Source organism: Hippocampus guttulatus, chromosome 8, assembly GCF_054856545.1.
Source record: "Hippocampus guttulatus isolate MCC_2025c chromosome 8, RoL_Hgut_1.0, whole genome shotgun sequence".
Lineage (NCBI taxonomy): Eukaryota > Metazoa > Chordata > Actinopteri > Syngnathiformes > Syngnathidae > Hippocampus > Hippocampus guttulatus.
In genome coordinates this window covers 21,739,320-21,800,267 of record NC_141268.1, presented here as the reverse complement: position 1 = coordinate 21,800,267, position 60,948 = coordinate 21,739,320, and the positions used below count along the sequence as shown (strand labels likewise).

Here is a 60,948-nt window from a genome sequence, read left to right as displayed (position 1 = left end):
CCATTTGAGAAAAATAAGGTTGAGCAGGAATTAAAAAAAAACAAACAAACATCACCAAACCCCGGATTGTTGAATTGGTTTCAAGTGTACCTAATTCCGTTTTCCATACAGAGTAATGATGGTAATGGTCGCCCCACATTAAAATCCATCATTTAAAATATAAAAGCTGCTCTGTGCGGTCCGTGGTGTCATTGAGAAGCTCCACCCCAAATGAGGTCGCATTGAGGCCCTTCCCTCTTTGACTTTGCTGTTCTCCACATTTCACCATTGACTCTCTGGATCATTGCACGGTGCCTGATCGAGCTGCAAGGAGCTCTTCGCGACATCACTTGATGGTCAGAACCAAAATGTCGTGCGCACAGAACGAGCTCGGATGATGTGTTTTGCGCGGCAGCTACTCAATGAAACAGACGCACAAAAGGAGAGATGGGCCCCTTTTCTGCACCTCCATTTACGCGGCTATGGGGAAAACGTCCATTCGCCGTGCTGCTAGTACCCGCGGTGGTTGTGGTTCTGAGCCACTTTTGTGAGGCTTTTAATCTGGACACGGAGAATCGCGTCGTTTTCGCCGGACCACGGGGGAGTTATTTTGGCTATTCGGTGGAGTTCTTCAGCAGCAACTCATCCAGGTTAAGACTCTATATTTCATCAGCTGGAGGAAATCGACAGATTTGTCCGTGTTTTAAACCATATGGAAAATTGAACAGCTTTTATGACAGTTTCTTGTAATCCGGTTGTGATTTTTTTTTTTTTTTGTCCTCTGACGCTAAATCTTTTTATTTTGTTTGTTTGTCGCACCGTTGTTCATTCATTGCATGTGACTAATGTCTTTTCACGCACTTTTCCACTCATCAACGTAGCAATTTAGAAAAGTGAAGTGAGTTGAAAGGAATCGTATCTGTCCTTTATGCGCACACGTGCGCCCTCGGTGCGCGCGCCCATTTACACTCACGCACGCGCAACTCCAGATTCCAGTCCAAGAGTGATTGGAAACAGACATGCACGTCCGTCTGTGAGTAATGTTGCACTGGTTGAAACTGCAGAGAAGCAAGTCATTAGCCTCTCTCTTGCCAGCGTTTGTCGGGAACTTTGAAACGTTTTTAGGGCCAGAATGACAAAGGCAAAGTTAAATATTCTCTGGTTGTACATCATCAGGATTATGAAATCACTATTTAGGAGTCAACTCGGGTTTGTCTCAGCTTTGTCCGACGGTACTTTGACACCTGTGGTGCGCATGTGAGTATGTGTTGAACATTTTGACACACGAATGCGTCTATGAACGCAATTGAAGATTTGGCCACAATGCAGATATGAAGCATCTTTTAGCGTAATGACTATTGGATTTCTTTTTTATTGAGACAGTGCAACTGTGCTGTTGTGTGTGCGGACTCGTGGGCATATATACAGTATACACATATTTTTTTCTGATGAACTCTACCAGTTGACCAGACGAGCATGTAGAGATTGGAAGGGCTGACTGGTGTGGACTACCGGTAATTTTGAGAATGCTGAATGAGAAGCATTTGGTGGGTTGCTGACATGGAATGATTTAGCTCGTGACCGTCCAATGTGAATCAAACCATTCTTGCAGTGTGTGAGGTAAACAGGACAACAGGAAGAGGCTGCTTTCCAGCATGAGAATGTTTTTATTCAACTCAAGAGGATAATAGGTTGCATCTGCTGCAGTTGACACATCCAAGTCATGTCTCATATGTAGTTATGTATTTTTTTTTTCTAACTAAAATAGCTTAAATAAATGATAGAAGTAGTAATAAGGAAGCCAAGACCCACACTGGGCTACAAATCGTACCATCTTGATTTTCATGCATTTTCACTGGACTGGAATTAGGTCAGGGAATAATAATTTTGCGTGTCAACAATGTTATGTTTGTCACGTTTCACGGTGGTGGTGGACCCCGAAAAGCAGGCAGGAGAGAGGAGCAGGGTGTACTTGAGGAATTGTATTAAAACAGAGAAAACTAAATCCTAAACAAACAAAGTCCAAAGTATCAAACAAAAATCATGACTGAAGCTAAAACATACCAATGAACTAAACATGACTGAAACAAACATGATGATAGCAAAGAGCAACAAAAAACATGACAGTAGCCAAGAGCAAACAGCAACAATGACCCGACAATGAGTGTTCGGGCTGGGAGTCCTTTAAAAGCACTAATTACATAATGACCAACAGGTGTGCAGCTGCAGGGAGAGCTCTACAGTGCCACCTGTTGGTCCCAAAATCAAAACATTTGCACCATCACCTACTGTTGAAACTTGACAAGAAACTATTTGGAGCGGGAGCGATTTGGCTGACTGAATCAAAATCATAAATCCTATCAGAACATCATTCATAAGTAACTCAACTAAAAAGTGTAAAAAAGAACTCAAATAGTAACCACCAAATAGAACTAATATGTTTTAAAGCAGCGGCCCGGTAGTCCAGTGGTTAGCACGTCGACTTCACAGTGCGGAGGTACCGGGTTCAATTCCAGCTCCGGCCTCCCTGTGTGGAGTTTGCATGTTCTCCCCGGGCCTGCGTGGGTTTTCTCCGGGTACTCCGGTTTCCTCCCACGTTCCAAAAACATGCATGGCAGGCTGATTGAACACGCTAAATTGTCCCTAGGTGTGAGTGTGAGTGCGCATGGTTGTTCGTCTCTGTGTGCCCTCCGATTGGCTGGCAACCGGTTCGGGGTGCCCCCCGCCTACTGCCCGAAGACGGCTGGGATAGGCTCCAGCACCCCCCGCGACCCTAGTGAGGATTAAGCGGTTCGGAAAATGAATGAATGAATGAATGTTTTAAAGCAATTGGAAAACTGATATGGAATGAATTGCATTGTTCCCGTTGCACTGAGTGGCTCGTTTCAATGTCAAATTAAGGAGAACAGCGGAGCAGTCGGAGCAAAGCTTGTTCACATTTTGCTTTTTAGTGAGACAATTTCCCCTTCAAAATGACAGGTGGGTAAATCCAGCTGAAATCGTTTTAAAAAATGGCATCAACCCAAATTCTCTTGCAACCCCAACAAAAGAACATCAATGATTATTTCAAAAAAAAAAAAAAGAAAACAAAGGTGCGGCATTGGGCCTTTATATGCGCAGCAGCATAAAGCGGATTACTTTGAAAGACTTCACGATGAATATGTTTTTGTCTCTTCCTCATAAATGACAGGTTTTATCCTGGGCTTACTGATGCCGTAAAGCTAGTGAGCTTCAGAAGCTATTTAAAATGACTCAATTCGTATTCTTGCTCCTCCGGGAAGATGGGCGGCTGGCCGGGAGTCCAGATTCCCCGTCTGATCTCTGTTAACGTCATTAGCCACCATTATCGAAAGTTGTGCTATTCTATTCGCTTTAGGAAATTTAGGATGGAAGCATTGGAAATCTTGGTTTGTAAAGTGAACCCATGAAATCACGTACAGTATGCATCATGTGAATGCATATCGAGGTGATTTTGATGAACCTTTTTGTTGTTTTAGAATCGGCCACGTAGGACCTTACACGATCAAATGAAAAGAGGTGCCGGCCCCAAAAGGAGAAAGCAGCACTGAAAGCAGCACTGGTCGACATATTCGAACTCCCGCATATTATCCAGTGGGCTATAAGCAAATGTTTTTTTCATGAACATTGTGCGGTCATAGAAAAGGCCAGGAAACTCATGATTGATCGCCCGCCGCATCTCCCCACGCTAATGGGAAAATAATCCAAATGACTCTTCCGTATGTGAGGGATGTTTCTCTTCTGAATCGGTTCTTCACTGCACCGTGATTCTGTTCTTCCTCTCCGCTGCGCAGTGTGAGCCTTTTGATTGGGGCTCCAAAAGCCAACACCAGCCAGCCCGGAATCGCCGAAGGAGGAGCCGTCTTCCTGTGCCACTGGAGCCAAAACAACTGCAGCATTATCAACTTTGACCAGAACGGTAGAGTGTCGTGTCAATTAAGCCGACATGCGTGACTTCACCTTGACAACATGGGAAAGTACCACCTGCGAGTATTTCCAGGATCATATTTACCCAGCATCACCATCAAAGCGCTGACTTATCTTTTCAAGTACACACAACATGTACGCTAATGCTACCATTAAAGAGAACGGACATGATGTCAACCCAGCTGTGTGTAACCATCCATGCGATAATTTCTTCGAAAGACTTATGGGAGCATCTTGAATTAGCTGCAGGTCGGAAGCGTGGCACCCTGCCATTTTGAAGCCCCTAATCCGGTCGTTGTGTTTGGATCAAAACCGGTCTTTGATGTCAGTCCGGTGTGTTTGGATCAAGGCCTGATGGCAACGGATTATGTCCGCCTGTGTTTCCACAACCACCGCGGCTTCCAATTGGACTCCAGCTGAGTGTTGCGCGCAAATTAGGCTCGAGTCACCAATGGGGGAAGGACCCCGGATGCTGTGCCCCCACCCCGAAAACGATAATCGCCTCCAGCAGAATGGCAGGAAGCCATTAAGGGCCAGCACTGGAGGATGACGGGCTCTCCCTTATTTTACACACTCGGGCCATATTGTATGTATGCAACATTTCCTGTCAGGCAGAATGCATTTTGACAAGTTTTCGCCTATTGGCTGCCGTCTACTTTTCCGCATTCAGACCTTGGAAGATGAACGAGGCACATGACACCAATTGGGCACAATTTGTACATTTTGGCTTCGTGGCGCACTCACTTTGCAATTTTTAAATGGCTGCTTGTTGAGTGATATTATTTAATTTTTTTGGGGGGGGGGGACAGAAAATGTTATACAAGAGACACGCGGACTACTTTGCACTGATTTTGAATGACTTTGTCATCCTTTGACTTTTTATAGGTGATCAGTATTTCTACATAAACAACGAGAACACTCAAGTTGAGTTCAAGTCGCATCAGTGGTTTGGAGCCACTGTGCGTTCCCAAGGCAACAATATTCTGGTAAGAATCGTGCTCCGGTGGCTGGTCTACTTCGGTAGTTGAGCTTTGTGGGCCTTTTTAACTTTCAAACGAAATCGTGGATATGATATTCAAACTCACACTCGCGCACACACCCACACCCTCGGTTCAATGGGGAGGATGTTTTTTCATGTCTTTTGAGAATCCAGGTATTCAGTCCCAGGTACGTCTTTGTGCATTTATGAGTTCAGGAGACAGGCGAATAAAACCCTGCTGTACTTTTTTTTTACGCTGCCAATGCTGCTATTTTCAAGAAATGCTGTGTGAAAATGTCTCATGACACCCAAGACATCCATTTGGTCTTTTGCCCAAGACTAGTTTCGAATGATACTCCTCCCGCAATCTGCCCACTGATATTTCAGAACGTGAACGCAACCGATGATCCGGATGCTCTGTAGAAAAAAAAAAGAAGCAAACGTGTTTTGGATTATTATTATTATTATTTTAATCCTATCTGTGCCTTTCAGGCTTGTGCTCCGCGGTATTATTGGAGGAGCGAACATGACATACCCCTTGCTGATATGACGGGAACTTGTTACCTCTCTGTGGACAGCCTCAAATCATTTGTGGAGTACGCCCCCTGTCGAACAGGTGAGGTACTACAACATTAGCCATTTTAATTAAAACCGCGGTGAGGTAAAGAATGTGTTAGTGTGCAATTGCGGTCCAGCGGGAAACACTCAACTCAACTTTACGCAATGATTTCTGTGTTTTCCTCCTTGTACGGTTAGAATCGAGCAGCCACGCAGCCAATGAGAAGCTTTTTTTCGAAAAAACAACTTTCCTCCACAGTACTTACCTGCTGCTCTCACTTTGAATTTGGACTTGACCGCTACTGGCCCAGCTTAATAAACCGAGCGCTCACTAACTTGGGTCATGAATGTGATGTTTTGAGAAGAGCATGACCAAAGGCACCCGTGATGATTGTCCAAATAAATTAGCCGCGTAACTCTGAATTTTTCTGATTGCAACCCCCGATGCAATATTTTGACATCATCACAAGCTTTGTGTCAACATGTCGTTTTACTTACCTTAATAACAGGACGACGGCGTGGGGTGGGGCGGGGGGGAAATGCGCTTTTTATCTTTTGGCTGCAGAAAGACATGGACCCGCAGGACAGGGCTATTGTCAAGGAGGATTTAGTGCCGACTTTACCAAGGTAAGAGCAATATTTGTTCTTCATCCTAAAGTCATTGTTTGCCAGAGGAGATTCAACCGAGTTTCACGGCCTACAAGAGTTGATTGTAACTTTTGAAGAAACATGGTTTCTCACAAATTCCTGCTCTTCCGTGTATCAGGACGGAAGGGTTGTTCTTGGTGGACCGGGCAGCTTTTACTGGCAAGGTGAGCGCACGGAATGCGAATATCTTTCAAAGAGAGAGAGACAACTGAAATCCATCAGAAAACTCTTACCGGTTGAAAAAAAAACTTCCGTCGTTGAAATGCCCGATAAGCCATTTTACCCGATGATGTTCTAGGTCAGCTGATATCGGCCACGCCAGACGAGATTGTTAAGGCCTACTACCCTTCATATTTTTTACTGTCGGTTGCTGGGCAGATTCAAACAGGACAGGTGCAGGGAAGCTACGACGACAGTTACCTGGGTAAGGAATTCTGATCCGAGCCGTATCTTTCTTTGCGATTCCGTCGGGGAAAGATGGAAGCCTGCCGCGGGGTGTTTTGCGACCCGCTCAAATGTGCCTCATCCCGCGACAGGTTATTCCGTGGCTGCTGGCAAGTTCAGCGGGGATGATGAGGAAGGTGAGCGTTTCGTTGGCGGCGTCGAGTCGGAAAACACGCATGGGCGGAGGGTTTGTTGAAAAGCACTTAGTCTCCACACAAAGGACTGAGTATGTCTCCTGCAGTTTTGAAATCCGGGGAGGAGCGGGTTGTCGGTGGTGGTCGTGGGGTGGGGGGTGGGGGTGGGTGGGGCACCCAGAAAAGTGCAAACATAGTTTCAGTCTTCCGTGAACGGTTCTAACCTGTTGCTACTCACTGTCGTTGTTGCAGATTTCATCACGGGAGTTCCGAAAGGACTCATGCTGTATGGTTTAGTAAGGAGTACAACTAAATGCATTCATTGATTCGATTCGCGAAGCCCATCTTAATCTCTTTTCGGCCTCACGAGCAATAATTTGTCATCAATATCTGTCTCGTAGGTGTCCATATTCAACGCAGGGGATCTGAGCTCACTGCTCAACGTGACGGGAGAGCAAGTATGTACAATTCCGGCGGAACTTGATCAAGTTTCCGTCCGGTACGCCTTGTGGATTTTTCCACAAATAAGCCCGTTTATTCAGCGCGAGCCTCGTTATCGCTGTTTGTGTTCGTCATGGGTGCGCCCTTCCCCTTCCCATAAGTCAGCTCATGTATAGCCCACCTAACCTCCGTGCCTCTGAACAAAATAAGCGGTTTGAGAATGGGCGGATGACAGTTCCAAAGGCGTGCGTGCGCGCGCCGCGCACCTTCCGTTTGTCTCGCGTGCACCTGCTCACCTGCGCGTCCCGCCGCATCTCCCTCAGTGGCTCACATTTCGATTCCTGTTCCACTTACCGTGTTGCTGAATGTAAGACCATGTGAGCGTATTTTCCGTCTGTGGGGCGTCAAGTAGCGTCGCATGAAGTGTTGTGATGAACGGTGTGACGTTGGGGCCGATAGACTCTCTGCGGGGGAATTCTCTGCTCTGTCTCCTGGACCGAATTGTTTAAGTCAGCTGCAAAAATACCTCGGGCCGGAGCCCCCGTTGGCGGATGAAACCGCAGATTGCGTCCGTTGTTCTGACCCGCTTTGAACTAAGAGCTGTGGAATTTGAACTGCTTCGGTGTTGCGTGCCGATGAGATGTCAATATTTTTTTTTTTTTGGTCACAACGTAACTTTCTACTGTTGAATATACAACGGAGGTGGGTGCTTACTTTCACACCATTGTGAGAAGTCCTTTGAGGAATTGTTGGTCAATTTTGGTCCAGCATTCAAAACAATCGACAAAAAAATCCAAAAGTTCGAGGACGCATCCAGACAACATTCGTGTCAACCCTTTCCAGGAAGTGGCAGTCATATTTCACGGAACGGGTATGAATTCAGTGAAACGGTGCTCATATAATGTCTCGGTAGAGTTTTGAACTTTGCCCTTTGACCCCCCCCCCCCATTTGAGTTGCTCCGCATGCTGGCGACAGTAAGTCATTCTCTGCTGTTAAAGGCTTGTCTTTCACCGCGGCCTCTAATCGGATTCGTGTGTAGAAAAGCAACAAATCACCTTGAGTCGAATCAAACAGGGATGAAATGCAACCCCGATTTGTCATGTGAAGTATGAAATTGAAACAGAGAGCAGAGCTAAATGAGTTCAGCGTCTCAGGCCAGCGCCACCTTTTCTCATCTTTACACAAGCTCGAAAGGTTCGAGCTGCTTGAAAACGGAGACGTGGGCACCCCAGGGCATTGTAGGATGGAGAGATTTAAAGGGAAGCCTCTTGGGTTGAAGTTAGAGGGTACAAAAGAGAGGACATGGAGAGAAAATAAAGAGATCTATGCAAAGTGATGTAATTAGAGACTAACTGAGTCTCGTTTTTAATGCTTTCCAGATGGGGTCCTACTTCGGCTATGCAGTGGCAGCCACCGACATCAACAATGACGGGTGAGTACATGGAGTGACTACGCGCAGATGTTGGAAACATGCGAAAAGAGGAAAAGAAGGGGGGGGGGTGAGGAAAGGGAGAGAAATTCAAGATGGGATTAAGAAATTAAAGTTAAGACTTTATTACCGAGGTCAAGCATGAAGGCAATTTCCCACGCTAGCCGAGTGGCTGCGTCACTCATTTCAATGTCTTGTATTTTTCATTCAAGCTTTTTCCCCCAAATTTTGGTCAAGCCAGCATCTCCTCTAAAGGTGGAGATGCTGGGCAGTTCACCAGAAGAAAGGCAGATAAAAAAACCTGCCGTGGTTTAAGAGGCCAGATTTTCACCTTATCTACTTATTGTACACGAGTCTCCATATCATATCACCCACATCTTTGACGAGTGTACGTGTAAGTTTCCTCCGACTTGCTCCCCAGACTAGATGACCTCGTGGTGGGCGCTCCGATGTTCATGAGTCGGGGGTCCAACGGGCGGCTGGAGGAGCTCGGCAAAGTTTACGTTTACCTCCAGAAGGGACCTTTGCAGCTGGAGCCCGGCCGACCGCATCTCGTCGGCCGGCAGCCGTTCGGCCGCTTCGGCTCTTCGCTGGCGCCTTTGGGGGACCTCGACCAGGATGGATTTAACGGTACCGGCGTCAAATGACGTCTTTGCTCTTTACGTCGAAGTCTGACCGTCATCTGTGAGTGGGAGCTCATCAGTGGGTTTCAAAATAAAAGTGTCATTCTCAATGTGAAGGTGGGGAGGGCGTGATGTGTCGTTGGGACTGACAGACTCTTTGTGGTCGATTGCTTTGCTCCGCTCCGCTGGCTCTTGGACTGAGCTGCTGAAGTCGGCTGCAAAAATACATCAGGCGGCAAACCGGGGAAAACTACAGTGCCTTGTTTAACCGTTGCTTAGAGACACTTGCCCGGCCACTCGGTCGAGTCTTTCGCCGCTCGGTCAAAACCATCCCCGGCACCAATGAAAATATTGGCGTAGGCCTGCCCACCAGGCACAATTGAATCCCTACTCTGTCTTCAACATAAAATCCACGTTGGACAGACGCCGCGATCCGTTAGGGCGCTGCATCGTTGCCGTTTTTATGTCATCTGCTCAATGTGGAAGGCTTCTCTGCGCTTATGACTCATGCAATCATTTGGATGTTGGTTTTCGAGAACCGGTATGCTGCTTTGTTCCAGGGACTTCACGGAAAGCCTGATCAAATATATCACGCACACCAAACGCAGCAAATGATCACTACTCTGTTCCTTGTTTTTCTTCCAAACACATTGTCAGTCAGTCCTCGTGCAAGACGTGGAGTCTGGTCCTCGCTGCGAGCTGCTTTGCAAATTTCCCGTTGTGTCGAGAGTGGTAATTGCGTAAAACGAGCAAAAACCCGCAAGCCGCTTCATCTCGTGTGCTCCTTTGTGTTCACTATCAGATATGGCCATCGGCTGTCCTTACGGAGGAGAAGAGCAACAGGGACTGGTTCTGATTTACCACGGCGATGCGAAGGGCTTGAAAGACACACCCACTCAGACTCTCTCTGGCCACTGGGCCTCCAGCTCCTTCCCCTCCCACTTTGGTTTTGCACTACGAGGCAACACGGATCTGGATCTAAATGGCTACCCAGGTCCCTGCGTTCCACTCTCTGGGCCATATTCAACAGAATTCCCCTCTTGGATGGCTCACTTACTTTCTCAAATGTTCTCTCGTTGCAGACCTAATTGTCGGTGCTTTTGGGGCTGACAAATCCGTGCTGTTCCGGTGCGTTGAAAGCATATGCCATTGGGATAGGTTCATACCTGCTAACTGTTTTGTTGTTCGCTGTGTCGTGTGTCTTCACTCAGGTCTCGACCAATAGTGACTGCAAGTGCATCTCTCGCTGTACATCCAACGATGTTCAACCAAGAAGAGAAGCTCTGTGAGCTTTCCACTCGGAGTGGAACCACTTCTGTGTCTTGGTAGGACCACCTACTGCTTTCCTCCAAAAGGAGGATGTCCAAACTGACTCCTATAAAAAAAAAAATGGTAGGACGCAAAGGCCTTTTGAAAATTCAACTCGAATTTGAATGCGAAAATCAATGGAGTCACAAAAATTAAATACAGTTTGTATTTTCGAATGAATTTGATCAACAGCTCCATCACAGCTTTCTGTTAAAGGCGATAAGGCAAAGAAGCGAAGTGTTTTTTTCAAGGTTTTGGGGATGCTCAAAAATAAAGCCTTGTTGAATGGAAGAAACGATTTTTGCTTCTCAGATTAAATTGTCTTTATTTTGTCTTTCTTTGGTGGCCGTGTCAAAAGTCAGTTTTACTATATGCCGAGGGCCACTGAAAAATAGACGGAGAGCCGCAAATGGCCCTGGGACCATGGTTTGGACACCACTGCTTTAAACCTATACATGCAGCGAATACAGTATTAGCACAATTACACGTAAATAGTGGAGGGGCGGGGGTTTCCCTTGTTGCGGAAGTCTTACTTACTTCTTCAACCAAAAGCTCTGGTGTTTAAATAGAGGTCTGGAAATAACCAAACATGGAAAATATGACGATTGTTATGTAACACCTGTCACACTTCTATTTCAGTACTTTCAAGTTTCCCCTCACGAGAACGTCAAATGAATTTGCCGATTTCCTGTCCAAGTCGTTCTTAACTAGAAATGCAGAAGCACAGCATTCTGAGAGCAAGACGAGGAAGAGGAAACTTATCCAACGAGCGTCCCAAAAAGTCGTGTTTAAGCCTTATGAAGCCTAAAACTGAATTTGGCAACTGCAAAGTGTTTTCAAACAGGTGGACTACAAAAAAAAAGGACCCTCATGTTTTTTTGGAGGGGTGGGGTGTAAAAAAAAAAAAAAAGAATACACAGGAGAACATAAATAAGAATTCTGCAAAATATAACGGCGTCGCTGTGTGTAATTGTCTTTTTCTTCATTTTTCAGTGCCGGCGTCAGTTTCTGCCTGCTGGCTCATGGAAAACACCTCCCATCTCATCTAGGTGAAACACGCGCACGCACACGCCAGCGCACAGATGGTCCCGATTACACTGCCTTGCTTTCTTTGTGTGCCCTCAAGTATGCCGCACTTAACTGCGGTCAAACTGGCTGCTAACCTGAAGATAAAAGGGCAACTGTGTCAACGGAGGCTAACCTGTTGGGCTCCGACATTCAAGAAACGTGTTTGTTGCCGGCGCGTAGTATCTGTGTTCTCGGTGCTGTGCAAGTCTCAGATTTCTGAATCAACATGCTGAAGCCGAACATGAACCCAAAAAAAGCTCATCAACGTTGCATGTTTTTACATGTCCACGTGTGTGCGTTTTTATGCAAATTTACACTGTTTGTGCCCGTTTTTAGACTTCCTGGTGGAAATTCAGTTGGACAGTTCGAAGCAGAGCCAGATGGAATCCGTCAGGAGGACTCTGTTCCTGGATAGTCAGCAGCCCAGTTTGGTGAAGACTTTCAGTCTGACCAACGGACATCGCCAGTGCCATGACACCAGGATCTATCTACGGGTCAGTCAGTCATCCTCATTCATTTTCGCAATTTTTCGGGGAGGGCGCACGGCATGGCGAAGCCGAAACGTGGTAATCTACACCGTTGCATCGTCATTCAAACGGACGAGCACTGGCGCTAATGCTTACAGGCGCGTGAATGGTTGTTGATTTGTTTTCACAATATTAACTGGCCTGATGGTCATTTTAACAAGTATTTCATTCTGACTCAAATCTTGGAGTATTTGAAACAAATCAGTGTGCATGGTGTGGGAGAAAAAGCCCACCCCAGAAATGGATTTAACTCATTCAGTACCAGCCAATTCTGTACCAAGTCTGAAAAGACGTTTAAAAACGTCTTTGGGAGTGAATGAGTTAAGGGCCAATGTATTCCAAACACCTCGAATGAAGCACAAGGTCATCCTCCAAGAACAGTCTTGACTGATGTTGTTGTTGGTGCCACTCCAAGAAATGTGGGCTGGGTCTGGTCCAGCTCAGGAAGAAGAATGCCCGTGAACAGGCCATCTAATAAAATGGAATTTGCGCTCAGTAGAATGTAGACCTCCACTGATGCCAAACAATCCTTTTTGGATCAGCATCGCATTTTATTTGAGGTCCATCTCTTGCCTCCTCTCGGAACTGCGTAACTGAGATGGCGTAAAGGTCGAACATCTGTATTGTTTACGGAGCACCACCTAAAGCATTTTTGCAAGCATTTTTTTCCCTATGCTCAGAAAATCTTGCCATGCCCCACTGAAGGAAAAGGGGAAAAAAAAACCCAAGGAGCTTGGTTAGAATCCAATTTTTCGTGAGAATGGTGCTGCGTTCAAAATATCCAATACATAAAAATGGGGCCTTCTCTATCTCGTCATATAATCAGACGGCCTCTGCAGCAGCGGGTGAATGTCATTCCCTTTCAAGGGTGAAGCTCATTTCCGAAGAGAGAAGTTTTGAAGTTTCTTTCGAATGTTGTTTCCAGAGGCACTTATTAGCGAATGCCGAGGTGACATCGGCACAGCGCCAATCATCTCCTCACTCAGCGGCGCTCGGATCAAACGGCGCCAGCGACAAAAAGCACTCAAGCGCCGTCTCTTGCTCTTTGACGGGATAAGAGACGCTTTGAGCTGCAGGTGGCAACCGTCCCCTCCGCTGTCAGTCAACATGTATCTTTTTGTGCACCTTTCTGGATTCGCATTCTTTGCTGACATAACAAAACAAACCAAAAAAAAAAAAAAAACAGACAAAGGTCTCCATTGTTGACGGTCTGCTGCCGATGTCAAAGTACGGCAACTGTCCTTATATCCAATTAGGCAATAATCCACGATAAAAATGGAAGTAGAGTATGTCGATTTACAAGCGACTCGCACATACAATAAATGTGGTAGATATTTACGTACATCTATATTTCTCCATGTCGCCGTACAGCACATCCCGAGCGATTCTCATTGCGATGGGTGCAAGCTAAGTTTTTTTCCCCCCCTCCTCCTCTGTTCCTCATGCGAGTGCATCTCTTTGGTTTCAGGCAGAAGAGGAGTTTCGGGATAAACTCTCCCCCATATTCATCAGTCTGGCCTTTCGCCTGGATCCACAAGCCCCAGTAGACCAATATGGCCTCAGACCTATCTTGAATTACCACACGGAGCAACTCATAGAGGAGAAGGTATGTACCATTTCTCATATTTTCCATGCGATTTAACAAGACCACGAGGACAGAGGTCAAGGTCTACTGCACCACGAAGTGGGGATGAATAAATACCCTGCGTTCTAAAATCGAAGTATATGGCCGTTGAAAGTATTTCCATTTGAGCGAGCAAGAGAACCTGGAGCAGAAGGTCAAGCTCACCTCCCCACCCTGTTTGCAATTAGGACTTACTGGACTTTGGCTGCGATTGGTCGTGTTTTTTTTTTTTTTTTTCCCCATTGCGCATTTATTTGATGGAGGTTGACGGCGGACTGGTGAGCTTGGCTTGTACAAAAAAAAAAAAAAAACACACGGGGAGACCTGCCGCCTGTGTTTGGGGTGGGGTGGCGCTCACTTTTCGAGACATCTGCATGTGGTTTACTTGTTCGTGTTGCCAAGTGCTCTCCTCCATGAGGCAAAAGGCCGAGTGTCAGCACGTGCGCATGTTGGCCGGAACATTCAAGGAAACACAATCAAAGTCATCAGTTTTTTTTGTTCTTTGCATCCTTTCACTTGAAAAGGAATGACAGCTTTCGGAGTCGTTTACCCGTGATCAGAAGCACATCAACCATCGATGGCCTCATGTTGGCCATCGAGAGCTGACGCGTGACAGTACGTGTTCTTTGCTTGCAGTCAAGCAAGACTTACTTGCCTGTGGATGAAATATATTCTTCGTGTTCCATTTATAAGATAAAATAAGAAAACCTTTATTGGTCTCACAATGGAGAAATTTCCGATTTACGGCAGCAAGATTTGGAGGGAAGAAAGTCGGAAAAACATGAAGCATTTGCATGCACAAAATACATTTTAAAATAAACTGTACACAGTACAGAATGCAATTTAAATATAAAATATAAGATATAAGCATATATGCAACCGCATATATGCTGCATAAGGTCATCTATGCGTGCTCTGCATCCATCTGTTGACTGACGCGTTCAGATTGTCCCCAAGCGGGAACCCGACCGGCTCAGAAGTCAGCCGAGCGAACCGATAAACTATCAGTGAGCCCAGCGGCAAATCTTGCTGCACGTCGAACGAGATCAGATGCATTTTCCATGCGATTAATAGCCAGCATTTTGAGGATCGGCGACTGCGTCTCGTTGTTGTTTTCTGGCACGTACCGTACGTCGGTCGGTCGCGCCGGTGGCAAACGTGGCTCGCCGGCAAAAGTTAAAGAGGTCAACGCCAACAAGGAAGGATTAAAATCGAGATGATGGGAGTGAGTATTTGCCGCCCTGTCGTGTTTGGTGTCAAATGGCCAATATCCTTGAGTGCAAATAAAAGCAGAGACTTGAAAGTGAATTTTTTTCCTCGAGCCGATTTTAACTATTGCCAGGCTGATCCGTCGGCCTTCTCTCGGAATCTAATGTCTCCCATATGTTGGGAGGCAAGAGGGGAACAATAACAGCACAGTGCGGCGCGGAGACGGACTGTTGGCAGAAAAAGAGGCAAATCAAGAAAAAGGCACACTATAGAAACGAAAAGGCATTCGTCTTCGCTTCGTTCTTGCCTCGCCGGCTGTCATGTAAGACCTTCAAACAAACAAAAAAAAAAAGTAATCCGTTGGACTGGGAAAGCCCAATGTTACGGTAAAGATTAGCTTTCCCTCAAAAATGGAATCACTGTTTGGATTGCAATCATCTTTGATTGTCCTTCTCCTTGGTCATGTTGTCTGCGTTCCCTCCCTAAGCACGCTCCTCTTTAACGCCCCCCCCCCCCCCCCCCCGGCCAGCTTTTCGGATTGTGGCTATGATGTGTGTCGCCCGATGTGTGTAGCCGTGATCCTCGCTCATCCTTTCATGAACTCACGTTTCAACTGTACCGCTGTGTGTAAATATCCACTTCCTTAAACGCTGTTCTGTATGTATGCATTGGAGCTCTTTTACTCTTCCCGCACAATATGCGCGACCCCCTCTCATCCACTTCTCCCACCCCCCCCGCTTTCTCAGGCCCAGATTCAGCTGGATTGTGGAGACGACAACGTCTGCGTCCCTGACCTCAAGTTGGCAGTTTATGGGTGAGAGGAAATCACTTTTCGATGACTTGAACTGATTGGGCAAACTTAACGCGAGCCTTTGATCCAGCTCAGCCGTGGCACCGAGCGAGGACAAGAAAATGGTTGCGTGCGAGGCGCATATCGTACGGAACGTCCGTTAAAAGCGTTTGTTGTTCACGTGACGCATGATTTCCCTATTTTTTCTTTTCAAGGACGTATTGGCCGCCTGCATGTTCTTCCATTCCCACACGCATGAGCTTGAACGCGTTACACTACACTGCTGCCCTGTGTGGGTGGGGAGGGGGGTGTTGGTTTTTCGGCACATGTGACCCCCCCCCCCCCCTCTATTTTTATCTCCGTAAAGCAGTTTGTGTTGCATTTTTAACACCTGCAAAGTGTGACATAAGAACGATGTGGTTGATGATGTGTTTTCATCACCCAGTGACAGAAAAGAAGTGTACCTAGGTGACGAAAACTCCCTGAGCCTCACCTTCCATGCCAGAAACGAGGGAGAAGGCGGAGCCTACGAGGCTGAGCTCTACGTCCGGCTTCCTAAAGAGGCCGACTACAGCGGGATAACGCGCAACAATGCGGTGAGCAAGGCAACGGCAATGTCAAAGGTTATTTGTCAGGATTGATGACATTGCATTTTGTTTTCCATTGTTTGTTTGTTTTTGTGACTCCCTTTGCTTTACTTCTCCGCCTCTCAATTCCATTTTTTGTCTGTGGGTCCATTTCAGAGTTTGAGTCAGCTAACGTGCAGCTACGAGGCCCAAAACGAGACCCGCTTCCTCCAATGCGATCTGGGAAACCCCATGAAACCTGGCACGAGTGTAAGAGCTCATCGACTTCGCACATGTGCCGGATTTCTTTTCTTGCACAACAACAAAATCAAAGCCAGTTGTTATTTTGTAGCGCCGCGCGGTGAGAACTCACACGGGTTATACACCGTGTGTCATTCCGTCTTGCGATTAATCACAAATATTTCTTTCCTAGTTTTGGGCAGGTCTCCGCTTCACTGTTCCCAGACTCACAGACACTCGGAACACGGTAGAATTTGAACTCCAATTAAGAAGGTTGGTCCTTTTTTTTTTTTTTCAGGCCAAAATGTCTCACAGTAAAATCATAAACAGCTTCATAAAAATCCTGGGAATTGCACCGTTTACATTGCCCTTGAAACGCTGCGGCTACAAGTGCAGTCATAATCCAAATTACTCATCAAACCATGACACGCTCTCCTTTATTCAGTGGTAAAGTTTATTTCGGTGCCTGCCTCCTCCTGCCACTTGAGCTCACGGATCCCTCTGGTGAACTGCCACAACGTAATGAGGCTCTCTCCGGTGGCATTCACGGTCAAGACGGTTTGAGCGACAAGCACGGACCGTTTGTAAAAAGAAACCCCACGAAGATGCATTTGTGTCCGTTTTCACGGGAAAGGCATGTCATGCAATAGGAGAAAAATGCCAGCGGCATCTCCAGAAAACACGAAACTTCATTTGGGACGTGCGACTCTAAAGACATGTTGGCATGAAAAGTTTTTGTTTCATCGGAGCAGCAATTCTTACTGCCAATCATTCAAATGCTTATATCAGTGAAATCAATCCCAGATTTTTTTTTCCCCCCGTTTTTTATTTGTCTTTTAGTAAAAATGCAAATAACTCGGAGAGTGAAGTCGTTCGGTTCCAGTTGGAGGTAGCTGCGATGGCTGACATTATTCTGCAGGGGTGAGACGTCTCGCGTTGTTTTATCCGATTCATTCTTTGCCGTCTCGACTTGGGGCGGCGCTGAAATTTTACGTCTGTTGCAGTGTTTCCCGGCCAGACAAAGTCTTCCTCCCTCCCCCCAATTGGGGTGCTAGTCAGACTCTGACGGACGAACGGGACATCGGCCCTGCGCTTGAACAGATCTATGAGGTCTCCCACATTTTCCAGCCTCAAGGCTTACAGATGGCCAAAAAAATGAGCTATCAGGATAGACACCGCTTGTTTACAAATCCTGTACATTACTTACCGTAACTGTTTAAGTTGACGAAGAGCCACAATTCCGACAACAGTCGATTTTAGTGCGCGCCATTTTGTGGGGGTCTCCCGCAGGCACCTTCAAAATGACTTTTTTTCTTCTTCTCAGTTGGTCAACAGCGGCCCCAGTATTGTCAGTCAATGCACGTTGGAGGTGAGATGTCCTCTCAGGACTCACAGCCATGACCTGCTCTACCCTGTGGAGGTGCTCACCGAGGGGCCACTCAGCTGCTCCTCCGAGCACGCCCTCAATGCACTGAAACTCAAGGTGAGACATGGCCAGACTCGCGCCAAATATCGGCCGTGCTCTTGAACTATCCTGCGCGTACAGCGGGCCTTTTCGTGTGATGGCCAATGACTCCTCATGCGTTTAAGCTTCAGTCTCCAGCTTCAAGGAGTCCCTCATCGTTGGAATCCAGCGTGGAGCATCGCATCCGGAAGAGGGAGGACAAAGGTCCCATGACTGGACAAGGAAACTTGGTGATTACGAGATTATTTCTTGCCGCTTTAAAAAAAAAATTTTTTTTTTTGAAGATGAGTCACTAGAAGGCTTGGAAAAGTCATTCAATAAAATCTCAATAAAGCCGTTTGTGTATTTTGACAGCATGCCAGAGAATTTTCACAAAGACGCCTGGGGACCGTTTTCAAATGTAGAAGAGGTTGCGTGATAGGTTTCCTTTCAGCTCGTCTGTATTGCATTTGACGGTTTAAGCGCATGGCCTTTTTCACACAAATGTAAATTGAAAGTGGAGTCACTGAGGCCAAAACCAGTGCAAAGCTTCTGTGTTTGCAAGGTATTCACATTTGCATGTGATTTTTGCAATGAATAATAATAATACATTTTATTTATAAGCGTCTTTCAAGACACCCAAGGACACTTTACAATAAGAAAAAACACAAAACAATACGGGTTGAGCAGCGGCAGCCAAAACGCGCCAGCGTTCACTCAACCCGGAAGGCAGAAAGAAATGGGAATATAACGAGCCATGATCCACATCGGCTCCTGTCTGCTGTGTTTATGGGAGGGAGTTAATTATCTTTGAGGTTTACTGGGCTGCCTGCTTGTTGCGCGGTCTACATGACGTCTGTTTTTCCACTGCCCATCTTTTGTGATGTTCAGCCACATTAAAGATGTCACCAGAGAGAATAGACTTTTAAAAAAAAATCATTAGCCACACAAGTCCTTCAGTTACGTGATGAAATAAATACAGCCCGGTATTGGTGACTGACGGTCACATGCGTTCCAACACAGACATGCTCGACTGTGGAGTGCTGGCGGCTTGAGTGTCACGTTGGGCCGCTGGAGAGAGGATCCAGCGTTATCCTGAGTGTTCACTCGAGACTTTGGGCAGAGACTTTCCTCGAGGTGAGTCTACAATTTCCTCAACCGGGTAACCGAATTAGATTCCTTCGTGTGAAGACTCGATGAGGAAGACCCAAAAACGAAAACTGCTGCCCTCTGGTGGAGAGTGTGACCACTCACACCGTATGTAATGAATCACCTACAGGAGACATTTGATGAGATTATTGTCCTCACGTGTGAATAAGCGTTATGAAAACCAAAAATGTCACAAAGCGTTAGTTAGCAATAGCGCTGCTATCCCACATAGAAAACAAGATTAAATTTGGATCTTTGGGGCACTCTTCTACTCGGTGTATCAGAAAAGTAGATTTAGTGCTCGACACTACAGGGTGACAGTTTAATAGTTCCTCATGTGTATCTTTTCTGCTTGTTGTCAGAGGGCCCACAGACAGTTTGTTTTGGAGTGCTCCGTTCATTTCACCGTGGACAAGATGCCCTATTCCATTCTGCCAAAATTCAAACAATCTGGATTTAAAAAGGTCAGTTTTCGTGACAGCTTCTTGTGTTTACCGTCGTGAGATTCTGTTTCATTGTGTCGACTTGGCTGAACGATGGCTTTCCGTTGCCCAGGTGGTGACGGCCGTGCTGTGGAACAAATCGGACAGCCTGTTCTACGTTCCTGTGTGGATCATCATACTCGCTGTTCTAGCTGGGCTGCTTTTACTCTCACTGCTGATATTTCTGCTGTACAAGGTAATAAGCTTTACAAATCACATCTGCGGAGAAGTGTTTGTGTTCCGAGGCCAAAATAGACATTCTTTCCTGTGTGGTCTTTCTACTCAATTTTCAAGATCGCCTCATTTGAACTCGGACATGATATTTGCGCTGAGTTGACACCTAATGGCACATAGGGGAATATATTTTAAAGAGCTCCGATTCTAAAACATCCAAATCTCACCTCATTTGAAATTGTGATTTTTGCCCTATAAACAGGCCATGTTTGCGTGAGATGACATTCTCGAAGGAAAACAAACACAACTGACTGTCACATTGACCGACATGATAGGCAGTACATATTGTCCAGTTGCAAACACTTGGAGCTGACTGAATTGAACACGAACTGGTTTATTCGTGACGCTTACTTTTCCATGGTACACTGAATGTTTTTACTGCAACCCAATTGAAGTGAGAGGCAATATTATTCACCCGAGTCCACATTTTGTTTCAAATGAGACTAACGTGTTCATTTGTTGTCATCCCCCTTAGATGGGCTTCTTCAAAAGGTCCGATCCTTATGGTACCACCATGGAGAAGGCCCAGCTCAGACCCCAGGCATCGTCAGAAGCCTGAATCCAAGATGGAGCAGCTGTTCAACACAACCGAAATATGACGTATTATCACGTTCCTAAATTATTAATTAATAAGACTTTCTAATGATGATCAGGAACTGTTGGTGGACATCTCTGTGCGTTGGATCACTGGACTACGCCTGCCCCGGTGCTGCACTAAAATACAAGCCACAAAGATGAGGAGGAGGGCATGCAGTGAACGGCGCAAGACGTTCATTTTATTCAATCAGAATATGAACAGGCGATCTGGGTATTCATCAGAGGGATGAAAGGAGCCACTATTTTATCTGTCTCACATAGGAGGACTTACGAGAATGTTGCATCAATGACTTTTTGGCTTGGGCACGCGGTCCCATTCCATTCAGCTTCACATTTTGGTGCATCGTGGAAAGTCGTCGGATATTCGCCAAGCACGGAATTAGTGAATGCAGTGGGCGGTGCCCGCTGTCAGGAGTGTCCAAAAGGAAGTTTGTATAATCACGCTACAAGGCTATTTGCTGGTAAAATCTTTCCGGTCTGCTCATGAACAAATCTGCATTTATCGTGGTTTGCGCGTCCTCACTGTCAAGAGGTTCCCGATACTTCAGCTTCTTCCCATATTCCGAAAACACCTATGTGAGTTAATTCAAGACGACGTTTCCTTTCAGTGTAAATGTGAGTGTCAATGGTTGTTTGGTAATATATGCCGCTGTCCAGTGCGTATACCCCGTCAGCTCACCCTGTTTAATCAATGTCGTGTTTAGACTAGTGGAGCTACATAGAACATATGATCAACATTTTTTGGGTGGACTTCCCCTCTAAAAATCTAATTACACTCAAAACTACAGAAGGAGCCTTGGAAAAAAAAAATCTGCTAATCCTTAAAGTTTCCTGAACAATTTCTTGCACCAGGCGACTGTCAATGCCTCTTTGCGTGTCTGCTCACCAAATGAGACGCACAGATCCTCTCAAGACCTGTTTCAGTCCAGGAAACACAAACAAAAGGCACACATGCTCTGGCATTTCATGTCTCCAAAACGATTCAGTCCAGTTTGCAATTTACGCTTCAGTTTGGTATTTCTTGCTGTTAGTTCATCCCAATAATGCTGTCGTTATTTATGCCCTGGTGTCAGTTGATTGCGAAATGTTGTACTGTACTGCCTGCAGGACAATCCCGAACAAACTGCAAATGTTGAACTTGAAATTTCCTCTCCCATATTGGGAGGCACTTTGTGTTTATTGCGATTGTGTGGTGTTTATGTGTCAGAATAAAGCATCATTTTGTGTACCCATCCCTGTATTTCTACACTTGTCACAACTTTTTTTTTTTTTTGAAAGGCATTGCCGCACAGATGCCACCGATGATGAAATTTGCCAACCCTAATTCTAACAAAGTTTGACCGCTAGGTAAAACGTAAATAAAAACAGCCATGTGCAAATCCTTTTCAACCCATTTTCAATTGAATACAAACACAAAATCAAACCGGTAAACGCTATTGTTGCAACCGTGTTGACTTCCATGGCGAGTTGTTGAGGTGGACCCATTTCTGCTCATGATGCGCGCGTGTGTTTCTGCCCAGACCCATTGCCTGCACGCTCCCCCTCCACGCCCCCAAAGCAAAAAGTCCAGCTGGCACAAGGACGCTTCACTGCAGAGGAGCTCCGGTGTCCTGACGGAACGCCAGACTCGTCCTTTGGAGCCGTGAGTAACGTGCTGTTTTACAGAAATGGCTTCTGGAGTGGATGTTAGGACGCGCCCTTAGTAGGTCGCTATGCGCATCACGCTGCGTGATCAAGGGTGGATGACTCAGCTGCTTATTTTGCACCTCAGAGAACGCGAGTGAAAGATTTGACTTTTATCAACAACAATCCCAAAGGAGCAAATGCAAAGTCGAAGACCAATCTACGGACGCTGATTCCTATGACTCATCCCCGGTGCTTTTCGGTTGACTGATATTTCTTTTCTGTCAGCCTGATGACGGACTGATCCTCTGGGATTCCGCCCCCCCCCCCCCCCCATTCAGCTCGGAATCAGGGCGGCTTTGCATTTGCTCAATGGGTTGTGCAGTGAGTCAGCACACTGGGTATTAGTGTTTTCATCAACGCGGGACCAAAGATTGCACCCGTTTATTCCAGGCATACCGTGTCAACCTTTTCAGCCTTCAGTAAACTCATCCAAGATATAAACTTTTTCATCATCGTTGGTCTACTTACTCACCCCAAGACCAAATTAGAAACTTTGATTACTTCCCTGGATCCAAACTTACTAAAAACATGTAGTCCATTTTAACGAATAAAGGAATCACCAAGCATGGATCGAAGGCCGCATTCAGTCAAAAGTCCTTTGTCGAGTCGTCGTGTTTCTTTTGGGTGATCAATAAAATAGTTTGCAGCATTTCATTCATTTTGGATGAGATTAACTCATTCACTCCCAAAGACGTTTTTAAACGTCTTTTCAGACTTGGTCCAGAATTGGCTGGTACTGAATGAGTTAAATGCAAGTGCATCTTCTGAAGTGCTTTTTATTCTGTCCAGACGCTGCCTGGTTAGTCCGCCGTGATCATGGCCAAGAATCTGATAAAGAATCCCAACGGTGAAGGTAAATTGTCTCCGGCTGTAAAGTGGGGTGAGATTTTGAGAATGTGGCAGGTGAACAAAGCACGCCACTGATTGACAAGTTCAGCCCCAAATTTGAACGAATTTTGATGAGGTGAATGGCTGTTCTGGCATTTAAGCAACATTTTGCAAGCTTAATTTGGAGCGAATTCCACTCTCGGACTGAATTTGACCTCTGCTGGGTGTTGGCTCAATCACATACTGACTGAATGACATCATGTAGTGACCATTTGAAGACTGTGCATATTCCCCTCTCCCAGAGGAACTGGAATTCTGGGAGCTGACAGAGAACGGCGGGAGCGAGTGGGTTGTGGAGGACATGCCGGGAGACTGCGGCCATGACTTCAGTGATACGGCAGTGATGAAATACTTTGCAACCTCCTTCGAGTGAGTGTGAATGACACACTTGTCTTCGTATGCATCTCTGGGTGAGTGCATTGAGAGTCACATTTGGAGTCAGGCAAACATTGACGTGCAGATTCACATTGTCACAGACGAGCAACGGAACCCAAGATGCAGACAGGCAAGGTAGGCAAGTTGTACTGCAACAGCACAACTTTCATAAGTGACTCCAACTGAAAATTAGGACGAAAATAATGTGAAACATGATGACGGTGCCAAAGGTTAAAATTCATTTAACTAGCTACCCAACAGATAATGTTGCCTGTAATGCACTTGGCTTTGGAGTCAGACAATCCTCCATGAAGCCTCTCCAGTTGGTCCAGAATGCTGCCGCTGCTCGCCTCTTGACTGGTACTCGAAAGAGGGAGCACATGACTCGGACTCTGGCATCCCTTCACTGGCTCCCTCTACATTTTAGATTTCTTCTGAAGATCCTGTTATTTGTTTTCAAATCTTGAAATGGGCCTCGCTGCCCATCTTGAAAACTCGTCTCAAAACTCATTTTTAATCTTTGGCTTTTGACTCAGCAGACTTGATTTTTAGTTTGACTGCAAGAAACTGCAGTATGGAAGGCGGGGGCAGGTTCTGGGGCAAGTGAGACCATGCAAACATCAGAGAGTAAAAGTCTCGAGCTGAGCGAGGCAGACAATGCGACCTCCACGCTGCCGTTCTTGAAAAACATATTTCATCAATTGTAAAGGGAGTCTTTTTTTTTGTGGATCCTTTAGGCTGTGCCTGAAGAGACAAGTGATTGACTTGCTTGAAGAAGGTTTCACTTGTGAACAGCTGGACGCCCAACCCGTCGTATCGGTGAAAGACTGGTGAGAAAAAAACAAACAAATAGATAGCCTCACTCAACCGCTAACCGGCATACTGACACACTGTTCGCATTCAGAACTAACTAGACTATAACATAGACGAATGATTGACAAATCTCACACAGGTACTGTGGAAGGCAGGACTGTGGCTGCACCTACCAAATAACGGCGTGTCTGCTGGATGAGAATCATGTGGTCCTGCAGGAGTTCAGACCCGAACCCGTGACACTCGACCCCGAGTGTGACGACTGTTCATGGAAAGAGGTGACTTGAAAGCGACGCCATACCGATCCGCGTGTCTCTCCGACAACAAGTGTTGTCATTCTGTGTCATCTTCAGGTCAGCCACACCTTTTCTGAATATGGTGCCGGGCTCCGTTTCATCTCCTTTGAACACGGAGGGCAAGATACAAAGTACTGGGAGGGTTGGTTTGGAGTCAGGGTTACTGGGAGCTCCGTTACTGTTCAGGTGTAGGCTAGGCGGGGAAAGTTTGCTGCCGTTTTTGAAGGGTTAGAGTGCCGGTGCAGGCTTCCAAGTAGTCATAAAATCCACAAACGGACTATATTCCAAGTAGATTGAATAAACTACAAAATGCATCATCTCCAACTTGTATGCCGGGTGAAGCTTTATCAAGCATTGTTGTTGTCGGCCCCAAAAGTACAATCTAATGAGATCCAGTACAGAATTCTGATAAAAGTTGTTTTCAATCCGCTATCAGATCAACATTGCAAATGGGGAAAAACCCAAAAAAATTTACGGTGCTCATACGGCATCGTTTCAAATAATGGTCGTCGTCTCGGTCACGTTGCTAATACGCAGTGTCGCGCTACTCGGCCACAAAACAAAAGCGTGGCACATTTCTGTCAAGAAAAATGAGCATGAAGACCTTTTTTTTAACAGCAAGGTACGTGAATCTCATTACACTGTATCGGTTATGGCCACTGAGTGTTGTGTGTTGCCTCATTTGAAAATATTAACTCAATTAAAACTGCAGAAAACAAACTTGGATAGTGGATTGATTTTTTTTTTTATTCAAATAAAAACTAAATGTTGTACACAAAACCAACCCGTACAGGTTAGTTCAGAGCAATACAGCGTGTTTATGTCATCGTTGTTCTTTTGACTGATTGAAAGCCATTTGTCATCAGTAAAGACAATCTAATGCCTTCACGAAAAAAAAAAAAGATGCTTTGAGACTACAAGTTAAAAGACTCGGACGGGTTTACAAAAATTCTTAAAAGGAAGCTACCTTCCAAGCATACTGACAGAGCAACATACTGATGAAGAACACTCGTGCCTCAAACAATACTAGACACTTTGAAATGCAGAGGATGTATTCAAACGGATGAGGTGTTTTCTCGGGAATTGAAGAGGTTAAAAAAATAAATAAAAAAATACAGTCTACGCTGTACACTGCCCCAAGGTCTCCCGCTCAGAGAATAGAGACATACTGCACATACCACACACAAATGAATAGCTCACTGTAACCAATTCAACAAAGGTGAAATATTACAACATATCCAACGCTGCTCACCCTTCTCAAATCGGTTCCCTACTATGGTAACAATGCATGTAACATTTAGAAGAGAAATACTCCATGGCATATTCAAGATAACACATTCTGAAGGACGATCACCCGATTCAATAAGAGAAAACCTCACCACTTTTGGATAACTTTGTCGTTCATTGTTTGCGTTTTTGGGAAGCAGGGCAATCCTGGGTCCACCTGAGGCAGGGCTATTACTTCATATAAAATTGAGAGGGCGCCTAATTTGAGGTCTCGAACACCTCTGAAATCAGGCAAACATTATTCTCACCGGAGTTGCCTTAGTTGTGTGCTATTTTCCCTGCAATAGATAGTGTTTCCACGACGTCATGAACCACCATGCCGTAAAATCAACACGTTGGGCTCAATTCTCTTGCCGAGCAGAGTGCTGTCTAACTGTGCGCATAGGTAGGTTTCTCTTTCATTAGGTATCTTGCTAGATTTTGCACAGGTAGAGAGTAGATAATAGACCTCCTGGCGTCCATGCATAACATTGGCAGGTAAACTGCAAGGTCTCCCCTTGCGGATGATGGAGTCGGCCCGATCATGCATTTGAGTGTGCCTCCCTCCCCCAATAGTGGCTGGAGTGTTATTATTTTTCAGATGATAATGATTGTAATTTGTTCAATTACATGAGCTCGACGATGATTCAGACGGATTGTCCAATGCTGGTGTCATATTTAGGAAGGAAATACCATGACGTCCCCAGTGTGGCACAGGCATATTTGTGAGTGCTCAGAACGGTGCCACCCGCCGCCTCAGTTCATCCAAGAAAAGCGCTATTGAAGGCAGCACAGACAGCATAATCATTCTCCTTGTTGCTGCATCTGTTTACAAAAGGTCTCAAATTGTTGATGTTCAAGCTCAGTCATCATCTTGTTCAAGGCATATATCTGAAGATAGGTGAGACAGTAGATCGTTAATTACAATACAGATCGCTGGACAGAACTAATACCTGCATCCCGTGATGGAAGTCACCTCTGCCCTCTGTCGCTGTTTGAGTTCCTGCTGTGCAGATTTCTGTTTGGATCGGTCTCCTCTAGTTGGCGTCGAGTTGAGCTTTGGCTTGTCCTTACGGCAAGCAGGTTCCATTCTGATTGTTTTCTGTTCCAGCAACATAGAGAGCCAAAAATATTACTCGGCATGTAAAAGCAAAATGAAAACAACTCTAAACTACGATTGGTTAAACACAATTATACGCGACGAATTTATCTTTTGCTGCTGGAAAACATCCATCTGATCGTTTCAACACACAAACACGTGTCACGCCACCGTCGGAATCGCACACTTGTACTCGCACACTGACTATTTGGCTGGTTTGCGAACGTGAATGTTAGCCAGCTAACATTCAGTTGCTAATGCAAGACAACGCGGATAGTGTTGCACGACAAGAGCTGACTGATACACATTGACACATAAATGTATATGCAATGGCGAGAAAAACGCAAACGTACATTGAGATTTGATGAAACGGTTCCAAAGAGTGACGACGATGAATGAAAAACAGCTGTTACGCAGGTGTTGCACATAAACAAGTCCGTCTGGTTTGAAAACAACGTAAAGGTTCCGCCTACTGCTGCTTATCGTCTCGCCGTAAACAGCTCAATGTAGCCTTTATTTACCAGACATTTGAACTTTAGATGAAGGAATAACGAATATACCAAAAGAAAAAGTAAATCAATAAATGTCACAAGGCTTTAGTGATCGTTGATAGAGGATTGAAGAAAACAGAAATCACAAAATTATCTCAGTGCACTGTACAGATCTGTGTCATTGTTTTCAGTGATGATCATAACACACAAACCTAAGTTGAATATTACGTTTTGAAATGCAGTATCACCGTAACGTGTACTCGTTAAAAAAAACGAAAACAAAAAAAACGTTTGCCTATAATTGACCACAAGATGTCAGTCTCGCACAATGGTCCACTCAGAGGTTTTCATGTGACGTCATTCGAACCGGATATCTGCAGTTGACTTAAATTTCACTGGTTTGACTTTTTTTCCCCGCGCTGTTGTGTCCTCCCTTAAATTTCACGTTTGAAGGGTAGATTGTTTTAACCTCATGAAGTACATACGCGGTGTTTTTAAATCATGCACTATATCCTCGAAGTATTGAGTGAGTCTCTCACCAGTCACAGAAAGACAAAAATAGTCACTTGAGCGCACAGAACAGCTAAAAACGTCTTTTCAGAACTAACATAGCTGCCATTTCTTTTCGCTGGTGTTGCTGAAGTCTAAATGTGTGCATATGTGCCCTCTGGCAGTGCTGTACCACAATAGGATTTATGGTGCAGCATACCAACGGTTTACCTGGATTTATCCTCTGACTGCAGGAGACTGCACTGCCTTGGAATAATATCCTGCAAAATACATTGCCAACAACCGTCAGAGCAACGACTGCCCCTGCAGCATTATGGGTCAACATAAAGGCAGATGTTTGTTGAGCAGCACATTTGACTACGATACAGTAAATAATCACAAAATATTGTATTTTATATTCCAGATTAAGTAAAATGTCCTGGTGGTATTATTAATCGAAATAGGTTTTTCAGTTTGATTTTGATTAAAAGACTTGATCAAGTTCCAGACTGACTGAATACATCCATTGGACGTAAATGTGGCATGGAGCAAAGTTCAGTTGCAAACTAATTGGGTAATTGCAGGTTCTCGCGGTTAGAAAAGCCTCGCACTCAGAGAAAACCCAAAGTGAAAGACGTCACTGTGTCAACCACTGCATTTGAGTGACAAGCAGTTTCTTGGAAGAGCAGTGTCGAAATACCACAGTGCTGTCCTCTGAAACCAGTTCCTGTAAATAATCGTATTTGTTTATGTTTCTTTGTTTTTTTTTTCTCAAAAGAAACTGATACTAAACAAAACAGTTACTCTCCGCCCTCCCATGAATGCCGTAAGTGGACTCCTATTCACTTCACATCACATTACATGAAACCGTTGGTGATTTAGGATATGAGTCCACCAGTCAGCAGTCGTTGCATTTCCATGACAGAAAGTTGTCATTGATGACGTACATTTGATCTGCTTGTTTACGCCGCGCTTGCACCTAACATTAACCAACCAGATTTTATCCACTTTTGGAAGAGGCCTGATCCGCTCCTGACATATTTGTCACTGCCATCACGCATATCCGCATTGTGCCACTTTGGAATTCTTTCACTTTCTCGACAGTAAAAGATATCGATGCTCATTGGGTTGAATGATTTTTTTTTTTTTTTCCAGACAATGGTCTTTTTTTTTTTTTTTTTTTTTTTTTTTATGGACGAAGAGAAAAACTCTTTCCTGGCGAACAGTTTCAGCTGTCGTTTTAGCCTTCACCGGAGCTCTTCCAGTACCTTTTAGAGCCACTGAATGCAGTTGAGAGCATTGAATTTCATCAATTCCAAAATGAAATAGCCCACTGTAGCTGAAGCCTAGATTTTTTTTTCTGAAAAGGAATTGGCATACGGCATCTCCAGCAGTGTGCGCTCCTTATTATGGCCTCTGCCTTCTCTGCAGTACAGACATGCTATTGCCGTCACAAATGAGATCAACACCCTCTTGGATGAAATCTCATTACATTCTGCTGATGTGGCCAATGAGTCAATCGACTGTTAGTTGTTCAGACCGAAGGGAAGGCCTTGAGAAGAGTAGAGTGATGATTTGATGAAGGGGGGTGGGGGGGGGGCGGGGGAAGTGGTAGAGACGTCCTGGTGAGGGTGGGAGCGATGAGGTGCGGGGAGACGGGCCACGGAGATGGCAGAGTGTGAGTTAGGAGCTTTATCCTTCTAAATTAAACTCTTGCTGCCGGGGGAAGCGAAGCTCTGACTGCTCTTTCACACCAGCAGCCCTGAGCACACAAACAACACCACAATCTCCGACTCGCCTCGCCAATCCGCCACCAAAACGGACACACGCGGCATTCATTCTCAGATGCAAGTGTGCTGTGTACAAATCCCCATGGACATTTACATGTCATTCGCGACTAAAAATAAATGACCATGGCGACCGTGCCCAAAATAACTGTGCGTAAACATGTACTTACTGTACACGACGGCAACGACAGGGATGCGCTTCGCTTTGGATCATCCATCCGTCCATTTTCTGCGCTGCTTTTGCTCATTGGCGAGCCGGGGCCAATGCCAGCTGATATTTGGCACCGAGCCTGCCTTTTTTGGGCTACAGTATGTACAAAGTGGGACAAAGTATTCCTACACCGCCGTTCAAACCAGTCCATTGCTCGTGGTGCGTGTCTTTGATACCTCATTTGTCAGAAGCATCCTTAACCACGGACGCGCCGACATAAGCCTCACTTTTCAATATCCAGTTTCAAGCCAAATAGTCGAAGGACTCGGAAAGACTACACTGCCGGTCCCGAATGCGATTTTATGACACCTGAATGGGTAAACTACGTCAAAAAGAAAGTCCAATCCAAACTACCCGTACAGGTGATGATGTTTTGAATAATGAAGGCAACCAGATTTTTGAAGACTTGTTTTTCGTAAGGCTGCGGTCCACAATGTCATCTCCAACCCCAGCCGTGCTCTAAACAATGAATATGTGCTCTTACCGTAGCGGCGGCGCCACTGTGTGCTGCACATCAACAGAGTCGGGGCTCAAACAGTCCTTTGAACATCCGTCTGTCCTGAAAGCGAAACGAGGAGCTTTCTAAAAAAAAAAAAAAATCACACAAAATCAAAGAGGCCCAAATAGGATTTGACGGTCTTTGTTAAATGTTTGTACGTTGTGTTTGTGTTTTGTCCAGGGAATTGCATGTGTCAGACAATTTGGAACTTGCATCCGACAAGAACATTTGTTGCCCCGCCTTACTCATTTCTGATTGACCCCCCCCCCCCCCCAAAAAAAACCAACTTAATACGAGTTCTTAAGAAGCAGATAAAGCAGCCCCCACCGAGCCACTCTTCGGTATTGGACTGGCTTGGGCGATTAGCGAACAGATAGCTCCTCGGCTTGTTTACATTGTAACGAGCTCACAATCCTGTTCTCTCATTTTCTCGTCTGGTGTCACTCTTAATCCTCCGGTAAAGAACTTGTTTGCATTATAACAGCAACGTGTTTCACCCCCATGGTTACAAATTGACCTCTAATTGCTGTCAGTCACCTCGTTCAACCCTTCACCCGCCACTCGGACCCGCAGTGAATAGAGGGCTAAAAGTCTGGGACAGGAAGGAGGGCAGGCGGATGAAGGTGATGGCCGTGCCATAGGACAGAGTGGAACAGTGGATCCTTTAAGCCCACGTATGACAAACAGCGGGTCAGTGTGTTTCCCTTCGCTCGTTTTTTTTTTTGCCGCCATTTCTCTTTCTCACTCTCTGTCCCGAGTGTTGCTTCTCATTAGGCTTATTTGTTTTGGCCGCCACATAGCGACACCATGCAATGAGATGGCTAGTTACGAGTACGCGCGTACACAAGCACACACAGTTTTTTTTGTTTTGGCACCGATCAGGTTCCACTGAGAAGAGCCCCTAAACAGCAGCGTTCACGGTTCGACTTGCAGCGGAGGCGATGGGAGCTAAAGCGCCCTATGAACAGTGATATTGTGCATATGTCGAAACCGCTGCCAACCAAAGTGAGTACGTCCCCGAGTGAAAATGTCTGGACGTTCCCAAAGTGTCATTATTTTGCGTGGCCGTCGTTATTTTCCAGGAATCGCTTCTTCCCCCCCCCCCCCCCCCATATCCAGCAGAGCTTCACATGTCGCCTGCAATCCTCTTCCGCTCCTGCATGATGACATCACAGAGCTGGTGGATGTTACTGAACCTCGTGCTGCTCCACCTTCCGATCGAGAACACCCAAAGGATGCTCATTGGGGTTTAGGTCTGGAGAGACTCTCGACCAGCCCGCAGCCTCTTCAGCGAGGTATCTAGGGGGTTATGTTATGTTTGGGGTGGTTCATGGTTCCCTCAGCGACGAGAGCTCCTCCGTGCAAGCAGCATCAATGCAGCCCCAGACCGCGGCACTCCCACCACCGCACTTGCCGGAAGGCAACACACACTCTCTCTCTCTCTCTCTCTCTCTCGTTAGGATTTGGATGTGACCCCAATAGCACGACAACAGGCAGGTATCGTTGAAGCCAACACTTGGCGTAGTTTATTGAAGAGTTTTCGCAAAGTCACATAGGGGGAAGCACGAGGAGTCCACAAGGAAATGTACCACACGAGGAACAAGAAGCTGCAGGAGATGGCAACAGAGTCCACTGGCGTGGCGACGGCACGGACTTGCACCGAGGAACGGTCTGTGAGTCAATTGGTACCGGTCCAAATGAGCAGATAGGCAACAGGTGGGTGATGAGCTGACGTGTCTCAGGTGTGAGGTGCAGAGCACCCCGGCTGAGGAGGCTGCCCGACTGGCCCCCCCCCCCCCCCCCCCCCTAACGTCTCTCTCTCTCTTTCTCGATTGAAGGTCCGCTCCACTTTTCTCTGCGCGTTCCAGTTACTTTCGAACGTTACGGTATGCGAGGGTGTTCACGCGTAGTCCCTTTTCATCCCGGGATCTTTCCATTTGTCATCTGTTTCTAGTCAGAGCAGGAAGGCCGAATCATTTTTCAGGAGCGCGCGAGGTTGTCAAGCATTTTACCGTCTCGTCTCCCCGCGTGCTCACCTTCAAGTGAAAATCTCGATCCGCACACAGGCACGCCACTCTCGCCCTCACAAATGCACACAGGGCCAGTGTTTCTTGTGTTTACGTTCCAGCGAACAGTGAAACCCGTTTAGTCTAGATAGAATCAATAATAACCCTTAAAGAGCTTGTCACTGTGAGGCTACTCGAGCCCACAGTGGGCCAAGTCAGAGAAAACATATGCCACACAGCCCTTCCACTGCCCAACACACACTCCACTACTGTACACGTGCCTAACACACACTGCAGGGAGACAAATGCGGCGTTCTCTTCTCTCAGCGAGTGCAATTTAGACCCCCCCCCCCCCCTCCCCAATTTTCTGTCTGGGACAGCCTGTGGAAAACAGCAAGCTTACCAGCCGTGCTAGGCTTAAGTTTCCCTGCTTGCTTGCCTACACACACCAGGAACGCGATAAACAATACACGTATTCTCAGATCCTGGCCCGTGCACGCCTTCACAGACGCGCGCGTGCACAAACACACACACACACGCGCACGCACACAAGCGGTATGAGGTCTGATACAGACAGAGCTGGCTGTGCAAAATACAGCTCGCGCCGCGCTGGTTCGTCAGCAATTTTGCCACAAGCGCAGCATCACTGTGATTGTGAGCCAAGATTTGATGGCCGGGGATCGCTCAGCTCGCTAAAGCGACCCACACAGAAATATGACAAGAGAATCTATCGTGAGAATACTTTACGACGAGTGGTGATGATTTTTTATTGACCTGTTATGATCGTTTCAGGGGGACCTTTCTAGGCAACTTTGGCCGCCACGAGCCAAACCAAACTGGACCGAATTGCACCTGCCTCGAGGCACACTCGGTTCTGTCGGACCACTCGGAAATCTGGTTCAACTCCTTCTGTGGCACACGCTCCTTAAATTTGGCCGGCGTGACTTTCTTGCCTCGGACCGGTCAAGTTGCGGCTGAATTGGGAGCAGTGTGTGGCTGGCGAGATTGACGCGTGAGGTCAAAAGGTGACGCCTTCCACGGGACGTCTGAGGACACGCCGCTGCCTGCTTGGACCCAGCTGTCAAAACATATACACGCGACCCTACACACAAAGAATTATGTACTCTGAGACAAACGGGTGTCTTTGTCTAAATGACTGTAGCATAAAGCAGCTGCACACACGGGCACAAATAAACACACACGGGCCCTAATTTCATTTCATAATTCAAACAAGTCAAGTCGATTAGCGAGGGCAAGAGGCAACGGCATCCCGCCTCTGCGCGACAAGAGTCATTTATTTTATTTAGCCCTTCTAGTTTAGTAGTACTCGTCGTCTCTGTTTTTCTTTTGTTTGTTGAGTCTCTCGCTCATTATCTGGAGCAGACGAGCGTATCGTATGTGTGCATGTCTGCTCCGTTAGAGCGATCTCAAGGGAGGCCATGTCAACACCGTTGAAGCTAAACGCACGACGCTCGCTGTAACTGCGTACGTACTCGGCAGCTCCGCCGGCTGCTGCTTCCAGCGGACGACTACGCCAGCAGGGTTTACTTAAGGATGGGAGCGTGACAGATCCTGGAATTTCGACGTTCTGCCCACAGAGAACAAGACACGGGTCACACCGATTTCACAGCCACACAAGCCTGGGCACCACCAGGCAGCGCAAATGGGCCGTGGATGACACGGGCTCACTTTCAACCCCGCTACAGATTCGGACGTAGATTCGGTCCCGAAGACGATGGGTATGATTTACTGCAAAAATGTCAAACGTACAAAAGAGGCAGAAAATGTAAGATTCAGACCTAATTCAAATTCATGTCAGTCATGTGAACATATTTCTTCTTTTTCTTTGATGTAATGAACATTCAATCATCACGATATACGAGGAGATGACGTTAGCATGCGCAGTGTGACGTCTCAAACCCCACGAAACTAAACCGGAAAGTAATGATTTTGTCCTGTGCCGAGCGTTTTTAGGCCACGTAAATAGTACAAAACTTTTTTTTTTTTTTTTAACTGTATTGGGTGATTTTTAGGCCAGGAAAAAAAAGAGTCATCTAATATAACAGCCAATCAGCACAAATTGTCATGTTTCGGTTTGGGACCAACAGGTGGCACTGTGGGGCTTTTCCCTGCAGCTGCACACCTGTTGGTCGTTAGATAATTATTTGCTCTTGGCTTCTGTCATATCATGTTTGTTTCAGTCATGTTTAGTTCATTGTTATGTTTTAGCTTCAGTCATGTTTTGGTCATGTTTTTGTTATTGAGAGTTTTTAGTTTCTGCCATGGTGTTTGTTTGTTACTTTGGGTTCGTTTTGTTTTCATGACTTTGTTTTGGATTTAGTTTTCTGTGTTTTATCAATACACTTCTTCAAATACAGCCTGCTCCTCCCTCCAGCCTGCTTTTTGGGGTCCACCACCACCTTGCTACGTGACACAAATGGATGACCCTGCCGCCTAATTCGTCTATTTAATCAAGGTTCGGCTCTTATTTTATATTTTGATGATTGTGTTATGTTCACATGGGCGCCAAACACACACAACCGATGTTCTTATTTCCCGGCCGCCAGTTCAGTTATTGCGCAGACGTCTCCTGTTAGTCACGGTTCCTTTGGAGGTGCCTCAGCCAGCTTCTCTTGGCCCGGCTTTCACCCGAACCGCGGGCCTGACCGGACGTTCTGCACAAAACATGTTTGCATGCGCACTCACCAAACTTATTTGTCGCGGTCATCCGAAAACATCATCGATCAGAGAAACGGTGATGTGAGGTGGCGATTGCACACGAGCTGAAACCGAGGCATCATGTCATAAAAAGCAACATCGGGAATATATTGCAGAAAATGATAACTCGTCCCTTAGGAGGCGATTGCAAAGCTCGTTGGATGGGCAACATTTTGCTGACTGTCGGCTCTGTCACGCAATAGCAGAGTTGGCTGGGGGAGGCCCAGATAAATACTTCAACATGAAATGCCAGGGGGCCTATTAAGCAAATGAACCGATAAAGCGAATTGACGGCGCTCGGCGTGAAACGGGCACTCCAAGGGGGACGTGAGTGTGCGCGAGACAGGCGGGCCACTCATTCAATCTCAGCTTGAGACAAACGCACACAAACAGAGAGGCCTTTGGCATTGAGGCATGCCCACAGCCCCTAGTGTCAAGTTCTAAAGCCACAAGATAACAACTCCGATAGCTCCAGAAAAACCATAGGTGGCTGCAACATGGGAGGGACCACGGACGCCTGCCCTATATTGAGGGAGACAAGCTGGATGGAAAATTGGTGGATAGATGCATACGCAATCCTCCCAGAAAAAAAAAAGAATAGAGACGAACAGCCTTTTTTTTTTTTTCTTCCCCTTACCCTGTGACGGTAGTGGAACTATCGTCCTTTCATCTCTCCACAGCGGGCCATTATTTATTTTCAAACAAATGCCAGATTTTCAAAACATTAGGTATCTCACTTGAGATATGGGCTCAGAAAAAGTGTGCTTTCATATGGGAGTGATAAAGAGCAATGTCATTTGCAAACGTTGACACGAAAAGAACGCCGTTCTGATCAATTTCAATGGATGCCACTGGAGAGTGTTTGATGGGAGCGAGTTTGAAGGGTGCTTGTCATTTTGGCCTGAGCACAAATGGCTGCCTGTTCAAAATAACGTGATCAACCCCCTACCCCCCCGCTTCCCCTCTTTACTTTCACCATGCAGTTTACAGTAAGGCAATCGTCAATATGAGGGCAAGCCGTGCTTTGTGAGTCACTATAAATCATCGAGCATCTGATGCGAGCGATAGCTGTGAGAGCTGTCTGGGCTTTCCAACATTTTTATTTTTTTTTTCCAAGTGGTTTGAAATCCGGGCGGTGTTTCACAGAAGTGCGCAACGTTCAACATATCATGTGGTCCATCTCATAAACGGCATTTTGACTATAAACATTAAAAAAAAAAGGAAAAAAAAGAAGGCATGCTTGAACTGGAACCGCTCAGACAACACGTCAGAAGTGATTGGACATTCATCAAATATTTCGCTCTCCTTTTTGAGTTTGAATCGCTTGTGCAAAGCAACAATATCAGGAGGAGATCTTGTTTTTCTGCACAATTAAAAAATATGATCATGAGAACACATTTAGAGAGAAACACACATTTCGTACCAGGAAATTAAACTTTTACTGCTTGATTCTGAAAAAGTATCCATTTTTTTTACGGATGCATCGATGAAAGCAACCAAGGTATGCATTTGAAAATTATAAGCCAAAATGTGAGGTGACTCGAGACAGTGCCATTTCTTATCATTTATTCATTTTTTTTCTGACACTCGGACAAATGTTGACATTTCAGGGCTTAAAGGCAGCCTGAAAGAGGACAACAGAGACTGAAAATGGATGGGTGGTTACATTGTAATATTTGATCACATTTTTGTTGATTGCATTGACATGTGTGCTCCGCAATGTCACGCCTGTGTTCACGTCAGACTAACGTGCTCATGAATCACTTCATCAAGCGATTCACGAGCAGCGCTTTGCAAAGCCATAACTCTTGAGTAATTGCAGACGTTTGGCTTGAGAAAGATCGAGCCAATTAAAAAAAGTTGGCCGGATCTCTGCGAGGCTTTCAGTCTTGATCGGTGTAACTTGCTGGCTGAACAAGACATGTCTTGCGAATGTTTGCCAGATGATCATCTTGATAATGATAATCATTGAGATTCATATGGCACCTCTCAACAGCACTTTGAGGAACCCTAAATCTCTTTATTATTGCATGTACTTAAGTGATTTTTGTGTACTAGACAATACTGAATACGTTGTTTATTTCATTTTTGACGGGGCCGCATTTTTTTCTTGGTTTTTTTTGTTTTTATTTTTTATTTTTGGAGGTGGAGCCTACCCAAAATGCCTTTTGGTTGTAACAGATGCATGGGGAGTGTCGTTCTTTTCCCATGCGTGTGAAGGGACATCTTCAGGCAGCGATTCGGTATGGGCTGCCGCTCCGTGTTCACACACACACACCTTTTGGTAAACAAACTAACCAACGGTCTTCAATCAATCAATAAATGGGAACCTCTTGTGGCGAGGTCAGGTTGAACGTTTTGCGAAGTTGCATTTTGACTGCTTCCAGTTGAGACAGAGATAGATGTGTCAAACAGGTCATGAGCTGTCAAAAGCTGAGACGAGCCGCAGGACACGCAATAAATTGTCCTTTATGAGGACGGGGGGCACAGCCTATCTCCCCCCGGGACCTCCTCATGAATGAATCACTCAGCTTTGACCTCATCTGGTTTGGTGTGTGTGAATGTCCGTGTTGAGTGGAACGCGGCGCACTTATATTGCGTATATTTACGATTCTATTGGGATCAAGGCAGCATTTTCCCCACTTGACTTATGATCCCAGACTATGACGCGTGTCAGTCAACTCTTTTGAGATATTTGCATATTTTTCCAATAGTGGAGTCCATCCCCCAGTAACTTGAGACATTAACAAGTCCTTGATCCTGTGCCAAAGAAACAACCCTATATGCTGACAGTATTAGAATTTCCTGAAAAGATCACTTAAAAATTCGGTTTATAAAGTAATTAGTTACAGTTACCAATTAATTTGTCAAGGAAAATATAATGATTGCTTGATGTTTTTGAAAAACCTTCAAATGTCAATCAATGATGATAACATGCTGCCAAAAATACCGCCGCAAGATTCCTGATGAGGGCACGGACGTCTGATCGTATTTCACTGTCACGAGCCAATTTGCAAGTGGCAAATGAATGCCTGTTCAAGATGTGCAGTCGGACTTTTTATGCGTTGTTTCTCTCTGACAAATGGTTAACGTTGGGTACAACCCTCAAGCTTCTCTCCATCGTCCGACATTTTTACACTGTCATCAATTTCTGCCGACTGAAAAGAGCAGCCCGTCAGGCCAATGAAAATATTGACTTTAATACAGTGCATAATTTGTGTTGCAGATAATCTCTAAATATGAGTGTGGAGAGCCTAATGACAAACCAGCCTTCCTCTGTCCCTCTCTTTAGTCCCTTTAAACAGCATCTTTGGGCCGGGAATGTTACATCACCGTCGCACCGCGCCCTTCTGATGCAAACGAGAAGGTGGAAACAGTTCCATATCAATAAATGGGATGGAAGAAGCAACGCAACCCAAGGCCGACGACAACACGCCCAAGGACAGGTCAGCAAGAAACGCCAGCGTCACTTTCCACAGCCCACATGTGCAAAGATCTTTCGACCCGAGCCTCATTTTCCTGCACTGTGTGTTCCTTCTTACAAAACTGCCGAGCGGTATGTGCGCGCGTGCGTGTGATTGCCTGTAGCTAGAGGTTAACAGCCTGTGGTTTCACTCGCCTGCAGGGCCAAATAATTTTGGTTTGGCTTTAATATTGTTAAACACAGGATATGCACTGCTAGTGCTGCCGTCCGTGCAGTCGGCGCAGGTTGGTTGCCGCAAACGCCCAGAAAGGGGCCGTCCCCCAGGGGCTGTCTCAAGTTAAATGGGAAGGTTGCATCAGGAAGGTTATCCGGAATGAAAACTGTGACCAACAAATCACTTCGCTGATGCCAGGAGGGGGAAAAAACGACTCAATTGTTCAACGCTGAGGATAGCCTACTGTATGTGGCAGATTTGCCATTGCTGTTATTACCGCACAGCATAAACAGCCGCTATGCTAATATGAACCATGCAAGCGTCCCACCGAGCTACATACGAGCGCTGTTTTCTCAGCTGTTGCGGGCTGTTGGCGCTGTGCATGCTAGCCGCAACCCGCCGCTGAATCTGGGCCTGGCGTCGCCCTTACGACAAAGGGCTGCTTGAAGACAGACGTTCCACCGCCGTAGCCGGTCCAGCTCTAAAACAGGTTTTTCATTAACTATGGTCGACTAAGTGTATATTTGATATCTATTGTAAGGTAAGAGCCATACATACTTGAAAAATATGAAAGATATTCAGAATCGCATTGGAAGGCGCCCGCTTCTTTGCTCTGAGGTCGCTGCGTCCTTCAATTTTATACTCAGCATTTTCGAACGATCCAGCACGGTGGTATGGGCGGAATAATAATCGACACCGTGTGCGCACTTTACATAGCGCCGCTAATTGAGCCGTTGCCATCTCACGTCCACGCCGCGTGGCGGAAACAGCTTTGGAGTTTACCGTTTCAAAACAACGGCAATGCGGCCAAGGAATCCGTTTACACCCATCAGTGTACACTCTACACTAGCGGTGTGGAGTAAAGCAATAAATTGTACTAATTTGAGGACCGACCGCTACTGCCTTTGGAACTGCGACTCCCAGTGTGGGAGTGCAAGTGTCGTTACGCTTTCTTCAGGGCTAATCCCCTTCCTATGTATAAGAAATAGCATCAAACTGCGTGCGGTTGAGGATTTCTTTGGGGAGCATTCTTCACGTCTTCCCCGCACAGCGTACAGAGCGTGTGACAGCTCAGTGAATGTTGCCGACTTGAGTAAGTATTTCTATTACAGTCGTCGCTTCGGGACACACGAGAGGCTGCACCCACAGGAAAGATGTCAGAGCGATTGGGCGCAGCAGCCGTGCTTCTGGACGGACACGTTGGTCGTACTCAGGAACCATACTGCCGTCTCTTCAACGAACTGCAATTACATTTGGTGAGTAATTAACCCAGCCGTCCAAAGCCCAGTCCTTCTGTATTGTGACCGTGAGTTTACATTAGAGTCGAGCAAACGTTGGCCCTGATGAAGTTTGACCTCCTTAATTATTAACAACAACAACTACAAAAAAAAACCCGGTTAAAAATGTAGGCATACCTAAACTCGCAACATTCGCACAAATTCACCTTGAGGGAGTTTGCGCGTCATGCGTTTGGTAAAGATTCCGACTCGACTGCAGCTTCCCTCAGTAATTGAATTAGGAAGTGTTGGGAACTTAAAGAGCTACAGAGAGGCTTGTAAGTAAACAGACATGACCTTTTAATCGTTGCCTGTGTTTGAAGTGAGTAAAGCCCCAAGGGCTTTTATGGGGTGTACTTCTCTCAGTGTTGTGCTATGGAGGATTGAGTTTCACAAGAAGGTTTAGTCAGTTTATTTTAGAGGAAAGCAATGGTGGTGGAGGTTGATGGGGAGAAGAAAAAAGAGAAAAAGTCATGACCAATGGAAGCAGGAGGAGGAAATTAAAGAGGTGATTGTGTTGCGATGAGAAAAGAGGGACAGGTCTCGATGGGTTTTTTTTTCTCTGAATTGATTTGCTTTAGTGGGCAAAGGTCCCAAGTAAGATCTCAAGTTGGGAATCGGAGGTGTCATTGTGGGAGAACATTTTCATTCAATGCCACTGCCCGCGCGATGGCTATTTCTTCAGAAGCATATACCACTGAGCTAGTTTAGGCAGTGTATCTGCTGTCCTTCAGACTTCAATTTTTTTTTTTAATGCACCAATAAGGATCCTGAGAAAAATATTTCATCCGAGGGTTTTAAGTAATATTTATTTACCCGGGCTCAGTCCAGGGTGTGCCTCGCTTCTCGCCCCCAAAGTCAAGTGGCATATGCCTAAACGAACTGAGCTTGAGTGACACCACAAGGATTTATAATTTGTTCTACCCCTTCAAAATGAGGCATTAGCGTGTAGGCTGTGACTGATAAAGCTTGCCAGAAAAAGCCCACAGGTTTCTGAGAGTGAGGTCACAACCCAAAAAATTACAGTGTTGGGCACTTCAGAACAACCAGCTGTCCATTTTGGCAGTGGCAGTTCTAGACTCATTTCACTGAGGGAGGCTGGCTAGGTGCAGGGGGCGGGTGGGGGGGGGGGGGGGTTGTATTCCAACCAACCTGAATTAACCTCACCACAAAAGAAAAACCATGCAAACCTGCAACAGTAGCTTTTAGAACACATGTAAGATTTCTAGCTAGCTAGCTAGCTACATAGACAGACAGATACTTCATCCATCCACAATGGGAATTCACAAGTACCGTATAATTGTCTGTCATAGGGCTCTGGATTCCAATAAAATGTTTCTGCATTGTTCAACTGATTTTGCTCAATTACAGCTCTCTAAAATGCGCAGCCAATGTATTTTTCACTGCCCTCCTTAGTGTGAGGTCCTTCTGCCTAAAAGCCACACTGAGAATTTATGACAGAGGACTTGAGCTGCATACCTTAGATTACTCTTCAAACAGATCCATCTCCGCATGAGTACATGCACTCTATAAATCAACCTGATTAGTAGATGTACTTATATATATATATATATATACACAGTATATATATATACAGTATATATATATATATATATATATATATATATACTGTATATATATACAGTATATTTGTGTCAAACATCCGACGACACCGCAGTACATGTCACAAAAATTAGCTCAGTAAAAGCCTATACCCAATTTTTGAAAATCTGTTCTCAGAGAGCGACAATTCCCTAATAAAATTAGAAAAGAGGCAGTAAAGCGACCGTATCAATTTTATTTTTTTCCATTTGTCACGGTGGTTCAAGTTGTTGCAACACAGCTGTCGTATTAGAGCGAACCAATAAGATAAAACAGGTTTGAGGAAGCAAGCACAACACCTGCGGACAGAGGGAAAATATTATGCAAGACAAGTGTCGGAGGGTGAGTGAGGTCACCATTTGCATCAGCAGAAGGACGTTGGGAGGAAACTGCTGCACATTCAGCATCGGTGTGGTGTGAGGTCGCTCTCAATGTCTTTCTTGGCTGGCATGACGTACAAGACGCTCGAGCCAAGTTAAACAGCCAATATGCACGCGCGCGCACATGCACACTGGTCATGAAGACTATTTTCAGTGCAGGATTCTCAGTTGATCTCCATTATACCTTTAAGAAATAATTTACACCTCTCATTGTGTTGGAAAAAAATCCCTTCATTGACTCTTTTTATTTTGCCCCTAAATCTCACACTCATCTACAGTTGGAATTTCAAGAACCAAGGACCAGAATTGGTGGAACAATTTCACAACATTTAACGTTTAAGAGTTAGAAGTTAAGTGATTGGCCGAGGGCAACACTGAATAAAATGAGTGAGTGACCTCGATAACCGGACCCCACGCGTGACTGGCAAAACTCCCTCTTGCAGTTTGTTGTGTCACTTAAGAGTTTAGCGTACGTGTCAGTCAAAGAAATGGAGGGAACGTAAGGAGTTACTTGAGTGAAAGCGTTTATTACTCTGGTGATATGCTAAGACGCAAACACGAGGGAGAGAGACTCATTAAGGTGGCTGTAAATCAAATGACTGGTGAACCATTCCTCTCCCTCAGTTTGAGCACCGCTCTCATTCCGCCTTATAAGCAGGGGGCCCACTTGAACCTTTCGGTGATAGCTACACCGATAAAGATAATATCTGGGATTGAAAACTGTTACCGGTCGTACCAGGCAAAGTCTTGGTTTGATCTTGTCAAGGTCCTCCTGCATCTGCCCTGATCCTTTCCTAGTTGTGACCCGTTCTGCAGTGTTTCCTTCCTCTGCCAAACTTTTTCCATTGTGGCAGTTACAGTGTCAGTTTGGGGCTGGATGCCAAGGTTGTAGGATGCCCTTGGAGGACTGTTTTGGAGTTATCCCATGATCAGGACTTTGCTGCCCTTGATCAAAAGTGGGCGAACAAACATCCTCATGAGTGAGCGTTCCATTAACCTGCCGTGCATGTTTTGGAATGTGGCAGGAAACCGGAATACCCGGAAAAAACCCATGCAGGCCCGGGGAGAACTCCATACAGGGAGACCACTGGTCCACCGGGCCCCATGGCTACGTAATCTTGAATCTAAAACCTGATGGTTGTCGTGGATGACAGAACATCTTCATGCCAGAACCGTTGGTGGTTAAAAGAGGAACTTTATTTGCTGCAAGTGATTCATCAGTGACACGCCATCAAAGTCATTATTTATGGGCGGCAGCAGATGGGGGTGGAAATGACTGGAATTGTTTGTTGTTTACCTGACCGACACAGGAGGTCCGACTACCCAACAAAGTCGCGCAAGCATGACATGACAGAGACTTATGGCTTGAGAAACAGACAAACACAAGAAGGCACATTTTCCTCGCAAGTGCTTTGAACAGGGACTCCTGGGAGATTTGGCAACTATTCCGGGGCCAGGCAGTTGCAGCCTTTATTCTTCTGTTTGTCAAAGTACTTTTAAACGAATCAATTATGGCCAGGCATCTTGTAAGGGGGGAAAAAGGAAAATCCATATTCATCCAGGTCTCCCTCAACATCATGTTTTACTTTAATAATTAATTTTATTTCTAATTTTTTTAAAAAGTTGGACAACAATGCAATTTTCAGGTTGCAAACACGCTCCAAGAGGTACACCCCAAAGAAAGCAAAATGTTACGGTCATCAATTTCAAAGTAGGGCAATGGGGAGATGACATTTTCCTCGAGCACATTCAGGTCCATGTCAAATGAAAGCTGCGTGGGGAAAAAAAAAACTGGAGCTCCGAAAACGGAGGTTGTAGATCTCCCATTGAGACAGACGGGGCACTGAACGATGTAATCGTCTTGCGACGAAAGACGGGGGCCGTAGTGGACATCAAGCAGGGCAGATATTGATTAAGAACAAAAAAATAAAATAAAATTGCCGATGAATTGTGGTTAAAAAAATGAAGACACTCCACCAAATTTTAGGACAAGGTTAAGAAAAATACACATACACGTTTGGAGTAATAATCATAATTCGGCGGCACATACATGAGCAGGTATAGATTCCCGCATGTGTAAACAACACCACCGCCGTATGGGGATCCAGCTTAATATGACTCCGCGGACCCGCACGACAGAGAAAAGGATGTATTGTGCCCTTGTCTGTACCGGGTCGACTTCTTCCACACAAGCGCACCTTTCTCACCGAGTTGAAACCGCCAGAAATACACACATGCTCCCAGGCACACTCATGCCTCGGGTTTTCCCACAGTGCTCGGAACTCCACGGGGAATAAATCGAGTAATCCGGAGCAGCAAATTCAGACGCAACAGTTGCAAGTTGCATGCAGCTTGGCAATACAAACACACTATCTGGATAGCTTTTTAGGCTTGGAAGCACTTTTGCTGCATGCTGTATATTTCGAAATGTAAAATTTGGCTTTTTCCTCTCTTCGTTATCAAAGATCTTACTAGCAAGAAAATATGCATGCAAGCGTACACATGAATATACATACATAAACACATAATTCATTCGCTGCTTGGACGCCGTCCACCTGTCAACACCGCTGAAAATTAACTGACATGAAATAGTGGAGAGTGCAGGTTTAAACATGTTCGGAAGGAGGATTAGGACATGGGGGTAAAGAAGCAGACAGATGGAGATGAAGAACAAAAAAAAAGCGATCCGATTCCCTGGTGATAGTTACTCTGGGTGAGGGTTGGTGTTGGGGTTGGGACCTCAGTCACCAAGAAAAGAGCACGCCGCAATAGGCTGAAATCTTGCGCTGTTATGCCAGCTCGCATGTAAAGAGCCATCTTGGGTTTGCCAATGAACATTTGAATGACTCAGAGGAGGCTTGCTTGCAACGGCTCTGTGGTCAGATGAAACCAAAGTAGAGCTCTTTGGCATCAACACCCTCACTGTCAAGCATGGTGGTGGAAACATGATTATTTTGGGACGGTTTGCTTTCGAGAGGGTGCAGGGTGACTTAACTGCTCGGAGGGGCCAACGAACGGAGCCATGTACAGTAAAGTCTTGGATGAAAACCAGATTGCTTGGCAAAACGCTGAAGATAGGTCGTGGATGGATCCTGCAGCATGGCATTGGCCCAAAATGTATTGCCGGGGAAACCGCTGAAGAAGAAGCAGATTAATTAAGGTCATGGGGTGGCCTCGTCAGTCTCTGAGAAACGTGAATGAGTTTCTGTAAAGAGGAGTTGCCCAAATTATATATTTTTAAATATATTGTAAAACATTCAAAACCATAAACCCTAACCCTAACACTAAACCCTAACCCCAACTGTAACCGTAACCCTAACACTAACACCTTAACCCTAACCCTAACCCCTAACCCTTCCACTAACCCTAACCCTCAACCCTAACCCCTCACCCTAATCCCTAACCCGAATACAAACCTTAACCCTAACCCCTAACCATAACCTTAACCCCTAAATCTAACCCTAACCCTGAATCCTAACCCTAACCCTAACCACTGAACCCTAACCCTAACCCTAACCCCTAACCCCTAACCCAAACCCTAACCCTAACCCTAACCCTAACCCCAAACCCTAACCCTAACCACTGAACCCTAACCCTAACCCTAACCCTAACCCTAACCATAACACCTAACCCCAACCCTAACCCCTTACCCCTTACCCCTAACCCTAACCCTAACCCTGACTTTGGTAAGGGCTGTATTAAGTTATACTACGTGAGACCATGTAAAAAAAAAAATAAAACGTCTCAAGCTATTGCAACATAGGCCAAATCAGGTGAACTTGGAGCCCAAGTGACTCGTCTGGTGCGTTGGCTTAATTGGCCCATTCTTCTTCCGTGATGGAGAAGGATTCTCTGTGAATGTCAGCGGTGATAATTACCTCCGTATGCTTCAGGATCTTCGTGTCCCCGAACTGTCAACTGAAGCTAACATGCAGCAATTTTATTTTTCCACCAAGATGGCGCCCGGGCGCATTGTTTGCGTGCATTCCTGGATGAGCGGTTCCCGAATCAGTGATTGGTTATCGTGGTCCCATCGAATAGGCTACCCGCTCAACTGATCTCACACCATGGGATTGTTTCACCCCTTTTTCTGTGGGGTTACATCAAGTTAAAACTACATGAACTCAGGCTTTGGGGATCTCCCAACGTTTGAAGATTGCGTCAGGGACTCCCGAAATGTTTGTCAGGCATGCGTGAAACGGTGCCTTGCTCGCTACGAAAAAGAAGGAGTGCTAGGCATGTAGGTTTTAACCTGTAAATTTCCTCCACTTTTCACTGCAACTAAATTCTTTCTGGTCAAGGTTACCGAAACGGAAAACGTGTCTATAAAATGGATAGTTTTAATTAGATTGTGAATTATTTATATGTTCCTCACCATATGTCCCCACAGTGTTATTATCATAAATTTAGGGGCACCCACGTAATCTTTTTTTATGCCTCGTACAGTGATAAGACATTGATGGGTCAGACCTTGTGCTAAGTGCTTGGCTCCAGCTGTATCTTATCTCCCCCCCCCCCCCCCCCGCCCCCCCTCCCGTCCTATCCTTTACTGCCCAGCTGGATCCCTTCTCTCTGTGTCTGGACTTATACAGACGATGGACTACGGCTACTGGCTAGTGTGCACTTATCTTTACATGGTGGGTCTTTCTCGAACGTAATGAAGTTGCAGGGAAAAAAAATTAACTTACATAATTTCCAAATCATCAAGGTGATGTAAGGTTTTGTCGACGAAGCTTTTTAGAAAAATGGTGTGAATCATCATTTGGAGCTAAATTGGTTTTCATCTCTCGGTCCAAGAAAAGTGACAGAAAAACAAATGGCCAATCGCAGGGTCACACCCAGGGACAATTTCGAGTGTTCCATGAACCTGCCACGCATGTTTTTGGAATGTGGGAGGAAACCGGAGTGCCCGAAGAAAACCCACCCAGGCACGTACCCGAAGAAAACCCACGCAGGCACGGGGAGAACCCTGCACCTCTGCACTGTGAGGTGGATGTGCGAACTGGTTAGCCACAATGCATTAACATTTATTGAACCCTTTAATACAGAGTCAACACCTTAAAAAGAACACATGCCACTTTAAATAAACCCACGAATTGCCTTAAACTATCCAGTCTAAGGCTCATATCATCAGTCAACGCTGTTGTTGTTGTTGTTTTTTTTTTTGGTCTCCTTAACATTGGTTTTTAATCAGCCGCTGGCAGCTTTAGATCTCATGAAGTGAACCCCCACCGCTTTCCGTTTCCATCCGCAGTTGTTGAAAGTGACATTGGAAATTGTGAAATAACCCCGAAATGATTGTCAAACTTCTGGACAGAGGCCCCGAAAGGTCCATTCGAGACAGAATGGAAAAAAGCAGAACGTTTTACTCATCAGTAGCTGACCACAATCCAATTAGATTCCCCAGCTTGCTTAATTTGCTGCAGATGTGATTGTGTTTACTGAACATCACTTTAATTTTGGCACTTTGGAAATGTAACAGAAATGAGTTGCAGCTGCGCAACACCTTGCAGTTCTCTCTCGCTTCAACAAGAAGTGCCGCAGTCGTAAACATGTCACGGATTTTGATTGCAGTTTTGTTTGTTTATTGGGTAAGTATGCCCGCGTGTGCCAATGATGGTATTTTAGAAACGGGTTCAAAAGAAAAAAAAAAGAGCATCATGAGAGAGGGATTTCACATTATTGGTCCAAATGGAACCAAGTGGGATCGCGGGCCAAGCTTATTTCAATTTTGCCTAAACAAAGCAGACAGACCTTGATGCAGGCTGCCACAACATCTTTCATCTTTAAGCGCAACTGCCAGAATAGACACACAACGATTAAACATTTCGTGATGAGTTCCGTAATAAAGGAAGCTGACTCACAGGCGCGTTTTTCCAACCCTGAGATAAGACATATAAAAGTGCGATTCCCATGTAAGTTGGTGGGGATGAGCTCGACCAGATTGTCGAAGGAGATGCAAAGAGAATACTTAAGTCACACCTATTATTTCGATTGTTTTTTAAATACCACGTCTCAGTATGCTGCAGTAGTGGAAAAAAAAACCTACCCACCTACATCTATTTCATTAATTTGGGAGTCATGAGGTGCAAGGGCACAAATAAATCCCACATCAATTATGTGTCTGAAATACAAACAAGGGGTCAAAAATAGCTGCATTTGTTTTCATATGTTGGGAGAAATGATCATATGTGAAAGTTCTGACAACATGAGTGGACCAGTGTGAGAGCATGGTCCCATTCCAGAGAGGCACCTTGTCATAATCCATCTAAATATACATCACTTGTGGGGACTTAAACTTCTGCTTATTCAGAGTAACCCCTCAAGCTTCATTCACAGGCCACCTGAATTTACAGAATTGTTATTTATTTATTTTTTTTACATTCCAACTGAAAAATCACCCCAGATAAATAAACAAAGTGAGTTGCAACAGTAATCCAAGAGGAAAAATACACACAAAGCAGGAATCGGATGTACTAGTGCCTTAATTCTTTTCAGCTAAAAAAAAAAAAAAAAAAAAAAGTGTGTGTGCATGCGTGCGCGTGTGTGTGTGTGCGCGAGCGCTGATGTGTGCTTGTGCATGCGTGGATGCATGCAAGAGCAGAAGGTGCTGAAGGGTCGGATTATGTTTTAACTTGAGGGCATTTCCCTGTAAATCTGCAGGGACCGCAGCTAGTATGAATAGCTCAGGTCAAATTCGTCTCAGGTAGCCCGACGGAGTCCCCATTACCATAATACCGCTACTCATCAGTCACGTCAGTTGAGTGAGTGAGTCTGTGTGTGTGTATGTGTGTGTGTGTGAGTGTGTGTGTGTGTGTGTGTGTGTGTGCCTGTTTTACCAAACAGAGAAATAGCTTTCATCTAAGTGAAAGTTGTCAGCCATGGGGTGGTAGTTCCCACGCAATGCCGTTAAGACTCACATGTGATTAACAAATACAGTACAGTGTGGCATATAGACACAGACACACACGCACACACGCACACACACACACACACACACACACACACACACAATGGACATTGTGACACAAATGGACATCAATTCTGTTGGGACCGGCAACACAACACATTATATTCATGTCACTCGCCACAGGAAAGGTGCGCTTTTGAATTTCTTCATGATGGTTTGCCAGCCACGCAGACTTGCACACACGTATATATGTGTCTGTACAAAAAGCACACACGCTGTAATATTCAAGTTTAGCTCGCTACGGCGAGAATGTGAACGAATCAGCTTTTGGGGACCTTTTTCAACACTGAGAAGAGGGACCAAAACATTTTGACATGTCCAAGGAGACCTTGAAAAATGTAATAGAAATAGCGGAAAAGAGGTCCTTAAAAAGAAGTGTGAGCGCAGACTCGAGTGAGAGTAACCCGAGATTGCTCAGAGAGCAATGCTTCATATTTTGATGTTTTGCCCTGAACATGCAGGTGTGTGTGTGTGTGTGTGTGTGTGTGTGTGTGTGTGTGGTTAACAGGAATGCGCTCCATGCAATGATTGAGAGATAAGATCTGAGCAGAGGGTTCAGGTGTTAACAGACAGACACAGAGTGATGAGCCATAGAGAGAATTCACACTCAAATATTTTCATTCCCATTTTCTGCAGCTCAAAGTGACCCAGTAAACGCTGCATAAATAATTGACCAAAGAAGTGGAATTCCAGCCTCTCTCCTGTGACAAATACTCGTCCTTTTTCCATACGTACTCGCTTGTGGGGATGGACTTTGGAAGAGAGAGGTGGGGTGCAGCCTGGACTGTTCTCCAAACGCCCCATTCACATCGGTGAACAAGTTTTTAGTTGAACCCAACGTGGATGTTTTTGGAGTGCGGAAGGGGGTCAAAAACGCAAGCAACAATATGCAAATTTCACGCACGGATGTTCCAACACGGATCTGAACTCAACAGTGAAGTCAGTCCCCCGATTCAAATTTGATAGAGCATGTCTTTTTCGCTGGCTGAATACCCAAGTGAGGGCAACAAGAGTCACAAACAAGAACGTGAAGGTGGCTGCAACAAAGGCCTGGCCAAGTTTCTTTCCAGAGGAAACTCAGAAGGTGTTGATGTTTTTGGCCTTGGAATGCAAGAAACTTTCAGAAATTTCCAAAAGTAGAATATCAGGAGATTATCATTTAAAATGGCTTGTAATATCTGACCACCAACAACAATTTAGCAGGGAAAGCTGAGAATTGCGGTAAAGTGGTGTGGTCGCGAGGGGAGGCGTGATATAAGAGCTGTGGATAAATGCCAGTGTTAATCTGTGTGAGAGCGCAGTGGCTCAGTGTCGGGTGTCTGCCCGTGAATGGGCCTGTGTCACCGCGGTATCACTGCAACCTGGCCCGGCCCGGTTGGAATCACATAAGGAGAAAACTTGTGCAGGAATGTGGAAGAGACAATCGGTAATTCAAATGAGAAATAGCAAAAAGAAGAAAGCGAAAGAACATCGGAGGTCGGCTTGCTCCCGTGACTGTCTGTCATCAGCAAGATTGCGTGTCCTGAACAGGAGCCAATTTGTTGCGAATTAGTAACTTCTTCCGCCTTCTCTTTCTCTCACTCTGATTCGGGCCGTCTGGCTTTTGGTACGCCTCAGGATTGTTGACACAATAGCACAGTCTGACACGCACCAAACACAACGCGCGGCAATTGTCGGAAGCCAGTAAGCCTGTACAAGTCAAATTCATTCATCAACACCATTTCACATGTTTCAGCAACAACTCGTTAGTTTCCTCTTGATATCCTATCGCAAAGTCTCGTGGAACTTTTGTTTCCGATGTGGTCCAATTATAGTTTAAAAAAAAAAGCCTGCAGAAAATTAAGACGGCCTATAATGATGCCCTGAGATTATTACTCAGTTGCCCGAGATGGACCAGTGCGAGTCAAACGGTAAAAGAAACTTGCAGGCTCTTCGAAGGAATCTAGCTTATACTGTACGTCTATCCTCCATATTGAGAGGAGCCAGATGAGGTGGCTCGGGCATCTGATTAGGATGCCTCCTGGACGATTCCTTGGTGAGGTGTTCCGGGCATGTCCCACCGGCAGGAGGCTCCCGGACGACCCAGGCCACGCCGGAGAGATTATGTCTCGCACAACGCCTCGGGATCCCCCGGGAAGAGCTGGAAGAAGTGGCTGGGGAGAGGGAAGTCTAGGGCTTCCCTGCTAAAGCTATTGCCCCCGCAACCCCACCCCGTATAAGCGGAAGAAAATGGATGGATGGATGGATGGATGCCGTTTTCGTTTTCATGTACAGAGTAGAAATGGGACGACTTTAAAATCCGAAACATCTCACAACCTTGGTTTTCCTTTTCCGTTTTGAACTTTGGGCAAAGTGAAACTAAACCAGGCACCTCTGTGCCTGTGTTGAATTTCAAACAATACATCCGTGAGCCGCCACCATGAGCCCAGACCTCCCCAAATGTGGGAAGATGGGTGAGTGTGTGTGTGTGTGTGTGTGTGTGTGTGTGTGTGTGGTACTAATTACACTCGTTCTGTCTACAAAACAGCTTCCTCATTTTTCACCTGCCTAACACACACATTCCGACCTGACATGCATGTCCAACCCCGCCTTCCCCGGGCTCGCTGTCTCATCCTATCTCATTGTTTCCCATTCATTTGATTTGTGTTTTTGAGTGTGCGAGTGGGTGTGCGTGCGAGTATGTGTGCACGTCACTGTTTGTGTGTGTATCGGAGAGAAAGAGAGAGGAGAGAGCCAGAGACCGTATTGCTGATGTATTGAGTGATATCCATCTGCACGGCAAAGTGTCTCGGGTGTCACTCAGCGGTACTCAGAACACATCAGTCATCCTAAATCTGCCCCGCGGGCCCAAAACACACATGCACTCACATACACCACACACACTTCCACGAAGACGCAAGTGCACAGATAAAATTGCGCATCTCGCGCACAGCCAATCCCAAAACGCCACTGACCCACACGCTGGGATCCACGCGCAAAAAAAAAACAACACCTCAGCGGTTCAACATCTGGGCTGTTTGTGAAGCGCCGGTGGGAGAGATGACAAAGCTCGGAAGAGTTCCGTGACCGGCGTGTGCCCGAGGCAGAGTCGAGCCTCGTCATGGGTGGCAAAATGCACATCGTGTACGCATACGCACACCGTCAAGCTCCCGATGGAAGTGCGGCTTCACCTCGAAGATAAAACAAACACCAGGAATAGCTTTCATACAGCGATGGTCCAACTTAACCAACAACAATGACGAATCCAGTCGATTTGTGTGTGAATGTGTGAGGTGACTTGGTAATTCCATCCGAGACCCTCAAAGTGACCCCACAACACATACTGACCCTCACCTCCTTTCCCCCTGCCTGAGGCCGCACACAAGCCAAAACACACACTCAGCCAAAACACCCACAGCTAGTAACACTGTCAACCGCAACCCATACAAATATCAGACACATGCACACACACACACACACACACACACACACACACACACACACACACACACACACACACACGGCTCAGCTGTGATTTTCTGATGTTTTTTGGCAAATGAAAGAAATTTGTAAAGAAACGGTTGACTTTAACCGGCATGGATGGCAGGCCCCAACGGCGCGGCGGCTTCTTTTTGGTTCGAATCGTGGTGCTGCCTCAAACACCCGTGCGGCTCCTGAGGCTCGTCTATCGGGTGCCTCCTTGTTCGGACGTGGGCATCTCAGTATGAGGGCGTCGGACTTGACCCCGCCGTCTCACTGCGGCCAACGAGGCTTCCGCTGCACTGACGGTGCAGGTGTCAAAAAAAGCGTAACGTGGCCTCATGTCTGAAAAATGTGAGAATGTGACACGTCTCTACTGATGCCCACTTCAACCTCTGAAAATATTAAAATGATTGTCCCAACATTTTGGATTTCAAGGACATTCAGCCCACCAAATTCAAAATATTTGGATGATTGTTTTTATGATGAAAAATGTCAAGTGTCAATTAAGGTTGCTTCAGAAAGAGGCCAAAGTGTGGATCTCTTGAAAGGCGGGGCTCGCTCTCATTTACTTCCTACTCTACTCTAGTAGAAGGTGTTCTCCAACATGCGGTTGAGTGTCATGGTCTGTTTTTGTTGATTTGAATTTGGTGAGGTGTGAGTTTGATCAAGGGTTTCTTGTGTCACTTTTGTCCACGTCCGTCTCGTGACGTGACTGTGTCCACCTCAGCCGCTTGTTTGGGTCTTTTTTTCGTTGTCTCTTGGCCTACTTTCTTGGTTGCTTTCTGTTCTTGTGAGTTCATTGTTTGGTTTTGTTTTTGCTGTGTAAGGCTCCGTTTGGGTCATTTGAAACTTTTTTGTACTTTGGACATCTGTTCGCAAAGTATTTTAATAAATCCAACTAACCTGTTTGCCTTTAGGTTCTGTTGAAAATATTTATGAAGTGCACCCTGCTTTTGGGTCCTCAATCACGGATACCCGTATCAGATAACACCAGCACGTCACAGACATTTTCGTGCATTATTGTTCATAAATTGGGACACAGTATATATATTTTTTGTTTGTATCTGTGAAAATATCAGTATTTTTACACGCCGACTCGATTTTGCAGCAAAGTTGAAAAAGAAGCACAAAAGTAATGCTGGTGCCAACGTGACCCACGTGAAAATGAAAATTTGTATAAAGCCTTTGCAAAGTCATTCAAAGGTATTCCAGATGATTTCAAGGAAAAAGTTGCCACATAGAGTATTGTTATTTCAAGGAATGTTTTAAATATGCTGTACCGATATTGTTCTAAGATGCGCAAACTTGATTGTCCAACAGGCTTCAGGCAAAACATTTGGTTTGGGTCAGTGGAGCGCTGAGGTTTGGACCACTTGCTTCGAACATGCCGTATCTGTAATAACAGCCACATGTTTTCGCAAAACGCTTGCACCTCGGCGCATTATTGAACCAGGTGGCCGGCCTGAGCTGCCCCTCTCGGCACCCGACGTGGCGGAAGGGGAAACTGACTTGCTGGAGTCCAGGCAGGAGGTGGAGGTGCGCAAAGTGCGCTTCTGAGGAACTGCAAGAAAATCTCCACTTGTGCAGGATGTCAAGTCGACCACTGTGAGGTGGACACTTGGAAATTGCCTCCCACGCCGATGGTACGTGTCCGTGTGAAACAGCGTGTCATTCAATTTGGGAGAGAAATTCAACTTGACATGAACGCAGCGCTATTTTCCGGCTGGATGCATTGTTAAGGAAACCTGCCATTGTAATTCCCCACGAAAGGCTTGACCGAGTCTATCTGGAGTGTCGACCTGGAACGCTTTTTTAAAAAAAAAATGATGTTGACATTAAATACCGAATCGAATGACGTGTTCTAATGAATGAACGAATTGAAGGCCCTACACCTTGTTATGTAGAGGAATGAGATTCAAACCGAAGAGGTCTATCGTAAAGAGAGAAAAAAACTGGTTTTCAAATGTAGCAATTTTTTTGCTGTCGCAATAGCTGAACTGTATACCATGAATCTTTCTGATGGCCTCTTTACAACGTAGTGTTTATTAGGCTATGCCAAACGGGCAGATTCATTACAAGTCAAATCTAAAATTTGTACTTATTGCAGTCAGATGTGATGCTTTGCTTATCAAAAGCTATGATGCGAGCCACCCAGATATTCCATAAAAGCACATCTGCTCGGCATATGACCGCGCAGCCATAACATGGGGTGCAGTACCGGCGTAAGGGAGTCGGCCTATGCTCGCTGATCCACCGGCAAAAATGAGTCATTGGAAGAGACACCACATAGCACCGCCGGGGATGAGACGGAAGCAAGCGTGAGGTGCCAGGAAAACCGAAAGTGGCGCAAACGAGAAGCTTATCACGTTTGCAGGCATGCACGTGTGCTTCGGGTGGACTTTTCCGTGTGATTTACGTTGCACCATGACTGACAGAACCCGGAGCGATGACCAAACTGGCCACCCAGCACCAGTTGCCCGGGTGGCTTTTGATCCATTTGCTGAATGTACTCATTCAATCCTGTCACCCAGCAAGTGTCTTTCCACTCCCTGCGAAACATATTATTGCACCAGAATGTCACGAAGCCCCTCTTAGCCCGCTTTAGCGCGTTTTCCAATACCTATCAAAGAATGTCTTCGTACGTGCTGTACACAATATACTCTTTTGTGCCTGAGTCTCTCACACTGGCAGCAGCAGAGTCCCATTAATCACCCGCGCAGCCACGAGACGGACGTGGACAGTGGATGGGACCATATATCTGAAACTTGAAACCACAATGCCTCATAGCTTATGAACATTGTCTGTCCACTATCGATCACGCATCTGGATCTTATTGCCTCGTGCCCTTTTGCACCAGACAGTCATCTGGAGCCCGTGGAAAACGCGCGAGGAGGGAACGTAGAGGGAGGCGGGCAGTGATGACTGGTCGTGTGATTAATCAGAACCATATTGGTGAGGGGACGAGGCAACGACAGAATTTGACCATGGGGCAGAGGAATAACGGGTGGTCCTTTGGCTCTTGGGTGATGAGAACACTGTTGCTTGAATTGTAATGGAGGAATTATGGAGATTTCGCTCTGGCATTTACATTTTCCGTTCGTCTGCGTGTTGTGCCCGGCGATTGGCTGGCTACCGCAGTTCAGGGTAAGGATAGGCTCCTGGGACTTCCTGGGATAGGCTCCAGCAAGCCCGCCACCCTACTGAGGAGAAGCGGAATAGAAAATGGATGGCCGGGTGGATTTACGTTTTCAGTTTCCCGTTTTACACAGTTACATGGAATTTTTGAGTCAGACTTGTCATGGATCTCTCTCTCTCTCTCTCTCTCTCTCTCTCTCTCTCTCTGTACTCCAACCACCCAGAATGTGTCAAATGAGGCACGGAAATACAGAGCCCTTGAATGTATTTTAGTTATTTCATATTTCTTGCCATGGTGAAATGTCGCACATTCATGGGGGATCTGTCTTGTGCAATACGCCAGCCGTCATCCCAGCCCACATATTGCTGAGCCCGGTCGCAGAGTGAAAACCAGCGGCGAGTTTGGCAGTCTTCTCTTTCGCCTCATTCGGCAGCGAGGGAATTTTTTGCAGCGGCCGGCTGAATGTTTCTTGAACCAAAAGCAGAAGCCAGAACGTGGAAAACAAAGTGCGCGCCCTCGACAATGAAAGGCTGTTTGTCGTACATGAACACATTAACTCTGAAAGACGTCACATGAGTCCCATCCTCAAAATGTACTCCTTTTCTCCTTGAACATCTCCAATCACATAAAAAAGTGCTGCCTGACCCAATTCACCGACTCGTCTCCATGAAGAGTCAAGAATGACTCCAACACCTCCAGTCATCCTCCCCCAAAATGTCCTCTGGGCTTTCATCTTCGAATCCCCGTTTAACTCTGCAATGATCCTGTCAACTTCTCAGGGAAGGAGAAGATCTGCTGTAAGGCTGGCTCTCTACCTCGCCATGCCGTCACATCCGGATATGTTGAAAGGCTTGCAGTGAAAAGATGAAGTGTGAAAGTCTGTTGACCTTCCAAAGCCTCTCGTCTTCAATCCCTGGAGTGTATGTTGCAACAAACCACGATCACTGTCTTGGTTATGGATAGCAATAATGTGATTACTGATCTTGCCTCATTAATCCATCATCTGTGCAGCTTCTCCTCACGAGAGTCGCGGGTGCGCTGCAGCCTACCCCAACCGTCTTCGGGCAGTAGGCGGAGGGCACCCTGAACCGGTTGCCAGCCAGTCGCAGGGCACGTGTAGACGAACAACTCACAATCACACCGAGGGACAACGTAGCGTGTTCCATTAACCTACCGTGCATGTTTTTGGAATGTGGGAGGACACCAGAGTACCCGGAGAATACCCACGCAGGCACGGGGAGACCATGCAAACCCCACACAGGACGGCCGAAGACTGGAATCGAACCGTGGAACACTGTACTGTGAGGCGGATGTGCTAACCATACTTACATTCAATAAATCATTTTGGGTCGAGTTCTGAATTCTACGACTTCGGCGACCTTCATCCGAAGCTGTCGAGAATCCTGTCTGAGATAAGCGATCATATCAGGTGGAGTATGTCTCCACAATGCGACTTCTTCAAAGCGGAGCTGTGGTGGCCTGCGTCTTACTTATCCTGCAACCTGATGTGTGCAAGCTTTAAATTACAACCACACTAATGGCTTCCACCCCAATGTCGAGTGAGTGTACCAGACTGTTTGCTTCTGCAGAGACATTTTACTGTGTCTGCATCATCTGACTCAATCCAAGGATGCGTCCAAAATCGTTCCCCATTCAACTGCGGACAGGCCTGGCTGTTGTCATGTGAAGACTGCAAAATCAGGACATTTTAGCAGATGTCAAGGAGACTTGCAGGAGAGAAAATCCAGATAGGTATCATGTACTGGAACTTAAAAAAAAACAAAAAACAACAATGACAAAGTATAGCAATGCCACATACTGTATATGCCACACAGAGAGAGAGAGAGAGAGAGAGAGAGAGAGTGTGTGTGTGTGTGTGTGTGTGCGTTTGTGTGTTACGATAATGGTAACAGACCCTAGCTTGTCCTGAAAGCTCTTCTTCACAAAGACCACATCAGCCCCCACAACAGTATTTGCACGGGTTAAGCTAAATGTTTGATTGATTCACATTGCTATATTCTGCGTTTTAGCCTGTTGGTTATACGGACCTGCAAGATCTCCACTTGTGGATGATGTAAAAGTTGACCACTGCGAAGTGGGCACTTTGAGACCACTCTCAACCCCTGATGGTCAAAGCACTGAATGATGCAGGTCGGTTCTACGGTCCGACAGCCATTATATCTGGATACGCGAGGCTTCTTCGGAACAGCAATTACTGTCGTTGCCTTGCATCACTTGGGAACGACTGATGTTGGTGAGCATATCTTTGAGCTCCTTAGCACATTCATTCAGAAGTCATCCAGGAATGTTGACCAGCATGGTTTGATCCTGCCGATGGTCTTTTTCATGCTGGCCGGAGCCAAACACGCGACGTCGTTATCGAAGGGCGGGGCAAAAGAAATATGAAATATTGCTATCAAGTTGTAATAATTTTACAAGAGCAAAGAAACATAACAGTTGGTTTGATTTATGCTTATAATGGGAAAAAAGTACACCCACATGTCCTATATGAGAAAAAAAACCCCTCAGACAATATACAAATAACAAAAAACTGCCACTCTTCTCTACCTGAACCAGTCGAGAGAAAATCACTTCATGATCCTTAAATAGCTTTGATTGCAGATTAAAATAATACAGTTGGATGCTAAGTAGTGGCCAAGTCCAAATTTACAGCCCAAGTTTCCTCACTCATATCTGAATGACTCATGAGCACCATCGCAAGCAACTGCCCATCCAGTCAGACGACCCCAATCCTCCTCTGGCACCTCTCCTCCTGCCATTTCAAGGTGATAAGCCCCAATTATGAGTGCCCTCTTTGGGAGTTCGCAACCCTTGCAAAAAATACATGGAAGCGAAGAAGTATGTTCACAAACAAACACAAGGCGAGAGGTCGGATGGTCAGGTGCCCCAGACAACATTCCCTCGTATGATTAGGCTTAGTCAGCCATCCAACCTGTCGCCAGTAGCTCTACTCGGCCTTAACGCCCGGCCAGTCGGTTATACAACACCCGCGTGTGTGTGCGTGAGAGGGAGCAAGAGTGAGAGAGAGAGAGCGAGAGAGAGAGAGAGAGAAAAAGTAACCGAGACAGTGGATGTGTGTAGTATCCACAAACCCTGGCAATGGCGGTCTGTAGGTGCATGTGTGTGTGTGCGTGCGTGCGTGTGTCAGGATTACCGACAGGACCCCAGCAGAGCCTAGCATGGCTTTTCTCTCTGGAGCCCAGCGGTTTTCCGACTGAGCTCGCTCCTGTGCGCGCACGTGTCCAAGACGACTTTGCAGGGTGATTTCCCATTTTCAGATTCTCATCAAAGAAAAGGAGGCCCGATGATCAATGCCTTTTTGTGACGTTGAAATGTATCACTCGGTCGTTTATCCCTAAATATATTTTTCCATGAGCAGCATTAGTTAAAAAAAAAAACTGCAAGAAAAGGAAAAATATTGACATTTGTTGCCAAAAAGTCTGAATAACACGTATTCCCCCCCCCCCCCCATGTGTGTGCGCGTGCCTTGCGCGCCCGCATGTGTCTGTGTGTGTGCGCGTGGTAATTGAGGATCGTCTGACTGACGCTCCGTTTTTTCCATGGTGTGAGTCTGACGGGGAATGCCAGAGCTGTTACCTCAGACATCAAAGATCGAAATGGAAGGGCCCGTGTGCCAACTGATAGCGGGAACACAAAGTTACACGGCGGCGTGGAGAGCGGCAGCGCTCACCCTTGCATCAGTCATGCGCCTACTTTTAGATGACACAAATATTCATTGATATTTGTGCAAAAGGGCAGCAGGCCTGCCTCACGCTTCAGAAATTTGGGGGTTAAAATGCCAACTCCCGACTTTCTGGGTGCAGCTTCACTTCGCTTGTGCCTGTGTTTATTATTATTATTATTATTCGTCCCACATTCCAGGAACATGCAATTTCGGGGAAGTGTGAAGATTCTAAATTGTCCATAGGTGTGTGAGTGCGAATGCTTATTTGTCTTTTAAGTGTTCTGCGATTGGCTGGTGTGGATACAAATTGACATCGGATAGAACGTCACACGGAGCTCCTGTTGGCAAAGGACAAATGTTGGCAAATGAAGTCATTGACATGGTGCAAATTCATATTTAGTTGAGATGATCAATGAGGGACTGGCTGATTTGTGGATGCTTCTGTCATTCAGCTTGATGGCACAGATGTTTTTTTTTTTTTTTTTTTTTTCAATGGTTAAACGGCGAGCACACGACAGAGCTGCCAGAGCGATATCGTGGTCCGTTTTGCCAAATTACTGGGACAGCCCGAGCAGACATTTGCAACTCTCAATGGTTTTTTTTCTTTCATCATGGTTTCACTGAAGGTCGGCACGAGTAAATCGCTTTTATTAAAAAGTCTATTTGGTCGCTTGTGTGCATGCAGACGGGGTGGCCAAAAAAAAAAAAAAAAAAAAAATGCACACTTGCGGTAAACACGCTTTGGCCGTGTCTTTGCAACAGTGAGAAATGACGCAGTTCACCGCCCTAAGAAAACAGAAGCCGGAACAAAATTAAATTCTGTCGTGTGTGTTTTTTGAGTGGGGGCCCAAATGTCATTGGTTTGGATGGCAAAAAGAAAGTCTCCCAGCCCCAACGGCCCGCAGCTGCCGACTGCTGTTTTCACACCGCTCCTCTCCTGTCTGCGTGAAATACTTGGACAGCCCTTTCGCAGTCCGCTTTCCTGTTCGAAATAGAAAACAACTCTGATGACATGTGCATCGCCCAAGGGACTGCAGCTTCTACTATTGTAATAGGCCGGTCGTACGACTTCCCCCTCACAGTTTGCCGCGGAGTGATGCTTAGGAGTAAACACATGCATAATTGTAGCTCCTGTCTAAAAACAGAGGAAGGAGAGCGCTGACCAGCGTCGGCAATCGCATTTGACTTTTGCTCTCGAAGACCTCTTGATTCATTTTGAGTGTTGTCACTATTCCCGCTCCATCGAACCGGTTTTACGTGTCGTGTGCAAAAGTCGGACAAAATCACCAGGACAACTTTGACAATCTCCACGGTCCCAAAGCGTCTTCGGTGGCATTTGCACAGAGACCCCCCCATTTCCCCCAACCTTCATGCCTACTTGAGTGCATGCAGTTGTGTTAGTTGTGTGGTCAGCACCGGCTTTTTGCTTGGAGCCAAAGCCACAGACAAAGCCACAGCAGGTGGATGGGTTGCGGTGCGGAGGAAAGGGTCGGGGGAGGGGCGGCGGTCATGGATTACAGGAGGCTCTGTGCCTCTCCACATCACGCTCCTCGACTCTGAAGAAAAGGTTGATTAATCGGAACCTAATAGGATGGACGGGCCACACTTGGCCTTTCACTGCGGTGGGACACCAGAGACATAATACCAGAGAAAAGGAGGAAAAGCGCTCCTCTCGCTCACACGATGAACAACAAAGTCCTTCTTTTGCCAGCATGTCCACCGAATTAAACACGG

General features: G+C 45.9%; 3 protein-coding genes across 4 annotated transcripts; 2 read left to right on the top strand and 1 right to left on the bottom strand.

The window, feature by feature from the left end:
- The first annotated feature begins 281 nt into the window (after nt 1-281).
- LOC147201841 (integrin alpha-5-like) lies at nt 282-21,651 on the top strand. 2 transcript variants are annotated; one of them, XM_086117947.1, is made up of 30 exons: nt 282-629; nt 3,792-3,916; nt 4,810-4,910; nt 5,396-5,519; nt 6,027-6,088; nt 6,228-6,273; nt 6,408-6,533; nt 6,646-6,690; nt 6,940-6,983; nt 7,089-7,145; nt 8,509-8,561; nt 8,980-9,188; nt 9,984-10,175; nt 10,264-10,309; nt 10,393-10,506; nt 11,483-11,538; nt 11,894-12,051; nt 13,553-13,690; nt 15,664-15,731; nt 16,153-16,303; nt 16,451-16,543; nt 16,707-16,786; nt 17,354-17,434; nt 17,518-17,623; nt 17,838-17,996; nt 18,110-18,208; nt 18,981-19,094; nt 19,469-19,570; nt 19,662-19,784; nt 20,298-21,651. In XM_086117947.1, exons 1-30 carry the CDS (start codon nt 427-429, stop codon nt 20,379-20,381), a joined length of 3,159 nt encoding a protein of 1,052 aa, XP_085974073.1. In that variant the 5' UTR covers nt 282-426; the 3' UTR covers nt 20,382-21,651. The 2 variants fall into 2 exon arrangements, with proteins under 2 accessions (XP_085974073.1, XP_085974072.1); XM_086117946.1 differs by having other exon boundaries at nt 18,104-18,208.
- Nucleotides 21,652-21,903: 252 nt separating this feature from the next.
- fbxo2 (F-box protein 2) lies at nt 21,904-25,197 on the top strand. Its single transcript, XM_086118739.1, has 6 exons — nt 21,904-22,061; nt 22,895-22,958; nt 23,236-23,362; nt 24,106-24,198; nt 24,321-24,459; nt 24,535-25,197. The coding sequence occupies exons 2-6, from the start codon at nt 22,922-22,924 to the stop codon at nt 24,667-24,669; spliced, it is 531 nt and encodes a 176-aa protein (XP_085974865.1). The 5' UTR covers nt 21,904-22,061; nt 22,895-22,921; the 3' UTR covers nt 24,670-25,197.
- Nucleotides 25,198-25,203: 6 nt separating this feature from the next.
- On the bottom strand, nt 25,204-27,274 carry svbp (small vasohibin binding protein). The gene is made up of 3 exons (XM_086118740.1): nt 27,196-27,274; nt 26,720-26,845; nt 25,204-26,634 (listed from the first exon to the last, which is right to left on the bottom strand). Exons 1-3 carry the CDS (start codon nt 27,268-27,270, stop codon nt 26,548-26,550), a joined length of 288 nt encoding a protein of 95 aa, XP_085974866.1. The 5' UTR covers nt 27,271-27,274; the 3' UTR covers nt 25,204-26,547.
- Between the last annotated feature and the right edge of the window lie 33,674 nt (nt 27,275-60,948).

What these genes read in the sequence shown, in the direction of transcription:
- LOC147201841 (XM_086117946.1), top strand. Translation starts at nt 427, where the DNA reads ATGGGCCCCTTTTCTGCACCTCCATTTACGCGGCTATGGGGAAAACGT. An exon ending in TTCAGCAGCAACTCATCCAG is followed by an intron (nt 630 to 3,791) that starts GTTAAGACTCTA and finishes TCCGCTGCGCAG; the next exon opens with TGTGAGCCTTTTGATTGGGG. An exon ending in CCCAAGGCAACAATATTCTG is followed by an intron (nt 4,911 to 5,395) that starts GTAAGAATCGTG and finishes TGTGCCTTTCAG; the next exon opens with GCTTGTGCTCCGCGGTATTA.
- fbxo2 (XM_086118739.1), top strand. Translation starts at nt 22,922, where the DNA reads ATGGCCAAGAATCTGATAAAGAATCCCAACGGTGAAG. An exon ending in AAAGAATCCCAACGGTGAAG is followed by an intron (nt 22,959 to 23,235) that starts GTAAATTGTCTC and finishes CCCCTCTCCCAG; the next exon opens with AGGAACTGGAATTCTGGGAG. An exon ending in TACTTTGCAACCTCCTTCGA is followed by an intron (nt 23,363 to 24,105) that starts GTGAGTGTGAAT and finishes TGGATCCTTTAG; the next exon opens with GCTGTGCCTGAAGAGACAAG.
- svbp (XM_086118740.1), bottom strand. Translation starts at nt 27,270, where the DNA reads ATGTGCAACACCTGCGTAACAGCTGTTTTTCATTCATCGTCGTCACTC. An exon ending in CCGTTTCATCAAATCTCAAT is followed by an intron (nt 26,846 to 27,195) that starts GTACGTTTGCGT and finishes TTGCTGGAACAG; the next exon opens with AAAACAATCAGAATGGAACC. An exon ending in AACAGCGACAGAGGGCAGAG is followed by an intron (nt 26,635 to 26,719) that starts GTGACTTCCATC and finishes ACCTATCTTCAG; the next exon opens with ATATATGCCTTGAACAAGAT.